This window comes from Grampus griseus, assembly GCF_964374135.1.
Source record: "Grampus griseus genome assembly, chromosome: 15".
Taxonomy (NCBI): Eukaryota; Metazoa; Chordata; class Mammalia; order Artiodactyla; family Delphinidae; genus Grampus; species Grampus griseus.
In genome coordinates, this window is record NC_139009.1 from 10217523 (window position 1) to 10289611 (window position 72089).

Below are 72089 nucleotides of genomic sequence, written 5' to 3' on the forward strand. Positions count from 1 at the left end.
GTCTTCCCAAATATTAAAATGAAAAAAAGCAAATCATCCCTCTAGCCGCCCTCACCCCCTCCATCCCTCTTACCCTGCTTTACTTTTCAGCATTGTTATTTTCATCATCTGACTTCCTACCTATTTACTTTTAATTTATTTCTGTCTCCCAGTAGCAAGTAAGTTTCCTGAGGGCAAAGACTTATTCATTTTGTTCTCTGATGTATCCAAATGCCTGTGGCAATGCTTGGGTTGCAGTAGGCTCTAAAGGAACATAAGTTGATTGAAGAAACCAGCATGCTATACTACTTCTAGCTAGAAAAAGTCATTGTATAGAAAATTGATGCTGCCTGGCTCCACCTACATCCATTGCCATAATACCAGCTTGAATCTAGATGAAATTCACTGCCTATTTGAATACAATGCATGTTCAACTGCTGACATTACAACCTTTCAGTCACTCCAAAAGCCCCAATTCTAACTGAATTATAGATTTTGCCTCTCCTTCTGTATTAAGTCCCAGTCCCGGCATCCACTGCTGCTGAGCCCGCCCACCTTATCACAGAAATGTGGGTCTGATGCTCAATATCTCTTTTCCAAAAGAATTGAAAGAATACAGCAGAAAGCACCAGTTGGAAAGTTCTCACAGCATTCCTGCAACAATTCCAGCTCATTTGAATGGAAGCTGATAAAGATTGACTACCTTTATGTGGTAGCAATTCATCATGCTTAGAGTCTCTTTGTTGAACATCAATCTTACAATTTTACCGGGAGACATAATAGTGTAAATATATTATTCATAAACTAGAGTGAATCCCCACTCACCACCATAACCATTTTGACAATAAATCATAACATGTAAATGGTTTTTTCTTCTTTGTATTTTATTTCTCATTTGGAGACTCAACAAAATACATCTATAAACAGAACAAAGAGCAGCAGAAAGAATTCTCTGAGCAAGAAAAGAAACTCATAAAAAGGAACCTGGATTAAATGTACAAACACAAGGGAACACTGTTGAACTGAAAAGATTTTTATTTTCAGAGCTGCTAAACCATTTAAAAATCTTTCTTATTGTATCTTTTAGTTATACCAAAAGCTACAGTTATTCTATGCCACTGAGCATTCTGGGTGAATGCTACATACCTCATAACTCTCAAATGGTTAGAAGATATGTCCACTGATTATAAAAAGCAGCCCCAAAAGTGGTATCTTAAAGTATTTATCATACAGTAGAGAAAAAAAAGATAAACGCTGTAGTTAGCAGAACTGAATTCACAATTTCTCAAATCACTATTAGCAACAATCTTAAATTTACTTTTTCTCATGTGTAACGGGAAAATCATACTCTATTTTATTCCTATATCATAAGATATATAGGAGTTAAATAAAGTGATGCACGTGGATATTTTTATGACAAGGTACAGTACAAATATGATCAATCCTTAACACATCTTGGTGTTACCTACCGAATTAGTAGAGAAACTCGAATTTCATAACGTATTTTGGGAAAGGCTGGAAGGAAATACAACAAAACAAGAACTGAGAATGTTAAGATGAACCATTACCTCCATTAGAGATAAGGGGAATATGTGGTTGAATCTGGGATGGAGATTTCTAATGAGCATGTTTGGTTTATTTTTGTAACTCTCATTGGAATTTAGCAGCCATCACATAATTCAGATCAATAACGTTCTCAATGCATAGCATTCACGTTCAAGTCAAAATATCAGATTGAAGTAACTTGACACTCCATGTGGGGCTATACTGGTATGCAGCTCAGAAATGACCTGTACGTAAAGACTGCAATGAATGACATCTGGCTTCGGGAACTATCCTCTGTCATTGAATGACGTTGATTTTAAGTACCTTTGGGGTTGATGAGATGATCTTGCCCTTGGTATGTCTTGATAATTCCAAGAGGAATGAAATAAGTACAAACAGGATGACCCCTCTGCTTTGTTTTCTAATTTCGATCAATTCTATGAAATAATTATCTCAGAAAAGATGATGAATCGATGGAAATACAGAAGTAATTAAAGAAACTATTCATACAGTTCCCAAAGTGCTGAAAGAGAGACTTCAGAGAATTAAATTCTTGAATCTGCTACTTACTATTTTTAGGAACTTGGACAAACAATTTAACCTCCCAGAGATGAGGGCTCTTCAGCTGTAAAATGGGCTGGCAAAGTTGAATTTTACTTCACTGTGCTACTTATAGATGCTATAACATTATACGGAGAGTGTTTTGAACACTGAAGAAGACAATATACTTTGTGCTACTAATAACGATCAGTGCTGTTACGAATAAGAAGGAAGGTAGACTTAGTCATTTAAAATCTCTGAGCCTGAGATACACCCTCAGCAAAAGTGAAAAACAATCTGTGCCTGCGTGATTCTCAGGATGGCTGGAAAGCTCAAATGATACCATGTTTTGCAAAGTACTTTGCCAACTATAATGAGTTTGACAGAGTGGTTAATGTGCCAATATCTCCTCAGAGGTACTGTCTTAAGAAGTTGAATTTTTCAGACCTTTTAGAGCCAGAAGTGTCTGACCACAGCTTAGGCTCTCTCCCCTTTCATTACATATTTACTCATCTTCGCTCCGTATAATTAACTGAAAGCAAAACAAGCAGGAGGTAGACCAGAAGGAAATGTTCCTGTTAGATGCACTGAACATTACAATTTGGAGGAGAGGAGAAGGAAATTAACAGACTAGGTGCCAGTTAATTTGCACGAGACCAAAAATAAATATTGGGGCCAGAATTCAAGCCCAAATCTGCCTCCCAAGAATCCGTACTTTGGAAAACATTAAGGGTCACCATATCATATCACCTTATTTTGCAGGTCAAGAAAGCAAAGATTAGAGAGAGAAACTGACTTGCCCAAGGTCACACAGCTATGAAAGTCAGAGACTAAAACCCTAATATCCCAACCCCACCTCCAACCTCCAGTCAGTGCACTGTGCTCAGGGGCTAACTGTGGCTAATGCACTGTTTCAGGCTGAAGGGCACACAACTAGAAACAAAGCAACCCCACTTCCTGCCTTCCAGAGACTCACAATTCAGCAGCCTCCATTTGAAAATATGCTTCATGTGAAACCCAGGATGGTCTCCTCCAACTCTACCTCTTTTTCATATCACTTTTATCCATTTTCTGTGTGTAGGGGTGTGGGGGGTGGTAGTGAAGGTGAGGGAGAGATAATAAGTCTGAGCTAGAACCTGGTTATTTGTGATTTTTAAAATTCACAACAGGTGATTCTGACACACACCGCCAGGGATAATCACCACATGTGATTCTTTTTTACATTTATTCATACTATTCTTTACTTATTTTTTATGAGTTAGTCTTATATCCTTAGAAGACTCTGGACTAGGACTAGACATTATTGTTTTTCAGTAGATCAGAAAAAGTTACACAGTGTTTCTAAGCCATTTGCCAAGAATCACACTGTGAGTTTGTGTCAGAACAGGAGCTAGGGCACCTCCTGAGTCCTGACCAGACCTCATTTCACTCCTTTCCACAGTGCCCTCCATATTTCTTGCCACTCTCTCCTACTCAAGCTCAAGTCTGCCATTGCTCAGAGAAGAATAGACAAGGGGTCAAAACGTATATATTTGGTCTTGTATACCTGTAATATGCATTGACTTCACCAGTCCAGGGTCAGCCCCTGATTTTTTTTCTTTTTTTTTAAACCCAGGATGCAAAGAAAGTCAGTCTATCAAGGTGGAACCCACACCATGTCATTTAATTAATTTACAATGAAAACTACAGTTGGCAGGGAGAGCAGCTGTTCTGTGTCTTTTGACAAATACTTTTTATCCCTGTAGAAGAATTAAATGGTAAAGCAAATTTTATCCAGGTATTTATTTCTCAGGAAGAGTCAGAGAGAGAGGAGGAAAGTGTCAAAGCTAAGCATCAAATAGCATTAAACTGTGACCGCCTGATACATCTTAGGCTACATTAGAGACATGCCAGACAACATCAACCCTTGACCTGTGTCCTGGGAAGTGCTGGGATAGGCACAGCCAATGGACAAACTTGCTTGAGGAGAAAAATACTTTCACACTGTACCTCCAGTCTGCTATACAGTAGTACTCAGTAAGGGCTGGTTGACTGTTGGAATGAAAACCTATGTCTTGGGCATTGGCCGTCCATGCTTTGAATCCATCTGTACCACTTAATCTACACCACCTTAATCATACACACTGCTCCCCCAAATGCTTCTTCTGCCTTATCTCAGTCAGTCCAGGCTGCTGTGACAAAACACCATGGACTGACTGACTTATACAGAAACTTCTCACAGTTCTGCAGGCTGGAAGTCTGAGATCAGGGTGCTAGCATGGCCAGGTCTGGTGAGAGCTCCCTTCTGGGTTTGCAGACGGCCACCTTCTTGCTCTGTCTTCACATGGCAGGGAGTGCGGGGTGGGCAGAGTAAGCTTTCTAATTTCTCTTCTTTATAAGGGCACTAATGTCTACATGAGGGCTCCACCTTCATGACCTAATTACCCTCATGGGGCGGGGGTCGGGGGGAAAGGTTAGGGTTTCAACACAGGAATGTGGAAGAGACACAAACAGGAAACATGCCTTTCATACCCGCCACCCCCTTCTCCCTTTCTCATCCTCCACTTGACTTCACAATTCCAATCAGGAGCTTTGCTGCCTCCTTAGGCCAACAACTACTTTTGGATTTAATATCTGCATACTGACTATGACATTCCCTCTACAGCATACCAACAATATTCAGTCTCTGGCTTTGCCTGAGGAGACTGTTTTGGAAAAGCCTCAATGGGAACAAGAAGGCAAACTTGAGGAATCAGGCAGTCTCGCCTTGCAGTAGTTATTTCATAAATGTTAAACAAAAGAATGCCAGAGTGAGTTAATTGTGTTTTGCTTTGGATGAGAAAAACTGAAATCCTTAAATAAAATAAATCTGGAATTATTTTGTTATGAATAAATATAAATACATATTGTTTATTTATGTAAATTTATGTAAATAACAGACTGCCCTTTATTTCTAGAGATCTGTCTAAATAATGGAAACATGACATGACTATATAATTCACAAGATAATGAGAGATTAGATATAGACACATATACATATATATATTACATTCAAATAAAAAAATAGTTTTGCAAGCTTAGATGTATGAGCATATAAATTAATTACTCAAACATGTCTCATCAAAGCATCTGAAGGATTTATAGTTTCTAAAATACAAAACATCTCAGAAGTGCTACTATTGAATTAATGTATTCCTTAAATAATTATTTTCTAGTACAGTACAAGAGATTTGTTAGTATTTTAACATGAAATATAATTTCCAATCAACCTGCATCTCATAGCAGAGGACCTTGACGGGAGTCAATAGGTTGAATAAATGAATGAATAAGTGTATGAGGAATATGTTCTTTTTGGCCTTTTAGGCAGGCTGTGAAACCATTTAAGTGGAAATAGTCCCTTTTGGGGACTGGAAGGGGCAGATTCCTCTGCACAGGAAGGAAAAGCACCCTGATGAGGCAGACATTGGTCCACATGCAGAAAGTCTGGAAAGAAACACTACTATGAATTTCGCATTTACTGTGTGACAAGTGCATCACACAGCAATGCAATGAGTAGGCAATATGGTCTCCCTTTTATAAACAGGGAAATGGACTTAGAATGATGAAATAAACTACCACTTACATTACAGCAGTGGAATGGATAATCTTGGACTTGAATCAACCCATCTGTCTGATTCCAAGGCTTATGCTTTTCAACACTGTGGTGACTCCTGTTGTCTCTTCTCTGCCTGCCCCCACCCCCACCCCGAGGGATTAGGTAGGACAGCAGAGCTTCCTAGACCAAAATGACTGATTTTGCAGGAAGCCTCCCAAAAGCGGAAAGTCAGAGCTCTTTCTCACACTTCTTATCTGGTTAATCCAAGAATGGAGAGACTGAAGTGGTGGATAAGGCTATTGGTTTATACTCACCCCCTGCTAGGCAGTAAGCTGTCAGCATGTATACTGTGATTAGCTGGAGATTAAAACTGTATTTAAAAACCTGGGTGTGACCCAGTCAGCCCAGATCAAAGGCAGCCTTTGGGATTTAATGCTGTTCCAAAAAAGTTAAAGGAGTGGCCTCTAATTAAAGAGTGAAACTCTAAGCACCCAAGAAAGAACTAACGAACAATAATAATGAGACCTTTGAAGTTTATACAGCACATTTCATGCCCGATTTCATTTGTCATAAAAGGAGAAATCACCATTTGCTGAGGGATTCCCATACTTCCAGCACCACGAGGGGCATTTCACATGTGCTACCTGACGGATGTGCAGAAAGACTAGGTCAGTGTCAGGATGCCCATCTTACTGACGATGATGCTGAGGGCCAGAGAGTAGAGAGATGTACCTGCGCTTCCTCCCCATTCACTGCCCTCCACTGTGCCAGCTGCCAAGAGCTGGTGACTCTCATCCATCCCTTCCCAACTCGTTTCTCATAATATAACTGAGGGAAAACATGCCAGTTCTCAGAATCGAAAAACTGAGCTTATGTCTCATAAGTCTATTTTGTTTCAATATGATTGGAATTAGCCTGAAACTGAGAAACTACCTACGAACAGTTGGACACATTTCATAGGCAAGATTCCAGTGTGGAAATCAAACATGAATGGCTGTCATGAATTTGGGAAGCTATGTACAAACTGGAAAAAAACTATGTTTCCATTCTAAGAGATCTAGGCTAGATATGAAGTCAGGAGAGAGGAAGGGAGTTAGCTACTCACAATAGATACAATGTATAAAATTAAAAAATCAGGGCTTCCCTGGTGGCGCAGTGGTTGAGAATCTACCTGCTAATGCAGGGGACACGGGTTCGAGCCCTGGTCTGGGAGGATCCTACGTGACGCAGAGCGACTAGGCCCGTGAGCCACAACTACTGAGCCTGCGTGTCTGGAGCCTGTGCTCTGCAACAAGAGAGGCCACCATAGTGAGAGGCCCACACACCGCGATGAAGAGTGGCCCCCGCTTGCCACAACTAGAGAAAGCCCTCGCACAGAAACAAAGACGCAAACAGCAAAAATAAATAAATAAATAAACTCCTATCCCCAACATCTTCTTAAAAAAAAAATCATGCACTTCAAGGTGGCTCTTATCAACAAGTCATGGGGGAGGAGATTATAGACTTGAGTTGATTTTAGGGATGCAAGGAACCATCCCACATTCCCCCAAAATGTCCATCCCCAAATGTAGTCACAGGTGCAAGACATCGCCTTCATGAAGACAGCACACATAGTATTGTAGAAAACAAAACTGACCTTGAGTGATACTGATCAACGTGCAAGTCTGAAATCTCTTACCAGGTGAGTGGACGTCTGTGAATGAAGTAGCCTCCTTCAGCCCTCACTCAACATCTTCCATAGCAACATCTCCACACTGCCTCTTCCATGACGTTGTCGAGACACTGAAAAAAAGAGAATACACAATCGCTAATCATCAAAATGAAGGCAAAATAGGTGAGAGTGTTCATTTTTACAAGTTGTTTGCCAAGCCCTTCAATAAGCTCCAATTTTTAGAATATTTGAATGTTGATGGTACAAACAAACACAATAGAACAGGGTCAAAAATTAGGAGAAACCTAGAAAAAAATTTTTTTTTGAGAAAAGTGTTTCTGGCCTAAGAATAAAGGATTTAAGTTTTCAAATAAGATAAAAAAAAAAATGAAGAAGGGCTAGGCTGACTTGAGCCGAGGGTACTGTGTTAAATGTGACTATAATGAAAGGCAGAATGACTTAGAGTCAGCACGGGCTCCTTGTCACTGGAACTGTTAAAGAAAACTAGATGTTTACTCATCAGAAATGTTATAAAGGGAGTTCCTGCATTGCGTGAGATGTTCAGGCATAGAACTTAAGTTGTCCTTTCATTTAAGATTTGATGAAAGGCCACAAAGTACAGCAGGATCAATGTCAAAATGTGTTATCAGTGACCCAGATAAATGTTTATTAGGAAAAGTCAAGTTCACATTAAATATACAGATGGATTAATAACATTCTTCATGATACTGAGAAATGGTCCCTTGTAGTATGTGTACAATACAGGAAAAAAGGCAGGATGTGCAACCACTAACTGGTTGTATGATCTTGGGCAATTAGGCTTTGGTCTCCTCACCTCTAGGAAGGGTGAGGAGCTTCCTCTAGGAAGGAGCTTCCTCTAGAGGAGCTTCCTCTAGGAAGCTCCACATAATATCAAACGGTGAAGGCTCTCCCAGAGATCTCCATCTCAACACTAAGACCCAGCTCGATTCAACGACCAGCAAGCTACAGTGCTGGACACCCTATGCCAAACAACTAGCAAGACAGGAACACAACCCCACCCATTAGCAGAGAGGCTGCCTAAAATCATAATAAGCTCACAGACACCCCAAAATATACCACCGGACGTGGACCTGCCCACCAGAAAGACAAGATCCAGCCTCATCCACCAGAACACAGGCACTAGTCCCCTCCACCAGGAAGCCTACACAACCCACTGAACCAACCTTAGCCACTGGAGGCAGACACCAAAAACAACAGGAAACATGAACCTGAAGCCTGCGAAAAGGAGACCCCAAACACAGTAAGTTAAGCAAACTGAAAAAAAGAGAAACACACAGCAGATGAAGGAGAAAGGTAAAAACCCACCAGACCAAACAAATGAAGAGGAAATACGCAGTCTACCTGAAAAAGAATTCAGAGTAATGATAGTAAAGTGATCCAAAATCTTGGAAATAGATTGGAGAAAATACAAGAAACGTTTAACAAGGAACTAGAAGAACTAAAGAGCAAACAAACAGTGATGAACAACACAATAAATGAAATTAAAAATTCTCTAGAAGGAATCAATAGCAGAATAACTGAGGTAGAAGAATGGGTAAGTGACCGGGAAGATAAAATAGTGGAAATAACTACCACAGAGCACAATACAGAAAAAAGAATGAAAAGAATTTAGGACAATCTCAGAGACCTCTAGGAAAACATTAAATGCACCAACATTCAAATTAATGGGTCCCAGAAGAAAAAGAGAAAAAGGAAGGGACTGAGAAAATATATGAAGAGATGATAGTTGAAAATTTCTCTCTATATGGGAAAGGAAATAGTTAATCAAGTCCAGGAAGCACAGAGGGTCCCATACAGGATAAATCCAAGGAGAAGCATGCCAAGACACATATGAACCAAACTATCAAAAATTAAATACAAAGAAAAAATATTAAAAGAAACAAGGGAAAAACAGCAAATAACATACAAGGGAATCCCCATAACGTTAACAGCTGATCTTTCAGCAGAAACTCTGCAAGCCAGAAGCGCGAGGCAGGACATATTTAAAGTGATGAAAGGGAAAAACCTATAACCAAGATTACACTACCAGCAAGGATCTCATTCAGATTCGATGGAGAAATTAAAACATTTACAGACAAGCAAAAGCTAAGAGAATTCAGCACCACAAAACCAGCTTTACAGCAAATGCTAAAGGAATTTATCTAGTCAGGAAACACAAGAGATGGAAAAGACCTACAAAAACAAACCAAAAACAATTAAGAAAATTAGATATCAATTACAGGAAAAAATCTGTAAAAAAATATAAACACATGGAGGCTAAACAATACACTACTTAATAACCAAGAGATCATTGAAGAAATCAAAGAGGAAACAAAAAAATACATAGAAACAAATGACAATGAAAACACAATGACCCAAAACCTATGGGATGCAGCAAAAGCAGTTCTAAGAGGGAAGTTTATAGCAACAGTCCTACCTCAAGAAACAAGAAACATCTCAAATAAACAACCTAACCTTACACCTAAAGCAATTAGAGAAAGAAGGAAAAAACCCCACAGTTAGCAGAAGGAAACAAATCATAAAGATCAGATCAGAAATAAATGAAAAAGAAGTGAAGGAAACAATAGCAAAGATCAATAAAACTAAAAGCTGGTTCTTTGAGAAGATAAACAAAATTGGTAAACCATTAGCCAGACTCATCAAGAAAAAAAGGGAGAAGGCTCAAATCAATAGAATTAGAAATGAAAAGGGGGAAGTAACAACTGACACTGCAGAAATACCAAGGATTATGAGAGATTACTACAAGCAACTATATGCCAATACAATGGACAACCTGGAAGAAATGGACACACTCTTAGAAAAGCACAACCTGCCAAGACTGAACCAGGAAGAAATAGAAAATATAAACAGACCAATCACAAGCACTGAAATTGAGACTGTGATTAAAAATCTTCCAACAAACAAAAGCCCAGGACCAGATGGCTTCACAGGCGAATTGTATCAAACATTTTGAGAAGAGCTAACACCTATCCTTCTCAAACTCTTCCAAAATATAGCAGAGGGAGGAACACTTCCAAACTCATTCTTCGAGGCCACCATCACCCTGATACCAAAACCAGACAAAGATGTCACAAAAAAAGAAAACTGATGAATGTAGATGTAAAAATCCTCAACAAAATACTAGCAAACAGAATCCAGCAGTACATTAAAAAGATCATACACCATGATCAAGTGGGGATTATCCCAGAAATGCAAAGATTCAATATATGCAAATCAATCAATATGATACACCGTATTAACAAACTGAAGGACAAAAACCGTGTGATCATCTCAATAAGGCAGAAAAAGCTTTCAACAAAATTCAACACCCATTTATGATAAAAACCCTCCAGAAAGTAGGCACAGAGAGAACTTATCTCAACATAATAAAGGCCATATATGACAAACCCACAGCCAACATCGTCCTCAATGGTGAAAAACTGAAACCATTTCCACTAAGATCAGGAACAAGACAAGGTTGCCCACTCTCACCACTATTATTCAAAGTAGTTTTGGAAGTTTTAGCCACAGAGAAGAAAAAGAAATAAAGGGAATCCAAATCAGAAAAGAAGAAGTAAAGCTGTCATTGTTTGCAGATGACATGACACTATACATAGAGAATCCTAATGATGCTACCAGAAAACTAGTAGATGTAATCAATGAATTTGGTAAAGTAGCAGGATACAAAATTAATGCACAGAAATCTCTTGCATTCCTGTACACTAATGATGAAAAATCTGAAAGAGAAATCAAGGAAACAGTCCCATTTACCACTGCAACAAAAAGAATAAAATACCTAGGAATAAACCTCCCTAAGGAGACAAAAGACCTCTATGCAGAAAACCATAAGACACTGATGAAAGAAATTAAAGATGATAAAAACAGATGCAGAGATGTGCCATGTTCTTGGATTGGAAGAATCAACATTGTGAAGATGATTGTATTACCCAAAGCAATCCATAGATTCAATGCAATTCCTATCAAACTACCACTGGCATTTTTCACAGAACTACAACAAAAAATTTCACAATTTGTATGGAAACACAAAAGACCCCAAATAGCCAAAGCAATCTTGAGAAAGAAAAATGGAGCTGGAGGAATCAGGCTCCTGAATTTCAGACTATACTACAAAGCTACAATAATCAAGACAGTCTGGTACTGGCACAAAAACAGAAATATAGATCAATGGAACAGGATGGAAAGCCCAGAGATAAACCCATGCACACATATGTGGTCACCTTATTTTTGATAAAGTGGCAAGAATATACAATGGAGAAAAGACAGCCTCTTCCATAAGTGGTTCTGGGAAAAGTGGACAGCTACATGTAAAAGAATAAAATTAGAACACTCCCTAACACCATACACAAAAATAAACTCAAAATGGATAAAGACCTAAACTTAAGGCCAGACACTGTAAAACTCTTAGAGGACAACAGAGGCAGAACACTCTGACATAAATCACAGCAAGATCTTTTTTGACCCACCTCCTAGAGTAATGGAAATAAAAACAGAAATAAATAAATGGGACCTAATGAAACTTCAAAGCTTTTGCACAGCAAAGGAAACCATAAACAAGATGAAAAGACAACCCTCAGAATAGAACATATTTGCAAATGAAGCAACTGACAAAGGATTAATCTCCAAAATTTACAACCAGCTCATGTAGCTCAATATCAAAAAAACAACCCAGTCCAAAAATGGGCAGAAGACCTAAATAGACATTTCTCCAAAGAAGATATACAGATTGCCAACAAACACATGAAAAGATGCTGAAATATCACTAATCATTCGAGAAATGCAAATCAAAACTACAATGAGGTATCACCTCACACCAGTCAGAATTGCCATCATCAAAAAATCTACAAACAATAAATGCTGGAGAGGGTGTGGAGAAAAGGGAACCCTCTTGCACTGTTGGTGGGAATGTAAATTGATACAGCCACTATGGAGAACAGTACGGAGGTTCCTTAAAAAACTAAAAATAGAACTACCATATGACCCAGCAATCCCACTACTGGGCATATATCCTGAGAAAACCATAATTCAAAAAGACACATGTCCCCCAGTGTTCATTGCAGCTCTATTTACGATAGCCAGGACATGGAAGCAACCTAACTGTCCACTGACAGATGACTGGATAAAGAAGATGTGGCACATATATACAATGGAATATTACTCAGCCATAAAATCAAACGAAATTGAGTTCTTTGTAGTGAGGTGGATGGACCTAGAGTCTGTCATACAGAGTGAAGTAAGTCAGAAAGAGAAAAATAAATACTGTATGCTAACATATATATATATATACGAAATTAAAAAAAAAAGGTTATGAAGAACCTAGAGGCAAGATAAGAATAAAGACACAGACGTAGAGAATGGACTTGAGGACATGGGGAGTGGGAAGGGAAAGCTGGGACGAAGTGAGAGAGTGGCATGGACATATATACACTACCAAGGTTAAATAGATAGCTAGTGGGAAGCAGCCGCATGGCACAGGGAGATCAGCTCTGTGCTTTGTGACCACCTAGAGGGGTGGGATAGGGAGGGTGGGAGGGAGACGCAAGAGGGAGGAGATATTGGGATATATTTATAGCTGATTCACTTTATTATAAAGCAGAAACTAACACACCATTGTAAAGCAATTATACTCCAATAAAGATGTTTAAAAATAAAAATTAAATTAAATTAAAAAATGCCCTTCCTTAAAAGTCTGAGTCATGATTTGTGTTTTAGCAGGTTTGCCAATGCACTTCTATTCTTCCGTGAGATGGGCACTTTTTTCACTTGTATCCAAAAATCTGGTTTCGTCTTTTCACCTGACCTTTGAGGAAACAGTCAATGACAGTCCCAAGGCCTTATTGTCCAGATCAGGTGATGGCAACTCCAGGAAACGATGATTCCCTCCCCCTTTCCTAAGCCCTTAGCATCAAGAAATCAGGTACCTTCTCCTGGCATGAGTTTACTTTCAGATAGGTAAGCCAGTGCAATGTTTGGACAGGACACTGAGAGTAGCTAAGCAAGCAGTAAAGGTCTATCACTGAATTCGTTAGTGGTGATAAGGGAGCACTATGGATAGAGAGGGTGAAAAGAAAGAAAGGAAACTCACTTTTGTTGGATACCTACTACATGCCAGGCATTGTGTGAAGCACTTTACAGTTATTAGTCCATATTCTGGTCATCCTGAAGTCATCATCCCATTGAATCAGCAAAACGCAGCAATGACTGTATGTGTACACGGCAACTACTGTATGCGAACCTTAAAGACCATCCGCTGACTCGTCACACTGCCCATTTCAAAAAAGTGACAGCTCACTAATACCGCATAGCTGACAACTGGGTAAAGGAAGACTCAAACTCAAATCTTTTCAACCTCATGTTTTATGTTCTGTTCTTCTATCCTAGCTACCTCCAAATTAGAACATTAAAAGGCAAAATTAATGCTGTGTGGTTGCCCAGTAGAGGATGTGAACAACTTCCCACTCAAAATTAGTTCTGATATTGAGACTGATACTGCTACACATGGACCACAAGGACAAGAAAATACTGACTACTACTCACATAACAGAACTTACTAGGGTGAACAGGAAAGACACCCAAGCTGCTGGGGAATAGCTCGAGTGAAGAAAGGGGCAGGTGGCTAGGGGTTGGGGTGAAGGCCCTTGTGCACATGGCCCAGGGATTGCAGGTGGAGGGCACACCAGGCTATCTTATCAGCGTGTCCAGAGAGGGGCAAGAGGGAAGGGGAAGGTGTAGAGCCTGAAAGCCAGCAGTGGGCACACATCAAATGGAGTGAGACTCTTTCTTTCCTATGGTAAATTAACTCAATGGGTAGGCAATGTACTCAGAGTCAAGATGTGGCAAGATCACCCAGGCGGTAGTATTTGCCCTAGCACATTCTTTCCCTTATGCCCAAGCTGGAGTGACAGGGCAGAGAGGCTGTGTGTGGTGTTATCACTCCACAGAGCAGCACCTGTTTCATTCTTTGGGCCTAATGAATCGACCCAGATGAAAGCCCAACACTCCATTGTAAACAGTAATCAGCCCCAATCCATCAGGAACCAAATTATATGTTTGTGTGCACTAAAAAGGCTTAGCGTACCCAACTGTGAGTGGTGGTGTAAAACATTCTCAGCCCAGTACAGAAGGGAACATCCCAAGAACCAGCTTCAAACCGTAACAATGAACTGATGTTTACTGTGGCCTTAATATACGCCAAGTACTTTAAATACAATATTGTCAATCAGCCTCCATAACCAGCACCTGTGGCAGCTGAGCAACTCCACATTTCATAGTAGAGCGATGCTCAGATGGGCTGCTGCCGTGCACAGCTCTAGGGGTGCTGTTTCCACGGTGGTCTGGGTGAATGGCATCCACTGAGGCTGTGCAGTGAACGGCCCACAGAGCTGCGCCCTGCTCAGAAAAATGAAGTACCGTGCTCTTGATAAATACACTCAGGGAATGGCTGCCCTGTAATGTGAACCCAAGTCTTTCTGACTCCGAAGTCCATAGATTAATTCTTCTGTAAGATATCAGAAATCGATTTTTAAAATAGTTGAAAGGAATTTGGGGTTTGGGGAGGGCATATTTGTTGTAGTTGCTTTTCCCTGGGGTCTGTCTTCAGAGTTTTCAAGAAGAGAATTAGCATTCAGTCCAGGACTCCCAAGCGGGGAAGTCGGCAAACCGTACATACAAGCCTGTGAATTTTAAGGAGGAATCGACTAGGCATTTCAGTGGGGTATTGGCCCTCTGTGTTTGGAATTCCTCAGTTCTGAGTTCAGGAGTCGTTTCTGGTGAGGGATCGAATGGACGATGGGGCTTGGGAAAGATTTAGAAAAGCTTATGAATATTCACTCATTTATGAACACCGATCAGACTTGGAGGAGGGGAGAGCTGGAAAGAGCATTCTAAAGTGTATGTTTGCATCTGTACCCTGCAAGGAAGTAGGAAACGTAATTCAAATGATGCTAGAGACTGGAAGGCCCCCAGGCTTTGTGCAAGAAGGCAGTGCAGCACAGTTTGGGGTGAGCATTGTTCTGCGTGCAATGAGGCACGCCTTGGGAAGAGAGGCTCTGAGACAGCCTTCCCAGGAGTTGACAACTTAGCACAGAGTAACGAGGTGAACTCCAGGAGGGGACATTTGGAAAAGTGGCTTGGGGAGGTGACATTTACACAGAGCCCTCATTCACTATTGGCAGTCCCTGAGGTTACAATGGTAAACAAGTAGGTGAAAGCCCTGCTTCCAGTGAGAAGCCTTGGGGTCCTTACAAGTGGAGAAGCACAGCAGAAGCGAGGGCACAGAGACATGGCAGCATGAGAAGAACTTGCCCGGCCATGGCCAGTTTTGAACACGGAGGAAGACCATGAGTCATGGAAGACACGTGGCCTCCAAAAGCTGGAAGAGGCAAGGAAACAGATTCTCCCCTGAAGCCTCCATTAGGAGCACAGCCCTACTCAAACCTCAATTTTAGTCTAGGGAGACCCACTTCAGACTTCTGACCCACAGCGCTGATAATAAATTTGCATCACTTTAAGCCATTAGCTTTATGGAAATATAGCAGCAATAGAAAACTAATACACATGTACTTAATGCTAGCTGTTCTTACAATTAGTATAGGATAAAGTTCCAAAATAAAGAAGAAGAGGAAGGGGAGAGGAAAGGACACAGAGAAGTTGATTCTTGTTGGGAGTGAGAGATTCCTACTGAGAAGTGATGAGACAGTGCAGGGTATGTTTGGGAAGCAGCCAGCGATGGCGTGGACCTTGATTAGGCCATATCTGAAGTGGCATTATAAAGATGGAAAAGTGAAGGGCCTCTGGTGCCAAGCTGTTTGGGCGCAACTCTGTATTTGGTGCTGAAGGATATTCTGGGGAATCTGTGCCCATCACAGCTTCCATTTATCTTTCCACTATCCCACCTTCTTTCCTTTCCCTTCAGAAATTAATCTTTTGAATACTGTTTGCCTTTTCAAAGGAAGCATAGGATTTTGGGATTAACAATACACACACTACTGTATATAAAACAGATCATCAACAAGGACCTACTGTATAGCACAGAGAACTCTACTAAACATTCTCTAATAGCCTATATGGGAAAAGAATCTGAAAAAGAATGGATATATGTATAACTGAATCACTTTGCTGTATACCTGAAACTAACACAACATTGTAAATCAACTATACTCCTATATAAAATAAAAATTAAATTGAAAAAAGATGAACATATCTAAAAACAAAATAAAACAAAAAAGAAAGCATAAGAAATCAAATATAATTTCTGAAGAGAGTTTGCTGAGGAAGTTTCGTATCAGGAATGGGGACCACTACAGGCTACCCAAAGGTGTATGAGATACTTCTCCAGTTATGTTATAATAGAACAATGGCTTCACTTGTGGGGAAGGTGGACTCGATGAAAAGTGTAGAGGATTAGCTGTAGCTCGCTGGCAGAACTATCATGATTGTGTTAAAAACAAGCCGTATTACCTTGGGCAAGTCACTTCCCTTGTCCATCTCATTTGTGAAATGGGTCTGCGTTCCTTGCAGATTGCTGAGAAGATCAAAGGAGGTAATGTAAGTGAACGAACTTTGTAAGCAGAAAAGGACAACACACGTGTCATCGGCCCTTAGTCCCCAAGCTCCTCACATCACCAAGAGGGACCAAGTCGGTCTTCCTGAGCCCTCAGTGCTGTCTGGTTTTGGGTTTGATCATTAACACATACATCATCATCCACCCCTTCATTTCTCTCTTTTCCTATTCCTAATTTTCTCGACTCCCCTTCTAATCAGCTGAACCCTTTGACCATTATTTTGCCTTCTCGTTGAACAGATCTCTGAAATTTATTTATTTGCAAACTGGTTTTACAACCCACATTGCTCCTGAATAATGTATACACAAGCACGTCAACGAAAGCCTGAGCGGGGATGGTATTCACCTAGAGTCTAGGTAAACAAAGACAAATAAATAAATAAAGACAAATATACTGAGAAGTATAACCAGAGGCAAGACTGTTCTCTGAAAGCAGGAGGTCTTCCTAGAATAAATATTCTTCTTGGATTTGATTCTCTATTTTAAGAAGGGGGAATAGCATCCAAGTGTCAAAAGGTAATTTCACTGGTGACACACTAATAATAATTTCATCATTAATCCAGAGGGTGACTGTTCCTAAAATTACCTATTCCCAGTACATTTCAAGGTTATGATTTTTACTGAGTTCATCTTCCCGTTACATGGCCGCATATCGAGGTTTAAACTGGCTATTTGTAGACGATAAAACTACACGTTGCTTCCACCATGATACTGCTTCTGCCACGTGGAAATGAGGAGGTTTCCATTCAAACTATGCCTCCTCTCTTTCCCAACCTGGAGCCCTGGGCAGACGGCACGTTGACCCAGTCCCAGCAGGACCAAGCAGGTGGACTGTCAGAGAGGAAAGTGAGAAAGCCGAAGCTTGGCACAGAATCTGCCCACGCGGGTAGGACACACGCTGGGAGATGAACGTGTTGCAAAGATGAATTCTGGAAGCACAGCCAGGCAGGGAAATGGTGGTCTCCAAAGCATGTAGGCACATAGGGGAGTTTAACAATGTCACAGCAACCGTACCTGACACTGGGCTTCTTAGGTGGGTGGAGCTCAGCACTGAGCATACAAAAAGAAGGGGTCTGTCCTAGCACAGCCAGCCAGCCCTTCGTGGTACTTCTCCCATTTACCTCTATTCTCACCCACTGGGCACATCCTCCTGGTCCCCTTGAGATGCATACTCCCACCCCACTCTCTACCAAAAGTTGCCCTGGGAAGATGAACTATATCAGTTACACCTCACATTTAAACAGAATGTGAAATCTCAGAAGCTCCTTAGTGATCATGAAGTTTCATATTCTCATTTTACGAGGCTCCAGAGAGCCCGGATGGCCAGGTGCAGAGGGCGAGGACCTCGACACACAGAGCACAGGACACAGTAGCAGTCACTGAATCAACGCTTGCTGGAGCTTGGTTTCCTAAATTTCATCTCACCATTTGAAAGGTAGGGCTTTGTATGCGTGAGTGGGAAAACCGGGGGACAGGAAGCACAAAGCCTTCCAAGGTCTCCCTAAAACAACCGCCATCACCACCAAAGGCAATTCCCACAGAGTTAAGTCAATCATTCCAAATGGAGTAGGTCACTAGGAAGGTATTCAAAACTGCAACATTAAGCCAGGAAATGGTGTCATTTCTCTATATTCAGAATCTTAGAGGAAATCCTGTGAGGGCTCCTTGGCTACACTGGTATGTGGTTTGCATCCCAGGTCTTTGTTTCATCTGTCATTCAGGATTCAGTCATGGTGGCATGGGCCGAGCTGGTGAGAGCAACAGTCTTGGAGCTCAGGATCTAGTCTTGATAATGAGACATTCGACGTCTCAAGGACAATCTTTTTTCAGGCACTGGCTTCTGCGTCCTCATCCTTTCAGAACAACCTGGCTATCCTCAGTCTCCAGCTTCAGCCCTAATCTGCTTCTATCCCCAGTAAAGCCACAGAATCTGCAGAGGTGAAGTGGTGACATGAAGACAAATCAGCCACGTTTACCGCTACATCTCAGGCTCTGGCATAGGCTCTTTCTCTGCTAGGAAATCCTTCCCAACACATTCCCCATCCTCTTTGCCACTCTGCCTGGCCCACTTCCACCATGGCTTCCCTGCACTAAAGACCATCCTGCCTTGATTGCCCAGAATGACTTTGGAAGCCTTCCCTTCTGACTTCCACCACAGCATGTGTGGTGTTGCTTCTTTGTACTGGCATTGATCCCTGAATTCCTTTCACACAGGACCCTGGTCTTACTCATCATAGTAAGAAATTGCTATACTAATAATCGTTACTATTATGAAGAAACAAAAAATGGAAGAAGAGCAAAGAGAAGAAATAAATGAAAACATCAATGAGGATGCCACTGGTCCCTAAAAATGGCAGGAACTAGAATGCGGGGAGAAGAGGACTGAAAGAGGGGCCAGCAGACTGTGTCAAAGGCATAACAATGGCACCCAGGCTGGTTCCTTGCCATCCTCATAGTAGATGACAACTCATGGCTCCTTAAATAGTCTGGTTTCAAGATGTCTGCTCTTTGGAGGAGAAATGATCTTCTGCCTTTGCCTAGGGATAAGTAAGCATGACTTGAAGCTACTGATGTGGACCCAGAGTATAAGGGAGAGTTTAGTTGTCCAGCCTGGAATTGCCCTACCAGCCCTCGCCAAATCCTCTGTACATCTGGGCTGTGGACATGACAAGAATTCTGTCCTCCAACAAGGAGGTGGGAAATATAGGAAAATGGAAGGAAGGTTTCTAAAGCACCTTGGGGTAAGGATCCTTCACCTAGAATACCAGCGGAGGAGGGAATCTGGGCCTGCCTGCTCCTAAACTGTGCCAAAAAAGAGGCCTTATTTCCTCCAGGCCTCCCCTGGAGTCAGCATGAGTCATTTCTTTTTGGAAACTTCCTCTGTCATTTCGACGTGTAAACCCTAACCCCACCTCGCACATCTTACATCTATCACAGGATTACCTCTAAGACAGTTCTCTCTTGGGGTGATTTGGAAAGTGTCTTTGCTCTAGGGGCCAATGAGAGATGATTGGGCATGATCAGGACAGGCCGCAGTGAATACTTACACATGTGTGCGTGGTTTCTAAGCACTTTCATATCTTTCAGCTCATTTAAGTTTCACAACAACTGGTGACAACTCTGAACTCAAACACAGAACTCGTCCAAGATCAAAGAGCTAATAAGACAAGGAAGCCTGACTCCAAATGCCCAGGTGTCCACTCCCACGTCCTGACATGTTTCTTTGTTTTTGTTTTTCTGACATGTTTTTAACCCCCTCTTAGAAGAGGTCTAAGTTGTATGAGTGACCTGCTCAAAAAGATACGTTCTGGTCCTAAAGTTCAAATGATGGAGACATTGAGGGCTCTGCTCTAAAGTTCTCTTACAGTGTATTCTTTCTCATCTGAAAAGCTGTGGGAACTACTTAAACTAAAATAGCTTTTTCTTTGAAAGCTAATAGTCACGAGCTGCTATAAAAGGAGTTACTGTAATTAACTCCTCACTAACTTACAATTAAGATGCCTGCCCCTCCGTAACCAGCCAACAGCCTGAAATAAATGAGAACATAGCTGATGAGCCTTTCCAAACTACCAGGATTAGGTACCTTTACCTGAGACTTGTCAAAATACAATACTTCCACAACTGATTCATAGTCTTTTCCAAAAACAAGGGAGAACATCTTGTTTGTATATATATGTTTATAGCCTGGTTCCCATAGACATGGAAGCAACAGACACCTGTCAAGAATTTCCAGTGAAGCACTTCTGTTACCAAAGACTTCAGAATAATGTAAAGCTCTAGATGGCTGCAGCCCGGGCTTATCCTCAACCCCATCTAATCCATGGGGCCCACAGAGGAGTGAGCTGCCCAGGGTTAAAAAGCAACTTAGTGGTGAAATCAGGATGGGAACGTCAAATTCCACGCTCCATGTCTCATACTCCTGTGCTCCACTCTGATAACATTCAGATGAACTCTCTGAAATCAGAGCATTTTCAACTGAATATATCTTAAATCAAGAATCTGTAGTTGAACTCTCTGTCTCTCTCGAAATCCTTACTCATGTCATGATTTGCTCTGGAACCCAGGATAATCACAAGGCAGCACAAGAGGGCAGAAGTCTTAAGAGTTTGGGGGAAAAATGATGAACTTCAATTACGTTTTAAAATATGAATGAAATGCAAACGCAAGTCAGCTTCTAAGGTCACAACGTCGTTAAGCTAGAAGAGATCTCCCCAGGAGTTTACAGATACCAAAATCAACAGGAAACCTCACTGGAAAATGGAACTCAAGAAATTTCCCAATGTTGCTAGAGAAGTGAAGAGGGGAGAGGAAGGGCAGAGCATCAGCGCCAGAGCGACCCCAGCATGGCTGAAATAGAGCCATCCACAGCTTGAGAGAGTCCACTTGACCAATCATAAAGACCAGAACAGGGATCGCAACGCTGCTTTGTATTAGTTTAGTTCTTTGAACCTTTCTATACACTTACTTATCTCTTTACATCATGTGACTTGTCAGCCCTCAGAGTTAGACAAGGATTCTATGACTACCCCTGCTGTAAAAGTAAGATTTGAGAAGGCACAGGCTGTGTTGGAAAGAAGTCCGCTGACAGCCTCCGCTACAGACATGATTGCCAAATCATGGGGTTGCATCTGCAGCTCGGGCAAACACTTAACTTCATACCCTTATCTGCAAGGTCCCCACCCCAAGCCTCTGAGTACCTCGTCATGACAGGATTTGGGAGGAAGCAATAGCCACCTTCCAGATAAAGTGAATATGCTTGTAGCTCAAACCTTGAAATGCAAGCATTTCCTAAGACATTGAATAATAAGTTTAAAAAGAACAAATCTGTCTGATACGGAGTGGAGTGTGGCAGGAAGGCTGAATCTGGAGTTATGTGACGCTAGTTTCCATTCCACTCGAGAAAGTTCCCGGATGTTTCTGAACCTCAGTTCTCCCACCTGTATTACCTGCACTTTATCACAAGGACGGTTTGAGATTCCGACTGAACATGTTTTGTAAAATATTAGTGCATCATAGAAACATAGGGATTATTTCTGATTTCTTGCTGTTCAATTTTTTTTTCACCTTATAAGTAACATCTGCAGAAATGGTAGGCATCACAGGAAACATCTGTTCCTGTCATCAACCTCCAAAATCTCTACTTTCTAGAGATCCTGGGAACATTTAGTGTAGGCTAAACGAGTTAATTCCCCCTTAGGTCCAGTTAATTTTGCCAGCTCCAGCTACTATAGCCTGCATTTTACTGTATTGATAACACATTGCTTTATATTATGTAAATGTGCATGCTCTTTGCAAATGGGCAGACATTACAAGGCTAAAAAAAAAAAAAAAAAAAAATCACTGCAGCGGTCCTGCCTCCTGGGAGCACATCATCTCAGGAGTTCAGTGACTGACCTTTTCATCTGTCTAAACAAATAAAAAGAAAATTATTGACTTTGTTTTTTAAATATTTACTTGCCTCCCTTTCAAGATAAATTACATAAATAAAAATATCAGGTGCTTGTTTTTACAGTGTGGTTTGGAATTTCACCCTCCTCAAGGCTATTTTCCTCCCTGGACTCCAGCTGTTTAAGTTTTTCTGCCATCAGAGAATGAAATTTGTATTTAAGATGCTCTCTTCCATAGGCTCAACGCTGAAGAGTGAATCTACTTAAAATTACTATTGAAAGTAATTTCCCCCCCTCTCATGAATTTCCCACAGTTCTCCTGCTGAGAACGAGCTGGTTTTATTTACCTTCATTTTAAATGCTCTAATAATTTTTAAATAAACTTTCCTTCATATACACTATAGTACCCAGATGGACCTTATCAATAAGCTAGAAATACAGGTAACAAGGGTTATTAGTCAACTGAGTCTGTTGTGATCGGATAATTAATAAAGGAAAGGTACTTGACAAGAGATAGATTTTTTAATTTTTAATGCCTTATGAATTAGTGAGTGGAATTTTAATGGGTGATTCAGCTTCCCACTGTTGAATTTGGCACAGAAGAGGGCAAGCAGCTATCCCATGCTTTTTCTTTTTTTTAATTTTTATTTTATATTAGAGTATAGTTGATTTAAAATTTTCTGTTAGTTTCAGGTATACAGCAAAGTGATTTAGTAATACATATACATATATCTACTCTGTTCCAGATTCTTTTCCCATATAGGTTCTTACAGAATATTGAGTAGAGTTCCCTGAGCTATACAGTAGGTCCTTGTTGATTATCTATTTTATATATAGTAGTGTGTATGTGTTAATCCCAATCTCCTAATTTATCCTTCCCTCCCCACCGCACCTTTCCCCTTTGGTAACCATAACTTTGAGGCCTGTGAGTCTGTTTGTTTTGTAAATAAGTTCATTTGTATCTTTCTTAGATTCCACATATAAGTGATATCATTATAATATTTGTCTTTCTCTTTCTGACTTACTTCACTTAGTATGATAATGTCTAGGTCCATCCATGTTGCTGCAAATGGCATTATTTCATTCCTTTTTATGGCTGAGTAATATTCCATTGTATATATATCCATGCTTCCTGAGGCAGTACAGGGAACGGAAAGAGACCTGGCCTGGGAATCAGGGGACCCCAGTCAAAACATGACCTAGAACAAAGCATTGAAGACCTCTGGCTGCAGCTTATCCATCTATACTTCAGGAGGCACCAGCAGTGACTAATATCCTTTAGTGTGAAATTGCTTGATATGCCAGACTAATAAAATTCCACACACACACCCCAAGAAAAGGGGGGAGGAGAAGCCAACATAGGATTGCCAATACTTATTGCCCCAAATAAGGACAAGAAAGTATCTTTTCAATTCTAAAAGCATGGAACAATCAAAATAGTAGAAAAAAAATTTTAATAGGATTTATTTTAAAGACTAGGAAATTTTTTTCATGTGTTGAGAATTAATGAAAATTTCCTCATGTGTCAGAACCAAAGCATGAAATTGTACTTGGGAACACCTAGGCTGGAATATCTCCAAACACCATCTGAATATTGTAATTCTTTGAAATGTCATAATACTAGCAGATCGGAAAGATCCCTTTTTTGCTCTAAAATTCAACGGAATTTCATATGTAAGATGCTGCAAACCCATAGTTTTTTTTATTGTAGAGCCTTTTAAAAATGTCGTTTCTTAACTGAATGTTCTGTTTACAGAAGGTTAATTACATCAGCTTTAAATGTGAAGGTCAGTTCATATTTCTACCACCTTAGTCAAACGATTAAATCCATGGCAAAGGAACCTAAAAGTCTTCAGTCCATTTGTACCGCCAAGTACTCTTCCCCAAAGTTTTATTTCTCTTTTTAAAATGTGTTTAACACAACTATAATATCTTTTGAGTTGACTTATTTTAGTTTTTATTTTTAATGTGATATTTGTGTGGAAATACATATCAAACTATGAAATTCCATGTATTTATACTAAAGTCAAACAAAGAAAATTACAAACGTTTTCCTTGTATTGAAGTTCCATACTTTCATGTTGTCCCCTGTAAAATGGGGATAAAAGGACTGCATTCTCCCTGTTGCTTGAGGAGGCCTTGAGGGTCACTTGAGATAATTATCTGAAATACTTTTGTGTTCTAAAGAGTTTTAATTATCTCCATTTTGTAAAAATGGCTTAAAAACCATACGTAATTCTGAAATCACTAGTTAAAAAGATTGCATGGTGCTATGATATAATATTTAATAAATATTAACTAAATAATTTAAAATTATCAAAGGTTTTGGGAAGGGGAAAAGTGAGGTTGAGGTCCTTTTACCCTTAACTCTGTCAAAATGACTTTGTTATAAGACAATAATGCCCTTAAAATCTAAGTTTGTAGGAGAATGTAGGATATTTCCAGAACAATTAGCTCGAATGAGGCAAAGTAAAATAGGATATAAATGAACCCCATTGTAGGCAAATGTGATAGAAAATTCATGCTACGTGGATCCCCCAAATTACGACTCTAGTAATCTGAATGCCTGCTTTAAATGAAGATATCCTAGAAAAATTATGGAATCTAATAGGAAAGACTGAAACCGTTTTCATTTTTCTTGGAAACTATAAGAAATCAGAGTGTTTTTTGTTTTACTTTTGAAGAAAATCACCTCCGATCACACAATGTAAGTACAGCAGAGCTGGGTAAGAAGCCATCTGGCAACCCCTACTTCAAAACTGGTAGAGAAATACAGTGACGCTTCCTCTGAGCTTCCCTGAAGAGAGTCATAAACGCGTTTTTCATTTCTGTGGCAGATGTTTTTTGATTTTTGTAATGTACCAGGGACTGTACCTCACACAAAGTTTACAGTGGTGAAGACGAAACAGTCCCTGACCTCAGAGAGCAGGCAGATCATTACAGTGAAGTAGGATACTTTCCACGGGAAGGGAAATACAGTGCCCTGTGAACGCACGAGTCAGGAGCCTCCAACCTGATCCAGAGCATCAGGGAAGCCTGTTGGAGGAATTAACCTAAAATTACACTTTTGAAAGTCTTAACTAGGAAAAAGATTGGCGGTGAGGAGTTCCAAGAAGCAGAGAAGAAAATACGCAAAGGCAGAGGGGATCAGGAAGTACAAATGCTAAACACCACTAGGAATGCCCGAAGTAGAGAATGAGAGCAAGGTCAGGGCCATGTAGCAAAGCGCTGCGTGTATCACAAGTAGCAGGCATTAGGACTGCTCTTTAATAAACAAGGTATCCACTACAGCTGCTCTTTATTCTAGGGGAATAAAGCAATTTGCCTCCCGAGCAATTGATTTTTTGTTTAGGAAAACACCACGATGTATCTATTGCTTAAGAAAGACGAGGAACAGGGGTTGTGGCCTGATGTGGGAAGGGAGGATGAGCAGAGAGCACTGAGGTACCTCTATCAGAGACGGCACATCCTGCCCAGGGGCAGGACTGGAGGAGGGCAATCAAAACACAGAATAAGGGCTTCCCTGGTGGCGCAGTGGTTGAGAGTCCGCCTGCCGATGCAGGGGATGCGGGTTCATGCCCCGGTCCGGGAAGATCCCACATGCCGCGCAGCGGCTGCGCCCGTGAGCCACGGCCGCTGAGCCTGTGCGTCCGGAGCCTGTGCTCCGCAACCGGAGAGGCCACAACAGTGAGAGGCCCGCGTACCGCAAAACAAAAACAAAAGATGGCGGCAGCAAAATCTGGGGGTGAGGGGTGATCACTGTAGAGGTGTTAAAAAGTGGACAGATAACAGAGAAATACGACCTTATGAGTCTGCATCCATTGAAGAATCAAGAATGACACCCAGTGTGGAGAAAAGGGAACCCTCCTACATTGTGGGTAGGAATGTAAGTTGGTATAGCCACTATGGAAAACAGTACAGAGGTTCCTCATAAAACTAAAAATAGAGTTGCCATACGATCCAGCAATCCCACTCCTGGGCATAAATGCAGACAAAACTACAATTCAAAAAGATACACGTACCCCCATGTTCATAGGAACACTATTCACAATAGCCAAGAAACAGCCATGGAAACAACCTAAATGTCCATACACAGATGAATGGATAAACAAGATGTGGTACATATATGCAATGGAATACTACTCAGCCATAAAAACATGAAATAATGCCATTTGCAGCAACAGGGATGGACCCAGAGATTATCATACTAAGCGAAGTAAGTCAGAGAGATAAAGACAAATATCATATGATATCACTTATGTGTGGAATCTAAAATATGACACAAATGAATCTATGAAACAGAAACAGACTCACAGACATAGAGAATGGACTTGTGGTTGCCAAGGGGGTGGTTGGGGAGGGGTGGATTTGGAGTGTGGAATGAGCAGATGCAAACTCCTATCTATAGGATGAATAAACAACAAGGTCCTACTGTAGAGCACAGGGAACTATATTCCATATCCTGTGATAAACCATAATGGAAAAGAATATGAACAAGAATGTATATATATGTATAACTGAATCACTTTGCTGTACAGCAGAAATTAACACAACATTGTAAATCAACTATACTTCACTTAAAAAAAAAGTGACGCCCAGAACTAAATTTAGAGCAGCTGAGTGGGTATCCGTGCCATTCACTGAAACAGGAAACTGGAGACAGAGCAGGTTTGAAAGTTACTAAGAAAATTACACTTTAGACATGTTGGGTTATGATGCCTGTTAGACATCAGTAAGACATCTAACAAGTGTCTGGCTGGATATATAAATCAGGAGCTCAGAAGATAGGATGGTATTGAAAATAAAGATCACCAGATATGCTTTGTGACCGCCTGGAGGAGTGCAATAGGGAGGGTGGGAGGGAGGGAGACGCAAGAGGGAAGAGATATGGGAACATATGTATATATATAACTGATTCATTTTGTTGTAAAGCAGAAACTAACACACCATTGTAAAGCAATTATACTCCAATAAAAAAATTAAAAATAAAATTAAAAAAAAGATCACCAGCTAGAAGCCACACACACACAAAACCTAAACTAAAACCAAAAATAAGCCAAAGATATTTATGAGATTACTCCTAAGAGTATGTAGAATATGAAGGGAAAAGGTCCAGAAGATGTAACTTCAGAATTAAAAAAAACAAAAATACTGAGAAGGGAGTCAAAGGAAAGAAGGAAATAGGAGTATCAATTCAGGACAAGGGAACTGAGAGTTTCAAAAGGAGTGAGTGGTATTCTCTACCAAATGCTACTAGACGATCTAATAATAAAAGGTGCCAGAAATACGCATGTCAATTTTACGCTAGAAAGATGACTGATGACTTCAGCAAGAATAATTTCTTTTAGCCTGAGGCTGCAATGCAGGCACGGGTGAGCAAGTGAGTTGAGTGACCCTAGAAAACTCCATCAAGACATTTGGCTTGACGGAGAAGACATTCAAGAACCTTCCCGACCTGTGTGCTATATAGAAGGTATGCTGTATATGGTTTTAATAATGCTTCATGCTGAATCTTTCCCCATCATTTTACTTTCGACTCACCTACCTTGTTTTGTTTTAATGAGTTTCTTGCAGAGGCATATAGTTGGGTCCTGTCTTTCACCCACTCTACGAATCTTTTAATTGGTGTATTTAGACCACTCATATTTAAATTAATTATTGATATGTTGGGGGCATAAGACTGCCCTTATTATTTGTTTTCCGTTTGGTTGTTCTGGTTTTCATTCTTCTGTCCCCCTTTGCTTGCCTTCTTATGGGTTATTTAAATGTTTTTAAAATTGCATCTTGATTTATCTACCAAGTTTTTCAATGTATCACTTTAAATAGTATTTTAGTGGTTACTCTATGTATTGCAATATACACTCATAACATAGACTCTCCGATATTGACATTTTACCAAGTAAAATGTAGAAATCTTAGTTCAGTACAGGTCCCTTTACTCAGTTCACTTTTAATATATGAGTTCATCGTTTCCTCTATATACATTGAGCACCATATCAGATAATATAATTTTTGCTTCAACCAAACATAATTTTTAAAAACTCATTCTCAAAAGGAAGACTACTATATTCATCTCTAGTTTTACATGCTTCATTGTTCTTCCTTTCTTCTCTCTAAGCCAGTCTCCTTCTTTTATTATTTCTTTCCTGTTTAAAAAAGTTCTTTTAGCCATGCTTTGAGGGGTGTTCTGCTAGCAACAAATTCTCTTAGTTTTCCTTCATCATATGTTTTTCCCTTCATTCCTGAAGGATATTTTTGCCACCTATAAAATCCAGAGTTGATAGTTCTTTTCTTTCAGCCTTGGAAATATTTTGTGCTGCTTCTTTCTGGTTTCCATGGTTTCAGATGAGGAAGCCACTGTTGTTTAAATTATTCCTCTATAGGTCATGCATTGTTTCCCTCTAACCTCCTAACAATGAATTACATCTGCAGTGATCCTATTTCCAAATAAAGTCACAGTCTGAGGTTTGGGTGTTAGGACTTCAACATATGAATTTGGGGAGGAGGTATAATTAAACCCATAACAACTGCAATGTCAGCTCTTTAAAGATTTCAAGACATTTAAAGGTTTTCTTAGTGTCTTATCCAAGTTTTATCATTATTTCCAGTGGTACCATTTTATTGAGTACCATTTTATTGAAAAGAAACTTTGATTAGTGTTGGTTAACTCATTCATTTAATCATTTATTGAGTTAGCAAACTTGAGCTCCTACACTGTGCTAGGCAGTGGTGATAAGAAGAAAAATTATATATAGATACCAACATTCAAAAGTTTATAGCAACTATGGGGAGGGGAGAATGGCATATACACATACAGCCATAATGCAAGTTCAAGCAAGATCAGATCCGTAAGAGTGGTGGAATATGCTTTGGTGATTTGTAGGAGGGAGATTATTTCCCTATCAAAGTGAATCAAGAGAAGCTTTATGGAGAGAGTAGCATCAGATCACCATCTAGAATAGGTAGGATTTGAACGCATGCAAATAAGAAGAAATGGGGACTCCCCATAGAAGGAAGAGATTGAACAAAGGCAAAGAGACGGGGATGCGTTTGAAGTACACAAGGAACAGAGGATTTGGTTTACTGCTTTTTTCTGTGAATGCTGATTGTGTCACCCACCAAGTTTGAAATTTTTTGCAGAGCAGAGATAAAGTGTTGGTTGATCAGCAAGAATGAGCCAGACTTTAGAATTAACCAGACCTCGGTCTGAATCCTGGCCCTCACACTTGATAGGTCTATGCTCTTTCCCTGCCTGAGTCAGCTTCCTCATGACATACCTAACAGGTGACTGTAGAACTATGAGAACTGAACGCAAAATATTCAGCACTCTTCCTGTTATTCCCTCTAGAGTGACAGGCACAAGCATTCATGACCGTGTGTGATTGCGCCATTCCTGCGTTTCCCAGTTCCCTGGTCTATTGGCAAGTGGGGGCTGCTGTCCACCCTTCTTCTCACCTGCCAAGCTTGTGTGCGGGCTAGGGCTGCATCCACCGGAGGAAGGGCTGCCTGCCTCTCCTCAGCAAGGCACCTTCCCTTTGTCGAGCAACGTACCAATCTAGAGGCGGAGCATTTTTCTGATTCACGTAACAGGGGAGTAAAAATGCCCATGGCTCTGGGCATAGGATGGGTACCTTGTAAGGCCAAAGAGATCACTGTTTCTAATTGACTTCATAATAAAACTTGTCATGATAAAGGCCAGGGTACCTGAAGACTTTTTCTAAATACCTGTACATTTTGTCACAGTCTTTGGTTTTTTTTTCCTGATTAAGAATATCATGAAATCTTATACAATTTCTTTTTGGTGCAATCATAGAATCTGAGACAAAATACAAGAAGGCAAAGACAACTTTGAAGTCAAACCTCAGCATTCTGTAACTGTGACAGGAAAAATGAAGACAACCAGAATAAAACGTGCACAAATTTAAATGGTGATAAGACACACGATGTAAAGGGAAGTGCAGTCATGACAACCGTCTGATTAGATAACTAATTATCATTTGTAATGGTTATATGGTATAGCTAATCGCAATATAATTAAGAAAGTAGCTGGTCAAAACTGTCCAGTTATACCTGAAATGCTCAAGTGATACAAGTGGGATTGAAATGTTAGTAGCAAGTTTTATTTAAGTGTAGAGCAATTGCCTCCCTGAAGCCTTCCTGTCCATAGCTCCAGTCTGCCTCAATCTCTCCCACTTCTGAATCCTCACAACACGGCCACAAAGTGGAGAAGAGTTAAAATGACCAACCTTGACTGGAAACCTACAAGCAGTACAACCACGTGCAAGTTTTTTTTTAACCTCTCTCAACATCAATTACGTCTTAGATTGGGCTGCCGTAAAGATTAAGTGAGATAACGTATTCAAGCTACTATACAGGAGTACCTGCCATATGATGATCTCACAATAAATAGCATCTAGTAATATCACCTGATACTCTTTATTAATTTCCCCCACTGCATTACACATCTGAGGCAATCTGAACCGCCTCTAACCCTAAAACCAACAGCTATGCTGAATTCATGGTCAGAATCATGATGACTGGACCCAGTTAATAATAAAACAGGCAAATATTTCAAAGTTATAAGAAAAATGTGAGTCAGGGGTTATAGAGATGATCAAAGACCTGGATTGGAGAAAAGCTGCAAAATCTCATACACAGATATGTCAGCCTCTAGTAATTCACTTGCCGCAATGTATGTAAATTAATGTTTTGAATATAAGCTTCCTTAAGTTACAATGTGCATTTTCCAACAAATATAAAGTCAAAAATAATTAAAATCTATGGGCAACAATTTTAACTTACGCAATACGGTCTACTGTGTATTCATGATTGCCCACAAAGAACTGAAGACAATTGCGAATAATGGTTGTCTTGTATCATTTTCAACAGTAGCAGAGGCATACATGATAAGTTAGAAAAGTGATGAAACATACATCACTGTCTGCCCTGAAGTTTACACTTGTCATTTACCACCTCCCAACAGGACTTAAAGGGCAAGTATATCTTTCCATCTGATTTGAAAGCTAATTTATTTTGAATTTATCTGATAATAAAACAAAAGAAATTTCAATTTTCACTGTGAACTAGTAGCTTGGACCTGCAATCTAAGACGACAACTCTTAAGAGAAGCCAGTGTGGATCATGGTGAAGGTATAGGAGTCAGACAGACCTGTGTTACCATCCTGGATCTACTGTGTATTAATGACATAGAGTGGAAATTACAATGCCAGCCTGAGACAAGAGAGGTTACAAGGATTACATGAGATAATGCGTGACTTGCTTAGCTTGGTGTCTAGCATGTGGTAAGCATCCAGTAAGTAGTGAGGACTGTCCTGCTATGAAAATTATCAATCACAGTGACCGCATTCAGATAAGGGGTGCTAAAGACAGGCTTTAACAGCGATATTAACAAACAAAATCCTAAGACAATTGTAAAACTGTGTGTGCCAGGAGGAAGGGCTCTTTTATTCACTGCTTTATCTCCTGAACTAGAACAGTCCCTGACACAGAGCAAGTGTTTAATAAATATCTGTTGGATTCATGAACAAGCTCTAGGAAATTACATTCCAGAGGACCCTCCAGAACGGGCAAGACATCATGGTGTCTGTTTTTCTCCTCTGTCCTCCCAGCATGCCCTCTGCTGAGGAACTGACCAGTTTGGTCAAGGTTGTGAAGCACCAACACTGCAGCATAAAGCTTTTCAAACATGAGAGAGAACTTTCTGTACAGCAAAAGCTCTCCAGTCAAGGGTCTCTTATGTTTCTTAACTCACCTAAACAGAAACGATTTTAGTTCTGTTGGATGGAAAGTGATGTGAGTGCCAAGAGCAATGGACCTGGATATGGGATGCTTGGCCCTTGTCTCAGGCCTGCCATTCACTAGCTGTGTGGCCTTGAGGTCACTGCAATAACCACCCACTGGTGAAAGTCAAGGGCTTATGCGTGTTATAAAAAGTCAGAGATATTCCATAAGAAAGGGAAATAAGGTTATGAAACATTCTGTGAATTGGTTTCCTCCATATGCAATAGAAAAACACCCTGATTCGTCTATACCACAAGGTTCCTGAAGAGATCAAACAAAAGCCCTTGAAAATAATCACTAGATAAAAACACAGTATTTTTATTTGTCCAGGAAAATACTACTTTTTCCCAGTAATAGCTGCAGCTTATTGTAAAGAATTTTTAAAAGGAAGAGACTGAGCAACTAGTAAAGAAGTAAAAAACTGGAAAAAAACAAAACTGGCTATTAGATGACAAAAAGTTTTAAAAACGTATTTCATTTTAGAATACTTTCTTAGGAATATCATTTTAAAATTGAGTTGTTGTAGCAGCTAATTTTTTTTGTATTTGGGCCCAAAAATAATATGTAAAAAATAATCTTTCTGTTCATTTTCTAATATATAGCGAAGGAGAAAAATGATGATGGGGAGAGAAGGTCAGTGTATTCTGATTCTGAGCTCTGTCTAGAAAAGGGGGTAAAAGGATAGGCTATTTCTATTAATCTTTTTGTCTCTAAAAACAAAAATAAATGATATATAGAGAGTTCAAAATGTCTTGTGTTATCAGAGGAAACACTAGTTGAAAAATATGCTGCATTCAGAAAGTAACATAAATTCTCAGCACACCAGCCGAGGTGAGCCTCCCTCCTCGATATCTGCCTGCGGAGCACAGAAGGGCTCCTCCCTTCAAGGTTCGGGGGCCGGGGATGCAACCAAAGTGTAACAAATATTCCAGAACACTGAGATTTGCTTTTTCACAGGAGAAGCTGAACACAAATTCTTGGCTGGTGCAGGGAGAATGTACCAGGGAAAGACACCAATGCAGGAAAGTCCTGGGAGTTATTCCGAGAGGCCCAGAACGTCTACACAGAAGTGCAAGGACATGCCCCGAGTGGAAGGGCTGGACTGTATATAATAAAAGCACACTCACCACAATCCTAAATAGCAATTTTTCCTGGGTAGAAATGGGATACATTTGTGTGTGTGTGTTTGCTTTTCTATGTTTTCCAATCTATAAGAAACAAAACATTTTGGTAATAGAAAAAAAAGCAAATAAAAATGTTATAGTTCAAAAACTTATCCCAATGGGGCTTCCCTGGTGGTGCAGTGGTTAAGAATCCGCCTGCCAACGCAGGCGACACGTGTTCAAGCCCTGGTCCAGGAAGATCCCACATGCTGTGGAGCAACTAAGCCTGTGTGCCACAACTACTGAGCCTGTGCTCTAGAGCCCATGAGCTACAACTACTGAGCCCACGTGCCTAGAGCCCGTGCTCCGCAACAAGAGAAGTCACCGCAATGAGAAGCCTGCGCACCGCAACAAAGAGTAGCCCTCACTCACCGCAACTAGAGAAAGTCCTCACGCAGCAACAAAGACCCATCACAGCCCAAAATAAATAAATTAATATTAAAAAATTATCCCAATGAAACTGATGAGACTTTAGTATCTTTTAGGGGTTTTTTTGTTTGTTTTTTAGTGTCAATACAGCTTCATACTCCTAGACCATATTCCTAGACTCCAGCTCCCACTGTAGCTCCTTAAAGAATTGATTAGGCTGCCTGGCTGTTTTTCCGGGAAGTAGGCAACACTTCGCTACCATCTGCTTCTAATGAAGACGATAATGATGGAGCTCCCAGCCTTGTGGGTTAAGCCTCCATCAAAATGCATGTGTGTTTACAGAGCTGTAGCTATTAATTTAGGTCACAGCTTTGGTAAAAAGAGAGCAGTGTTTTAACATCTTTTTGCTTCTGCTTTCAAGGATCTCTATTTCCCACCTAGATGTGCTGTAGGTTCGGAGGTTTGAGGACTCCCCTACCATCCCACTGGGTTTAACCTTTGAATGTAATTTCAAAGAACTGACAGTGGGTGGGGATCAGTGTAACAGCTTTATTTATCTTAGAAATTGTGTAAGAACCACCAGCGTAGGATATCTGAACAGAGTTGGTTTGGAGAATACTACTTGGGTCTGAGGACAAATGGGACTCCCTTGCCCCCTCCCCCTTCATGCTAACAGGACCTGCAGGCAGCCATTATCAGATTCTCCCATTCGGTCACATGCTAAGAAGCTGCACTGGGACAGAGGGTGGATATAGTTTTATTACACCAAGACAGGAAACAGAAAGGAATCATGGATCCACAAGGTGAGCAAAGAGAGAGAGAAGCATGACTCCCAGTAACCAATTTCGTAGAAACCCAAGAAAACTGCTAGAGAGAAAATCTGAAATTGCTCACCGCAACATCCCCACTCATGGGGAAGAGAGCAGTCTCTCCTGACATTGGAAGAAAAGGCTGACTGTTCCTCCCCCTTCCCTAACTTTTGTTCTCTCTTAACCCATTGGGTCCAGGGGCCAAGACTCTGGCAGCCAGGTGGGTTGTGTTAGATCATTAGCGCATTGAGGCTTCTGCCGGTGAGCCCAGAACTACAGGTTCCCTCAAGAAGAGTCAGGATAGGACATTAGTTAAATTAGCATCACAGGCGTGCTGCATCTAGGCCATCACTTCTTCACCTATTTCTCATTCCACAGTATATCATCCAAATATTGCATAACAGGATAAACGATAATAACATAAAAATGCCTCAAATTTGAATGTGGATTTCCCCCATTATTACATTCCGACAGAGGAAATAAAATAAAAATCACCTCTGCCTCATAAATTACAGTTTAGAGAACTAAACCCAAAGTTCCTTGCTCCCGTTAGGTAGAATAACACACCCCCAACACCAGTAAGATGTCCACGTCCTAATTCCTGGACCTGTGCATATATGTTACCTTACGTGGCAAAGGTTGCAGATAGAATTAAGGTTGCTAATTAGCTTTAAAACAGGGAGACAGTCCCTGGATAATATGAGTGGATCCAATGTAATCATAAGGGACCATAAATGGGGGAGAGAAAGGTAGTAAGAGGTCAGACCCAGAGAGAAGGCAGCAGGAGAAGGATTCTGCCTAACGTTCCTGGCTTTGAAGATGGAGGAAAGGGGCCTTGAGCCTAGGAATGTGGGCAGCCTCCTGAAGCAGCAAAAGTCAAGGCAACAGACTCTTCTAGAACCTCAAGTAGGCCACACAGGCCTGACAAGAGCTTTGCTTTAGCCCAGTGAAGTTCATTTATTTAGCTAATGTTTATTTTGAATTTTCAGAACCATAAGATAATACATTTGTGTCATTTCTCATGATAATCTAGACTCCTACTTCCTTATCCTTTTCTCCCTCAGCCAGATGTAACTCACCTGGAGGGAGTTTGGGTTCTCTGGCAGAAGTTGCATCCCAGGCCGCCACCTGCTCGAACGGGTGCTGCTTTTAGCACCTCCACAGGTGAATTAGTGCAGCTCCAAGCTTCTCATGACTGTCATGTTTCCAGAGTCAGTTAGGACACATAAGAATATCACAGCACCAAATTCGTGCCAACAGAATTTAGATAGCACAACTAACCCTCGCCCAGGTTCCAGAGCAGCTCCCACACAAAGTACTGTGTTTCCAGATCCTAGGACACAATTTAGAGAGGGAGCCAGGCTCACAGTTTTGTCTCCACCTATGAATGTAACAGAGCCCTAGTGCGCTGAGCAAAGGGGGGAAATATTGGGGGCTTCAGTTCTGCTGGAATGCTGCTCTCTTTCTCCCATGGGTCTCAATCTAAAATCAGGATGAAGAGATCTTCTATGGAGAGGCTAATTGTGACCTTCTGATTTATTGGGAGTAGCGGGTGTGGGGAAATCCATCTATCATACAGCCTCTCCTAGGATTTAAACAGTTACACACAGATGCTCCCTCTTAGGATCTGGCCCTCTGAAATGCCATTTCTGTTCTGAACTGTAGATTCCAGAACCCAACACTGAACTACAGCGTTCAGTGTACAGTCTCTGTACACTAGTGGCATTAGCTCTTAGGAGGTTTCCTCACACTCACAACGTTTAGAACAGGGAGCTCACAGAACCAACCTCACTGCCTTGCTTTCCCTGTGATGTTATCCACCACCAGCAAGATGCCCAGGCATATATATATATATATATATATATATATACACACATATATATATATATGTATATTTTTTTTTTTTTTTCGGTACGCGGGCCTCTCACTGCTGTGGCCTCTCCCGTTGCGGAGCACAGGCTCCGGACGCGCAGGCTCCGGACGCGCAGGCTCAGCGGCCATGGCTCACGGGCCCAGCCGCTCCGCGGCATGTGGGATCCTCCCGGACCGGGGCACGGACCCGTGTCGCCTGTATCGGCAGGCGGACTCTCAACCACTGCGCCACCAGGGAAGCCCCAGGCATATTTCAGTGCTGTGTATTTTATTGCTGTGTATGAGTGGCTATTGCTTCCATCTCTTGCACTTGATTTACACAGGCTTAGGAAGCTTCTCTCGAGGGTAGTCCTCCAGTTTTCTACATGTGTCTCAGTTTAAAACTACCTCCAGCAAATTCATGAACTTCCAAAAGCATGTGTGCCTCTGGGGGCCAGTAAGAAGACCCTAGACCATGAGCTTCCCCGGCAAATCTTCCCATCTCTCAACTTTTGAATTTTCCAAGCCTTGACTAACCTGTTCTATTTTCCCAGCACTGAAATTTCTTTCTTTCCTCATTGTTCTGTCACAGAGGGGTAAGTCTCTGGGTACTCCAGTTCCTCTGTTTTTCCTCCCCCTCCTTCTCAGCAGGCCAAGCGAAGTTTAAAACTTTTTAACCTACTTTCTAAGTTGCTTCTCTTTCTTCTCAATCATATGTGGGGCTAACCCTGCGCGCGGGATCACCGTGCTTTCCTTCCTTTCCCTTTGCTCTTGGGCTAAGCACACACACCTTCAGATTCTCTTTCGTTTTGTCCCCAGCCCGAGATAAAAATTCACTCAGTGCCAGGTCGGCCAAAAATAAATGCAACCCACCACCCAGGGGATCTAATTTCAATCATGTTGACCTTTACATCTGAAATTTAGGATGTTATCTGTCCTAAATCTCTCTACTCCGTAAACGTCCTAGTTGTGTTCCCCTCATAGTAAGTAGTAAATAGCTGTTCTCATGAGCGGCTGTGTTATTTTTAAAACTCAGTAAATATATTATGCTGATATTCCCTTAATAACCTGCACAAATCTCATGCACCGTCTTCATGCATCTGTCCCGGGTCTTGGCGGGTTCCCATTTGCGCTTACGATTCACTGGCCACGCCTCCCTAACCCCTCACCCCTGCCTGCTGCTAGGAGGAGGTCTCCCAGTAATGCCCCAGTCTTTCTCCGGGGAACATCCTGGCTCGCTCTAAGAATGTACTGCTTGGGCTTCCCTGGTGGCGCAGTGGTTGAGCGTCTGCCTGCCAATGTAGGGGACACGGGTTCGAGCCCTGGTGTGGGAAGATCCCACATGCCGCAGAGCGACTAGGCCCGTGAGCCACAACTACTGAGCCTGCGCGTCTGGAGCTCGTGCTCCGCAACAATAGAGGCCGCGACAGTGAGAGGCCCGCGCACCACGATAAAGAGTGGCCCCCGCTCACCGCAACTAGAGAAAGCCCACGCACAGAAAAGACCCAGCACAACCAAAAATAAATAAATAAATGAAATTTTTTTTTAAAAAAGAATGTACTGCTTAATGTGGCTAAATGTGGGGGAGAAATCCAGTCTCCTATTTAGTAACCACTAAATCATCCCCTTCGTTTTCAGCTCTCCCTTTCAAAGCAATTAAACATGGCACACCTCCTTCTCCCATTCATATCCGTGTTCTCTCAGATGTTGAGTTCTCAGTCTTTTGGTTAAGAAAAGTCCTCACTTGGTCCGTTTCAGTGGGCACATCCTCTTTCAGTTTTTCTTTCCCTTTTCTACTGCTCTTCTCTGACTTGACAATAAAAACATGCTTTTTAAAAGACTAATTCTGCTCCAACATAACTGACCAAACTCCATGCCTGAAAACAGTCTGTTTTCACGCTTTTTCCATTTAATAGGCTTTTCTGTCTCAATCCACCAAGATGACATGTTGCCGAAAAAGGAGGAAATCTTCCTTTTTATTTGTTCATTGATTGAAAAATACAACATTTCCCTGCCACTGATCTCAGTATGGGTCTCCGAAACCCATGTTCAGGGCTTATGGAGGAAATATTCTAGAACCAGCTTGAGGCCCTGTGGATAGGACTCCACAGACTCTGGAAGCTGAATGAATCCAAGTGTCCACAGCTCCCTTTTCTCCTGGATGAAATTCAAAACAAAACCAAAACAGAATTTGGGAAAGCTGCTCTAGTACTTTCTGTCAAAGCCCTGCTATTAACAATCTAAGGGTCAAAACATCACGCATGAATGTTCTGGATGTACAATTTGGTTGCTTTGGGTAAAGTCCCAGTAATATAATGCCAGCCCGTCGCTGCAATGATGTACACATCCTGCTGCAACTTTCTAGGCCAACACTTGGCATATCAGCTCCCATGAGCAAGGACTCAGATTCTCCAGAAAGTTGCTTTCTTTCTAAATGGCACAGAGTATGAGGAAATGTTTGATGCTCAAATCCTACTACTTGTTCCTCCTGCTGTCTTCCTGTCTGAAATCTGGTGAATAGGAGTATCAAATGGTAAAGACTGCAGATTGCTACTTGGGCCTGGGCCCCAACACAGCATCCTGGTCTATCCGTACCTAAGTAAAGCAGCTGGACCCACTGACCGGCCACGCTGATGTACACAAGGGGTTTTAGACTGAAAAGCTGGAGCAGGGGCCTAGTCCCAAAATGGGATTAAGACCAGCACAGATGAGTTTAATTCACTGAAAAACAGTGGAGCACCCATTGGAGTCTGCCACCTGGAAGACGCTGGCACAGCAACTGAAAGCAGAGCTCAGGGGCCATGGTTGGGGCCAACAGAATGGTCTGAACCCCCCTCCCCTTGTCCCAGCCCAAGCCCTGGAAGAGCCAGCCTTTCCCCGGACAGCCTGGGCCTCCCAGTGCATCTTTTCTTGGGCCTCAGGAGCAAAGAGCGGAACGCTTGGGGATGCAGCGCTCCCCCACCCTCAAGCACAGGCCAGAGCTTGAGGGACCCATGTTTCCAAGCCCAGGATCTGGCCTAGGAGCTGAGCCTCTAACCCCACAGCCCACAAAGCCCTCCAGCCCTAAGTGGAGCCCACGTCCCCGCCACAGAACAAAGGGGCGGCATTCTCCATCTCTGACCCTCTCCTCTCCTGTTGCATGAGGTTATTTTATTTAAAACTCAAAGGGGGAAAAAAAAAGCCAGAAACTTTACTTACTGTTTCCTGAGGCTTCCAGGGAAAGAGAGTACTGGCCTAAAGCAGTGGTTCTCCAAGCCTGAGTCTGGTGGAGCAGCATTGATATCACCTGGGAACTTGTCAGAAGCGCAAGCTTATTGGGCCCAGACCCACCAAATCAGAAATGCAGTGGGTGGGGCTTCGGTTTCACATGCCCTCCAGGTGATTCTAATGCACACCCAGCTATAGGACCACTGGACTAAACAAGGGCATAATTACACTAATCAGAGGAGCTACTTCTCCACACGTGGAAAGGGGCAGACATGCAGAGAAAGAAAAAAGCCTACTCCAAGATTTTCTCTTTGTGGAGAGAGAAAGACAAACCTATAGGGGGTGTGGAGAGGAATTGAGACATTTCTTTCCTACCAGATGATTTTTCAGTAAAATAAAAAGATGAGAAATAGTCACTAAGAACCAATTCTGGATTACCGAAATTGGTCTTCTCATTGCTGTCTATCAGGTTTATTTTTCTAGAAATCAAGTTTAGTATTCTACGTTGCTCAAAGCTAGTTCTTAGCTAACTATTCCTACTGAGTAAAGCCTCAGTTATCTAGCATGGAAAACAAAGCCAGTCACAACTTGCCTCAAACCATCTTTCGACCTAATTTAAGCTCATGTTCAGTTCTATGCATCAAACATAGACGCTTAGGTGCTTATGCTTACGAAGTAAGCAACTTTGAATACAAAAGCAGAAGAGTTTCCATCCTCCAGGGTAGTCTCCTGTATCAGAAGCCCCCAGGAAGCAAGTTAGCAATACAAAGGTTCAAATGCATCCCCAGAGAATTGGCTACAGCAGGCCTGGAAGGGGGCCTATATGTATACACTTGTCAAGGGCTTCAGATGAGTCGCCTGAGTCCACGTGAAATCACCTGTTGAGAAATTCTGTTCCACATATTTAATAAACTGTGATCCCTGGCAAGTGCCTAGACTTGAAGCAAGTGCCTATTAATTACTGAGTGGCTAATAGTCATCCTTTCCACATTCAGATATTTCCATTTTATAAAGCCCTCTAACCTACCTCATTGAACCAACCTAACATCTTACAGCGTGAAAACATTTACTTATTTTGCACACTTAAAACACACAATAAGGCCAAAAAGAATTCACATCATTTCCACTGAGGTGTCTAGTACTTAAATGCCTTCAAACTTGAAAGGCAGGGACACCAGAGGCAGCACAGCACTGCACGGAGGATTCTAGACGCATCAATAGAACTGCTCTCATTAAGGTCTTCACCTGGGCTCCTTTCCCAAGGAGGGCTTCCACATCTAACTTTAGGTGGCTGTTCAGGGTTGCTCTGCCAAAGCGCAGCCGTGATCATTTCTTCTCTTAATTTTGTCATTAACTTATGTTTTCCTTCTCTGCAAAGTCTCAGAACAAACAGATTCTGTTTGCATGAATAATGCACCACGTTCCCAGGTACAAAGAGAAGTGTAAGTCTGCACAGCTGCACAAGGAAACTTAACCAAGATCCATTTCTAAGGCTTTGCCTGCATCAAAGGTCTTAGAGACCATCTGGGAAAATCTTTCTTTTCTTTGGTTAATCCTTTGAAATTCTTTCCCTTCCACTCCCAGAATTTTAAATTCCTTCATCAAACCAAGCACGCACTTTTTAGTAATAGACTAGGAGTCAGAAGCCTGGGTTCTAGTTTTAGATCTGCTACTAGCTGCTGCAGGACTGTGGACAAAACATTTGACCCCACCGAGACTCAGTTTTCCTATCAGCAAAATGGCCCTGATGAGGAGATGAATTAGGTGGTCCCTAAAATTCTTTGGCTCTGTGTAGTGGAGAAGGGGTATATGAAATTCTCCATCCAAATCCAGACAGTGTAAAGCATCCTATTTTAATAAGGATGACCTTACTTCCAGATATTTCCCTTCTCTGGCAGTCATTTCAGGCTGAGATATTTGCACATGCAAGATTCTAAGAGTTGAGGAAGAGGAATGTGGTGGACTAGAGCTGTTTCATAGCCTGAGGAAAGGTTTTGTTTTTGTTTTTGTTTTTGTTTTTTGCGGTACGCGGGCCCCTCACTGTCGTGGCCTCTCCCGCTGCAGAGCACAGGCTCCCGACGCGCAGGCTCAGCGGCCATGGCTCACGGGCCCAGCCGCTCCGCGGCACGTGGGATCTTCCCGGACCGGGGCACGAATCCGTGTCCCCTGCATAGGCAGGCGGACTCCCAACCACAGCGCCACCAGGGAAGCCCAGGAAAGGTTTTTAAGAGCTGCCATTTCACATGTTGTGCCGGAGTGGGGTCGTCTGTGCTACTGAGTCCTTACGCTTCTCTCAATCTTATTTCAAGAGAGAATGTTCAGGCTTATCCTGAACTGGAAACTCTGTTAGCCTGAGATGCAAATACAGCCATGAATTAAAGCACCCTGGAGGCAGTGGTCGCTGACCAAGTGTGTGACTATTTGGCTCTCTCTGCTGTTAATGGCAGATTGAAAGACAATGTGTGGAAATGGCTTCATTTTACTTTACCAGGCTAAACTAATGTAGGTAATTAAGATTCACTGCCTGACTAACTTCAAATGGCTATACAGAGAGCAACATAATTCTGTTACTCTCTAAATACCAAGGTTTATCCAATAGTAAAAACGAAATTGTATATAATCGAAGGTCTGGTTATCCATTCGTGTTTGATCCTTAATGACGCACAACCCTTTAGAATACTCATGCTGTGTCCTCTGTTTATGAAGGGCGGACAAGAGGGTCCCAGAGGTTAATGACTGTGCAGGTCTCCTAGCTAGCTGGTGACCAAGACAGGACTCAAAGAAGAAGCCCTCATGGTAAATTAGTGCTCTTTCAAATTAGTCATTGCAAGGATTCATTTTTGTTCAGAGAAATTCTTTATATTTTATTGTTCGTGGTTCATTGAGCCATCTGGGATCAAGGGCATTTTGGACATTGGGCAGTGCTGGGGGTAGGGATGAAAGGAAAGAAGGGACAGTCCCTTTTCCAATGGACTCAAGTGCCATTTATCTTTCATAATCTACCAACAAGGTAAGCTAAACTCCAGCCCCGTCCCTCATGAAAAGATGACTTCAAAGGTCACACTTTAGAAATAAACTAATTCAGAAAGTGTGTTGCCCAGGGTTTATCAGGCTCTGAACCGTTTCTCGCAGAAGCACAAGAAGCTGTGCCACTTCCGGGAGGCTGAGGGAGGCCTGGCTGGTCCCCGAGTGAAGTTCAAGGCTCCAGGGATGCAGAGGAGCCGCCCAGAGGAACCAGGAAGGCCAAGGGCCAAGGTGTCAAGTACAAGCTGTGTCCTAAGCGTGCCCAGCGTCAAGCTGAAGAAATTCACTTCAGCCACCAACCGTGAGTACTGTGCTCCAGCCAATAAAAGGAAACAGTCCAGGTGCCAGAAGCCAGGCAGATCCTGGGGAATGTGAGAAATGTGAAAAAGACCGAGTTCATCACTGGGCCCAGGTCTGGAATATCCATGGTGTTTTGACAAGCTCCTGGCCCTTGGGGTTTGCCCCAAGAATGAATGAATAGATGGACAGTGGCAGATTATCTGTGGGAAGAGTGTTTCTTTTCCTTCTTTTTCAAGAGAGTATGACGAATCATGTCACAATACTGGCAGGAAGGAGTATCTCTGTGGAACCCCTGGGGTGGCCTACTCAGAAGGGCGACCAGTAGGACCATCCTCTTGAGCGAGAAGATCTGATGGGACCCTTTGTGTTTTAAAGTTCTAAAGAGAAAAGCTCATCCTCAGTAAGGGAAAGGAAGGGGTGGATCTGGGTTCCTAAAGTAACGAATGCTTGAACATGTCTTAGCTCCGACACTGGAGGAGGTAGCAATGCTTGAAAACTCACGGTTAACTGGTCGAGCTAAAACTGTCTGTATTCTGGCCTGAGAGGCCAGCATAGAAGCATTAGCAGTGGACCCAGTCTCTGACCTGGGCCAGCCTTTGGAGCCTTTCCTCCTGGTAGCTCAAGGCTTCTGCTGGAGAGACCTGCTTGCTGCCCGCCTCCTTGCGACCCAGCATTCCTGACGTCCCATGCCAATAAGTGGCAGCATCACCGCTGGCCTGCCTCAGCCCACATCTTTGCTGAGTGCCCTTTCAATCAGATGCCCTCTCCCCTAAGCACACCAGTGGGGAGTGGGCAGCCTAAACTGAAGACTCACTGCAGCAGAAAATGACGACAACGTCCTGGGTCTGCAGCCACTGTGGGAGGGGTACTTGGACCAGTTACTGTGCATGGATGCAACTCACCAAGGGCAACTCCTTCTCAGCCACCAGCGCCTCTTTTGCCAACCGGAAATGAACTGCCCGCTCCTTCCACCCTTGGCTGCAAGACCCAGCACGGGGACGAGGAAGATTCTATAGGGGAGGACTGAATACTTGTCAGGGCTTTTACTCAGTATTGATGGCTGGTGTGATGGGGACAGGGGAGAGAGTGAGCATTTGTATTCTAGAGACAGAACGGTCACAGCAAGCACACTCCATTACCACACTGGGGGCATCCCTGTTTCAGAACGAACCAATTAATTAAAGGATGAATGGATTAATTATGTTTATAGGAGATCTGTCCTGTTTTAAAGGCACCAGAAGGACACACCGGTCTTGACTTTAGCCATTCCTGTTTCTGCAAGAAGTGACTTTGCTGTACACCTGAAACTAACATAACATTGTTAATCAACTATACTGCAATATAAAATAAAAAGTTAAAAAAAAAAAGTGGCTTTGGCACTACCAGCGACTGTCAGTCTTAACAATGACCTCAGAAAATTTTGATCAGATGCAAGTTAATTTGCTCTGAGCCATTCCCTAGGGACACAGAAGGTCAGACCTAGAGCCCATCATCCCGATAAGAGGCTCCTATGAGCTCAGGACTCAATGCTGAAAGCAGAGTTTGGTGACCGTTTGGAAAGGCATCTTGAGTGGAGAGTGTGTCCTGGCTTGGCCATTGGGAGACTCAAGTTCTAAAGCACAGCTCTACTTACAACCTGTGAGAACGCAACAGGAAAGTGGGAAAGATTTGTCTTTTTGTTTTTTAATTCTCAAAGCTTAGCCCAGTGTAGGAACTCAATAAAGCAAAGAGCGGGGAAGAGAGAGCCAGGGACAGAGGGAAGAATCTGGCCTCCCTCATGAACTTTCTATGGTGACCCCACAGAGAGAAGTGGGGAAGATGCTTTGTGAACTAAACACTGCTAAGTAAGTTCAAAAGTTTTGTGGGATAAAAGTTAGCCTCTAAATGCCACAATTGGAAGTTTAGCAAAAAGTCTGACAGTCTCGTTTTCAGAACTCTTTGCAAGGGTACTTGATATGAAGGTGCAAAAAACTAGCAGCTGCAGTTGCTGCAGTTCTGTCTTCAGCTCCACGATGTTTCCCCTGGTCAAAAATGCACTGTTGCCTCTGAGTTCAAAGCATTCAGCAAACAATGGCAAGGCAGAGCCACCGGAAGCAGGCACCTGAGTTCCATGACAAATATGGTAACGCTGTGTTAGCTAATGAAGCCACCTTCTGTGCTGCCGGATGGGCATATACAGCAACACAAATTGGAATAGAATGGAACCTGTCCCCTGTTGGTAGAGCTGCCCCAAAGGGATGGAGAGATCAGTAATCATCCCCGCTGGTTTAATACTGAATTGTTTCAAAACCAACTCGTAACTGATGCCAAGTAAAAGCACTGTGTACCCATTACAATATGGCGTGATGGAAGATTTAAAAAATAAAGGTTTGACAGTCTCTTCTGGAAGGATCCACACAGGATTTTCCTGCACGGAACAAGACCCAGTTTACATAGCCCATGTGCTGGGTCATGGCCCCCCTTCTTTGGAACATGAGGGGCCAGGCTCTACTGAGAAGTAAACACCTTGGTGGTACCACATGTTCATGCGTCCCCGTTTACACTGTGTCAGGAATAAATGGAGCTGGTGGCACAGGAATGCCATCCAGGATGGGACTGTGACCACGCGGAAGGGAGGGGGGAGATACGGGCTGGCAGTGGGTTGCGATACCAGGCCAGGGGTACCCACGGCCAACTGCACTCAGGGCTTCAGTGCATCTTTAAAGAGAAACATGTTCTTAACCATTTGTTGGGTTTTGGGCAGTGCAGTTGGGTAGACAAGAGAACAGGTTCTACAACCAGACTGCCTAAGTTCCAACCGTGGCTTTGTTTCTTTCTAGCTCTAAACCTGGATGAGTCTCGTAACTTCTCGACGGACACGGGGATGATGATAGTGTCTACCTTGTCAGCTTGTTGAGAAGGCCCTGGCACTGGTCACAGCCACAGACCAAGTGTTTGGTAATTATTTGCTCTCCTGGAGACTCCTCTCAGGTGTGCCCAAGTCAAACACTTGAATCAAAATCGAATAATTATGGTAAAAGAGGCATTGGTCAAGTGATAGGCATGTTCACAATGTCTCCTTCAGCCACATATATCTCAGTCTTCACCACAACACCACGAGGAAGGAGTATTTTGCTTATCACAGACACGAAAACTGAGGTCATAACTGGTGTTCAAGGCGGCACCGCTGATAAGCACACCAGTCTTGGGTCCACCCAGACCTGCTTCTTGGAAAACAGCACAAGCAAGGGCTGTGTTTGCCAACACAGATCTCATCACCACCAGAAGGATCTGTGCAGACAACATGGTAGTTTCTGAAGGAGACCTGAGTCTGACTTCAGCAGCAAGTGGGAAACAAAATACAGTTGGTCCTCTGCACCCACAGATACTGTGCCACACCATTTTATATAAGGGACCTGGGCATCCACAGATCTGGGGATCCTTGAGGGTTCCTGAAACCAATCCCCCATAGACACTGAGGGGCAACTACGGTCAGTAGCTGCAGATGGAACATTCTCCCATAATACAGAGGCAGGTCACAAGGCATGGAAGCTACAGGCAGCGACCTCTGAGGCACAGGAATTTAAAATGTTGCTCCTAATCTTCAATGAAAGATAAAAGCTAAAAACTCAAAGATCCCCTGTTTAAAAATGCCCTTCAGGCTTTGCCCAACTGAATGGGGAAAATATCCCGCTCAAAACCCTAGAAATATCTGGGGATGTCAGATTCTAGCTTTGGTTGAAAACCAGGTAAGGAGGGATCAGGTCTTTGAAGAAGGTCTGCTGAAGTCTCTGAGCTCCAGGCCCACCAGAAGCCATGCCCAGCGAGGCTTCTCTCCCCTGTCCTAGATGAAATCGTCAGAGACGGCCTCTGGAAGCTTGAGGAAACGGAAGTACCATGTAGCAAGGATTCATCCCTAAACCTAATCTGTACTCCTCAACAACTTCCCTGGAGAAGCTCTCTGCTGTGCCAAAGGGAGAAGATATTTTCATTCCATGTTTTATAGACTTGCTTCCTTGCTGGTGCAGGGAACACCACTTTCCTGGCTCCTAACTCTGCTGGATAGGTACAGATGATTATATGCTTTAATTTCATTTCTTTGAATAGGAAGAAGATGATCGCCAGTAATGTATATGAAAGTCTTATAACAAACAAAAGTAAAAGGTTATGCAAAAATGTATAAGGAATGATGGTGATCACAGTTATAAAGATAAATGTTATGCAGCAAAGGGAAGAAAACCTAAATTTTAATGACAGAAGAATAATTAATAAACTGTGGCTTATCTATATGATAGAGGTCTAGACGGCCATTAAAAGCCATTTTACAATGAACTTTTTATGACGAAAGAAACTGCTTATGGACTAAGGCTGTGTGAAAATCACATGCCGCCTGCCTGCAGGTAAGCTACATGGACAGATGGACGAGAGACAATGAGAAGGAAGGGGAAAGGAAGAAAGTTACAATATATAAACAGGATTTACCTTAGAGTGGGTATACCAGTGATGAGCTTTATTTTCTCTTACTTTTATTTCTTTCGTTCTATCCTGCCTTGTTCTGAAAGCAATTTAAAGCTGTTTACAGAAGGGAGAGGGGGAAGATGGCGGAAGAGTAAGACGCGGAGATCAGCTTCCTCCCCACAGATACACCAGAAATACATCTACACGTGGAACAGCTCCTACAGAACACCTACTGAACACTGGCAGAAGACCTCAGACCTCCCAAAAGGCAAGAACCCGCCCCCCCCCCCCACCACGTACCTGGGTAGGGCAAAAGAAAAAAGAAACAACACAGACAAAGGATAGGGACGGGACCTGCACCTCTGGGAGCGAGCCATGAAGGAGGAAAGGTTTCCACACACTAGGAGCCCCTTCGCGGGCGGACACTGCGGGTGGCAGAGCGGGAAGCTTCGGAGCCGCGGAGGAGAGCACAGCAACAGGGGTGCGGAGGGCAAAGCGGGGAGATTCTCGCACAGAGGATCGGTGCCGACCGGCACTCACCGGCCCGAGAGGCTTGTCTGCTCATCCGCCGGGGCGGGCGGGGCTGGGAGCTGAGGCTCGGGCTTCGGTCGGAGCGCAGGGAGAGGACTGGGGTTGGCGGCGTGAACACAGCCTGTGGGGGGTTACTGCACCACGGCTGGCCGGGAGGGAGTCCGGGGAAAAGTCTGGAGCTGCCGAAGAGGCAAGAGACTCTTTCTTGCCCCTTTGTTTCCTGGTGCGCAAGGAGAGGGGATTAAGAGCGCTGCTTAAAGGAGCTCCAGAGACGGGCGCGAGCCTCGGCTAAAAGCGTGGACCGCAGAAACGGGCATGAGACGCTAAGGCTGCTGCTGCCGCCACCAAGAAGCCTGTGTGCGAGCACAGGTCACTACCCACACCTCCCCTCCCGGGACCCTGTGCAGCCCGCCACTGCCGGGGTCCCGGGATCCAGGGACAACTTCCCCGGGAGAATGCACAGCGCGCCTCAGGCTGGTGCAACGTCATGCCGGCCTCTGCCGCCGCAGGCCCGCCCCTCACTCCGTGCCCCTCCCTCCGCCCGGCCGGAGTGCGCCAGAGCCCCCGAATCAGCGGCTCCTTTAACCCCGTCCTGTCTCAGCGAAGAACAAATGCCCTCAGGCGACCTACACGCAGAGGCGGGGCCAAATCCAAAGCTGAGCCCCGGGAGCTGTGCGAACAAAGAAGAGAAAGGGAAATCTCTCCCAGCCGCCTCAGGAGCAGCGGATTAAATCTACACAATCAACTTGATGTACCCTGCATCTGTGGAATACCTGAATAGACAACGAATCGTCCCAAATTGAGGAGGTGGACTTTGAGAGCAAGATATATTATTTTATCCCCTTTTCCTCTTTTTGTGTGTGTGTATGTGTATGCTTCTCTGTGAGATTTTGTCTGTATAGCTTTGCTTTCACCATTTGTCCTAGGGTTCTGTCCTTCCATCTTTTTTTTAATTAAAAAAATTTTTTTTCTTAATAATTATTTTTTATTTTAATAATTTTTATTTTATCTTACTTTATTTTATCCTCTTTCTTTCTTTCTCCCTTTTCTCCCTTTTATGCTGAGCCGTGTGGATGAAAGGCTCTTGGTGCTGCAGCCAGGAGTCAGTGCTGTGCCTCTGAGGTGGGAGAGACAACTTCAGGACACTGGTCCACAAGAGACTTCCAGCTCCATGTAATATCAAACGGCGAAAATCTCCCAGAGAGCTCCATCTCAACACCAACACCCAGCTTCACTCAACGACCAGCAAGCTACCGTGCTGGACACCCTATGCCAAACAACTAGCAAGACAGGAACACAACCCCACCCATTAGCAGAGAGGCTGCCTAAAATCATAATAAGTCCACAGACACCCTGAAACACACCACCAGACGTGGACCTGCCCACCAGAAAGACAAGATCCAGCCTCATCCACCAGAACACAGGCACTAGTCCCCTCCACCAGGAAGCCTACACAACACACTGAACCAACCTTAGCCACTGGGGACAGACACCAAAAGCAACAGGAACTACGAACCTGCAGCCTGCAAAAAGGAGACCCCAAACACAGTAAGATAAGCAAAATGAGAAGACAGAAAAACACACAGCAGATGAAGGAGCAAGAAAAAAACCCACCAGACCTAACAAATGAAGAGGAAATAGGCAGTCTACCTGAAAAAGAATTCAGAATAATGATAGTAAAGATGATCCAAAATCTTGGAAATAGAATAGACAAAATGCAAGAGACATTTAACAAGGACCTAGAAGAACTAAAGATGAAACAAACAATGATGAACAACACAATAAATGAAATTAAATGGAATATTACTCAGCCATAAAAAGAAACGAAATTGAACTATTTGTAATGAGGTGGATAGACCTAGAGTCTGTCATACAGAGTGAAGTAAGTCAGAAAGAAAAAGACAAATACCGTATGCTAACACATATATATGGAATTTAAGGAAAAAAATGTCATGAAGAACTTAGGGGTAAAGCAGGAATAAAGACGCAGACCTCCTAGAGAACGGACTTGAGGTTATGGGGAGGGGGAAGGGTGAGCTGTGACAGGGCGAGAGAGAGTCATGGGCATATACACACTAACAAACGTAGTAAGGTAGATAGCTAGTGGGAAGCAGCCGCATGGCACAGGGATATTGGCTCGGTGCTTTGTGACAGCCTGGAGGGGTGGGATAGGGAGGGTGGGAGGGAGGGAGATGCAAGAGGAAAGACATATGGGAACATATGTTTATGTATGAGTAATTCACTTTGTTATAAAGCAGAAACTAACACACCATTGTAAAGCAATTATACCCCAATAAAGATGTTAAAAAAAAAAAACACACACACACACACCCCCAAGTCAAATAATTACAAGTCAAACATTTGCCACCTTATTACAAAAAATAAATAAATAAATAAAAATAAATAAATGAAATTAAAAATACTCTAGAAGTGATCAATAGCAGAATAACTGAGGAAGAAGAACGGATAAGTGACCTGGAAGATAAAATAGTGGAAATAACTACTGCAGAGCAGAATAAACAAAAAAGAATGAAAAGAACTGAGGACAGTCTCAGAGACCTCTGGGACAACATTAAATGCACCAACATTCGAATTATAGGGGTCCCAGAAGAATAAGAGAAAAAGAAAGGGACTGAGAAAATATTTGAAGAGAATATAGTTGAAAACTTCCCTAATATGGGAAAGGAAACAGTTAATCAAGTCCAGAAAGCACAGAGAGTCCCATACAGGATAAATCCAAGAAGAAACACGCCAAGACACATATTAGTCAAACTATCAAAAAATTAAATACAAAGAAAACATATTAAAAGCAGCAAGGGAAAAACAACAAATAACACACAAGGGAATCCCCATAAGGTTAACAGCTGATCTTTCAGCAGAAACTCTGCAAGCCAGAAGGGACTGGCAGGACATACTTAAAGTGATGAAGGAGAAGAACCTACAACCAAGATTACTCTACCCAGAAAGGATGTCATTCAGATTTGATGCAGAAATTAAAATCTTTACAGACAAGCAAAAGCTGAGAGAGTTCAGCACCACCAAACCAGCTTTACAACAAATGCTAAAGGAACTTCTCTAGGCAAGAAACACAATAGAAGGGAAAGACCTACAAAAACAAACCCAAAACAATTAAGAAGATGGGAATAGGAACATACATATCGATAATTACCTTGAATGTAAATGATCAAGTGGGGTTTATTCCAGGAATGCAAGGATTCTTCAATATATGCAAATCAATCAACATGATACACCATATTAACAAACTGAAGGAGAAAAACCATATGATCTTCTCAATAGATGCAGAGAAAGCTTTTGACAAAATTCAACACCCATTTACGATAAAAACCCTGCAGAAAGTAGGCATAGAGGGAACTTTCCTCAACATAATAAAGGCCATATATGACAAACCCACAGCCAACATCATCCTCAATGGTGAAAAACTGAAACCATTTCCACCAAGATCAGGAACAAGAGAAGGTTGCCCAGTCTCACCACTATTATTCAACATAGTTTTGGAAGTTTTAGCCACAGCAATCAGAGAAGAAAAGGAAATAAAAGGAATCCAAATCAGAAAAGAAGAAGTAGAGATGTCACTGTTTGCAAATGACATGGTACTATACATAGAGAATCCTAAAATTCTACCAGAAAGCTACTGGAGCTAATCAATGAATTTGGTAAAGTAGCAGGATACAAAATTAATGCACAGAAATTTCTGGCATTCCTATACACTAATGATGAAAAATCTGCAAGTGAAATTAAGAAAACACTCCCATTTACCATTGCAACAAAAAGAATAAAATATCTAGGAATAAACCTACCGAAGGAGACAAAAGACCTGTATGCAGAAAATTATAAGATACTGATGAAAGAAATTAAAGATGATACAAATAGATGGAGAGATATACTATGTTCTTGTATTGGAAGAATCAACATTGTGAAAATGACTCTACTACCCAAAGCAATCTACAGATTCAATGCAATCCCTATCAAACTACCACTGGCATTTTTCACAGAACTAGAACAAAAAATTTCACAATTTGTATGGAAACACAAAAGACCTCAAATAGCCAAAGCAATCTTGAGAACGAAAAATGGAGCTGGAGGAATCAGGCTCCCTGACTTCAGACTATACTACAAAGCTACAGTAATCAAGACAGTATGGTACTGGCACAGAAACAGAAAGATAGATCAATGGAACAGGATAGAAAGCCCAGAGATAAACCCACGCACATATGGTCACCTTATCTTTGATAAAGGAGGCAGGAATGTACAGCGGAGAAAAGACAGCCTCTTCAATAAGTGGTGCTGGGAAAACTGGACCGGTACATGTAAAAGTATGAGATTAGAACACTCCCTAACACCATACACAAAAATAAGCTCAAAATGGATTAAAGACCTAAATGTAAGGCCGGACACTATCAAACTCTTAGAGGAAAACATAGGCAGAACACTCTATGACATAAATCACAGCAAGATCCTTTTTGACCCATCTCCTAGAGAAATGGAAATAAAAACAAAAATAAACAAATGGGACCTAATGAAACTCAAAAGCTTTTGCACAGCAAAGGAAACCATAAACAAGACCAAAAGACAACCCTCAAAATGGGAGAAAATATTTTCAAATGAAGCAACTGACAAAGGATTAACCTCCAAAATTTACAAGCAGCTCATGTAGCTCAATAACAAAAAAACAAAAACCCAATCCAAAAATGGGCAGAAGACCTAAATAGACATTTCTCCAAAGAAGATATACAGATTGCCAACAAACACATGAAAGAATGCTCAACATCATTAATCATTAGAGAAATGCAAATCAAAACTACAATGAGATGTCATCTCACACCAGTCAGAATGGCCATCATCAAAAAATCTAGAAGCAATAAATGCTGGAGAGGGTGTGGAGAAAAGGGAACCCTCTTGCACTGTTGGTGGGAATGTAAATTGGTACAGCTACTATGGAGAACAGTATGGAGGTTCCTTAAAAAAGTACAAATAGAACTACCATATGACTCAGCAATCCCACTACTGAGCATATACCCTGAGAAAAACATAATTCAAAAAGAGTCATGTACCAAAATATTCATTGCAGCTCTATTTACAATAGCCAGGATATGGAAGCAACCTAAGTGTCCATCATCGGATGAATGGATCGAGAAGATGTGGCACATATATACAATGGAATATTACTCAGCCATAAAAAGAAACGATATTGAGTTATTTGTAGTGAGGTGGATGGACCTAGAGTCTGTCATACAGAGTGAAGTAAGTCAGAAAGAGAAAGACAAATACCGTATGCTAACACATATATATGGAATCTAAGAAAAAAAAAGGTCATGAAGGACCTAGGGGTAAGACGGGAATAAAGACACAGACCTACTAGAGAATGGACTTGAGGATATGGGGAGGGGGAAGGGTAAGCTGTGACAAAGTGAGAGAGTGGCATGGACATATATACACTACCAAACATAAAATAGATAGCTAGTGGGAAGCAGCCGCATAGCACCAGGAGATTAGCTCGGTGCTTTATGACCACCTTGAGATGTGGGATAGGGAGGATGGGAGGGAGGGAGATGCAAGAGGGAAGAGATATGGGAATATATGTATATGTATAACTGATTCACTTTGTTATAAAGCAGAAACTAACACACCATTGTAAAGCAATTATACTCCAATAAAGATGTTTTAAAAAAAGTTGTTTACAGCATACATACAAGATAAAATTAAATTTGAGAAAATGTAAGCAGATGAGGAATCAATATAAGAAAGATAAGCTATAGCTAGCAGGGTGGCTGGTATGTGGAATGAATTCTGTGAAGCCCTACACAGTAGACAGAGATCGACCACACATTCACTCCTAAGCTTTCTAGCCAACAACACAGAGAGGGAGACACAGTAGATGATGTGGCTTCTACTTCATTTTGAGGACAAAATGAAGCATTCACAGGAAAATAAAGCAAAATGATTCCATTTAAGAAAACAGGAAATGCTCAACATCATTAGAGAAATGCAAATCAAAACTACAATGAGATTATCTCACACCAATCAGAATGGCCATCATCAAAAAATCTAGAAACAATAAATGCTGGAGAGGGTGTGGAGAAAAGGGAACCCTCTTGCACTGTTTGTTGGAATGTGAATTGATACAGCCACTGTGTAGAACAGTATGGAGGTTCCTTAAAAAACTACAAATAGAACTACCATATGACCCAGCAATCCCACTACTGGGCATATACCCTGAGAAAACCATAATTCAAAATGAGTCATGTACCAAAATGTTCATTGCAGCTCTATTTACAATAGCCCAGAGATGGAAACAACCTAAGTGTCCATCATCGGATGAATGGATAAAGAAGATTGTGGCACATATATACAATGAAATATTACTCAGCCATAAAAAGAAACGAAATTGAGCTATTTGTAATGAGGTGGATAGATCTAGAGTCTGTCATACAGAGTGAAGTAAGTCAGAAAGAGAAAGACAAATACCGTATGCTAACACATATATATGGAATTTAAGAAAAAAAAATATCATGAAGAACCTACGGGTAAGACAGGAATAAAGACACAGACCTACTAGAGAATGGACTTGAGGATATGGGGAGGGGGAAGGGTGAGCTGTGACAAAGCGAGAGAGAGGCATGGACATATATACACTACCAAACGTAAGGTAGATAGCTAGTGGGAAGCAGCCGCATAGCACAGGGAGATCAGCTCGGTGCTTTGTGACCGCCTGGAGGGGTGGGATATGGAGGGTGGGAGGGAGGGAGATGCAAGAGGGAAGAGATATGGGAACATATGTATATGTATACCTGATTAACTTTGTTATAAAGCAGAAACTAACACACCATTGTAAAGCAATTATACTCCAATAAAGATGTAAAAAAAAAAAAAAAAAAAAACAGGAAAGAAAGTTCTCCCATGTTCTCTGCTCATCGGGACACTGTGGAAGGTGGTAAATAGTGGGGCAAAGTTTGTCGCCCTCTGTGACCCAGTGAGTCACCTTCAGGGAATCCAAGCAGACTCCGTGTGAGTTGAAGACACAGTGTCAAAGTAAGCATAACAGCTGCAGTGGAGGGCGGGTTACTAATTCCAGGCTCTGTGCTGACTTCTGCAAACTATCTCATCTAATCCTCACACAGCCCTACATTGTATCATCATCATTCCTCATAGACCTGGAAACAGTTTAGAAAATAACTCAAACTCAATGAGCTGGCACATGGCAGGGCCAGTATTCAGACTCTCCATGCCCAACATGGTTCACCATTCCGCCCTAATGCTTTTCAATCCAGAAAAAAATAAGCAGTGTTCCATACAGGGCAATGGCACAATGCCAAAATGTAGTTCGTTGAAAAAAACCCAACAGGGGATCGTTTTTCTCTTTTTTGTATTTCCAAGCTTTGGCTAATGATTAGGTTTACTTTTAAGTTGTCCACCCTTTTGGATTCCCTGCACCACTTCTCAAGCCACTCTGACTTGCACTGTTCTCAACTGACTTTCAGAGTTCTGGAGGCATCTGTTTCTCTCTACCTGATGAAGGACCTTCCTCGGGATGCAGAGAATCACCTTGGTTGTAAATAAGCTCCTCCTCATGCTGCAGCTTCTACAGTTCCAACGTTAAGCCCATCAACAAACTATTTCTATGAGGTGAATCTTCAAACTGAACTTAAATCAACTGTGAACACATCACTGAGCCCCTCCCGCACAGCCCTTCTTCGCCTCATGTATCTCTGATTCCTCACCCCATCCTTTGGAGGGCATGTACTATTAGACCCAACAGGTGGAGGAAGTAGGGAGACCCAGGAATTTAAAATGGTATTAAACTGACCAAAACAATATTTACTAGAACTGGTAATGTTGATTGGAAATAAGTGCCCTCCTACATTCACATGTGGAATATAAACAAGAATAACCTTCATTCCCGAGGACAGTTTTATAAAGCATGCCAACAGCGTTGACAGTATACAGAGCCTTTGAACCAGAAATTCCACTTGAGTAGATTATTCTAAGGAGACAAGGATAAATGAAGGCAAAATGTAGCTAGTAGGATGTTTCCTAGCACTGTTTTAATAGGGCAAGCCTGGAAGCCAAATGTCTAAAACTAAGAGTTTGTTTAAATAAATTGGGGTCTACCTTTATAAACAAATAGCCCGCATCCACATAAAAGCAATGTCGTAGAACGAACTATATTGACTTTAAAATTATTTTTGCTTCTGATGTATTTAAAGTGAGGAAAGTGGGTAACAAAACAATTTGTGCCACGTGATCTCATTTTTCAAAGAAACACTGTAATATGAATGTGTAAGGAAAAAAATCTAGAAATATATAAATATATACTCGAAAATGTTGATAGTAGTTATTTCTAGAGTTGTTATTACCAGTAGATTTTAATTTCTTCTTTTTGTATATATGTTGTTTAAACTAACCCATAGGGAAGATGAATTACTCTGTAAAACAATGAAACGGAATTTAAAAATGAAACAAGCAAAACATACCAAGCCTTCAGTTTTGCATTTCTGTTTATATAGAACAAAAGAGCCAAGATATGGATTAAATAACTCACAAAGCCAGGTCAGAATATTCTTCTGTGTTTGTCTCTGGCATTGCCGTGAACGGAGCTAAAGATGTAACAACCCTTCACATCAGGTGGAGGTTGATGGAAGACACCCATGTAAGCATGGCACTGTCTCCTGAGGGATGCCAACCCAGGGATGTCAATAAAAGTAACCCAGAGCTTTCTCTCTCTAACGCTTTCAAGTTCAAACCAATTTTTATAATATTTGTAAGAAATTTCCTTTCACCCAAACCCTCCCCATCTTGGATTTCACAAGCCCACACCTACCCCAATGGACCCAGCAGTGGTTTATTATAGCTTTCACGGAAGCAGAAAGCACTTGGTAATCAAAGATAATTCTGCTCCCACGTGAATAAATGCAGTTCAGACTCTCTGCCACTAAAAGTCCTCAAAGGAATAGAAGACATCAATGCATATGATTTTAGTTCTAAACTGTTTTTAAAGTATGTTCCAGCACACTTAATAACAGAGTGAGCTAATGTACATCAGCACTTCTTTTTCTTGAAAGCTGCTTCCATGTGTGACTGAACGGAAAGATGCATCCTGGCCTTTCACCTAAAATAGCATCTGAGAAAGTGACTGTTTTCCTTCGCCCCTTTCCTTTTCCCCGGTTTGGGAAAACTTTCATTCTCTAACAAAAACTTATTAAGTTTCTGCTAGAAAACACAGATATGACCATGTTTCGTTGCAGTGGCTTTCAAATGGTACCCTGTACAACCTCCCTTGCCTTGTTTTTGCTAGACCAACTGCCAAGCAAATTCTGGGCTTCCAGATAAAATGTCAAGGAGTTTCAAGGCTTAAAAATGTTAGAAGGCCACTCACCAAAGGGCGGTAGGGATACAAGGCCCCTCATGATGTAACCTTAGCTTGCCTCTCTCCATAGTTCCATGAATTACTTGGATGGTTTGCATGTCCAGTGTACACCTTGTTCTTTCATGCCTCAGTGGCTTCCCACACTCTGCCCTCTCTACTGGATCCACCTTCCTATCCTTGACTGCCTAGGAACTGCTGACACACTTGCTCAGACATCCCCTGCTTTATGAAGCATTCAATGAACAAGGTCCTTTCCAACTTTCCCAGCAAGGTCAGCCCCTCCAATGTCAAGGCTACTTCCTGTACCTTAGAGATAATCCCATCATTACATGGGTCACACTCAGCTAGAGTATGTTTTACATGTACATCTTCTTTACCAGAAAGTAAGGGTTTTGAGAGCAATGTCTAGGTCATATCTCTTTTTGATCCCAGAATTAGCATAGCACTCTTCTCAATAACTAAGGGCTCATAAAACTTAGTTGATCTAGACCAAAAGGCTACGTTGGGTCATCAGAGAGAGTGAAGGAAAAGGGAAAAGGGAAGTGGGGGGAGGAAGAGAAGATGGAGAAAGTGGAAGATACAGGAGAGGAGGGAGAGAAAAAGGGGAGTATGGGGTGAAATACTCAAGAATGTGATGGTTTTAGAATCTTGAAATCTGGCTTTTTGTGTGGCCAAAATTTTCTTACCGTATTACATTTGTTGTTTAATTGATGTCAAGAGAAGGTGAGCAAATAGGTAGTAATATTAAACTTTGTGTGTTTCCAGGAGAAAGTGCAGTGTTGGGGGATCTGTAGGTGCATATTGGGACAGCAAGACACTCTTAAATGTGTGTTTTAACAACTTGTGCTTGAGAAATGATTATTAGACATCAAAATATCTTTCATATATCTTTGTCCACTTTGCCTTTAAAATCCTCCATGACAACATTTCTCTAAGTATGTTCCATGGACTAGGTGGTGGGTGAGAAAAAGATCAAATAATTCCTGGCTTAAAAACACTTTTAGGAAACGTTGAGTTAAATTAAGAAATTCTTTGTCTGCAAGACTACCCAGGTCTTTAAAATACTGTTACACATTTTGAATCTCTAAGAGTATTCAGAATTTCTCAAATTCAGTTGACCATAGAATCCCTTTTTGATAGTGCATCCCCTAGGTCTAAAACACACCTTAGAAAATGAAGTCCTACATAGTAAGTAGGGTAGATAGCGTTCCTTGCCATTTATAAAGGGCACCAATACTAAAGAAAGTGATATCCTCAAGAGCATACAGCGAGTAAGAGTGAGGATTTCAAGCCAAGTACTAGAGACATTAGTTCACTGTGATTCCTAATCACTTTGAATATAATGCAATTTAGGTTTTGGGAATGTTTATTTTGGCCTGAATCAAATTTCATACTTCAGAATTAGGTGTGGAACTTTTAGACCCCCCAGGCTTTATCTATGGAGTCCCACATGCACAGGTAGTCCTGAAACAGGCTTAATATAATGGGAGTTTTAAAGCCAGAGCCCAGGACTTCCCTGGTGGTCCAGTGGTTAAGACTCCGCGCTCCCAGTGCAGGGGGCATGGGTCTGATCCCTAGTCAGGGAACTAAGATCCCACATGTCACATGGCACGGCAAAAATTAAAAAAAAAAAAAGCAAAGTCAGAGCCAAGCCCTGAGACTTGGTCATTACGCATAGATGGAGAAGCTACAGTGATCTCCCCGCACATACAAGCCACTGTTAAAATGTACATTTTGATAGATTTTCATGGAAATAAGCAGTAATTTCCTAGTACTTAGACATTGACATAGATAATAGACTAACGAAATAGATCTGAAAGAAGACAGATATTCACACTGCAATTCAAATTAACTTATTTTGTCCATCACTATCACTGGAAATAAAATTTTCTGGTCACAATCTTCCTCTTATCACAATAATGTCATAAAACAGAAGCTACTAGAAGGTATAACCTTCTTTTTAGCCTTACGCTAAAACCACTATAGATTTTCACCACCAAATCATTCTAGATTCGTATAATCCATCTTCCACTTCAAGGCACATCCTAAGCATCATCACTGTCAGAATCAGACATTGTTTCAAGAAAAGCATCAGAGCAGAGATCAAGAGACTGGCTCTGCTGTCAACTAGTTTATGACCTTACGCGAGTCATTTGCTCCCCCTAAACTTTGCTGCTATAATCCTATGCCGTCTCAGCAGTGGCCCCTAGCCACAGCTGGCAACTCTGCCCCAGAAATGCAGCTAGCCCTCACTGAAGTATGCTGTAAATGTAAAATACATACTCAATTTCAGATACTTAAAACGAGAAAAAGAATATGAGTATCTCAGAACATTTTATATTGAATTCACATTGAAATGATACTATTCCTGAAGTATTGGGTTGATTAAAATATATAATTAATTTCACTTATTTCTTTTTACTGTATTTTTTTAAGTGTGGCTATTAGAAAATTTAAAATTACCATCGTGACTCGCTTTATATTTATATGGACAGCCTTGATCTGATCTGTCAAATGAGGTCATGGTTTCAGATCACCGCACAGTTCCCTTCCAGCCCTGAACTTTTAAGATGGAACATTTGATAGAGAATAGAACCCGGGAAGATGTGAGGCATAAACACTGACTGAAAGAACCAGCAAGACAATGTTCCAGAGGAGACTCTGAGCTTGAAGAATCACAGAGGAAACGCTGGGTATGCCGCCGAAGGGGAATGGGAAGGGGAGAAGCCACTAGGGGGAGGGGGAAGGGGCCGGGGACTGAAGGGGGACGGGGAGGAGATCAACAGAAGCAGCAAAACTTCTCTCATGATGTTGTCAAGGGTGGATATGGAGAGATTCAGCAAGTTTTATTTCTCTTGGTTTGTGCCTTACTTCGTCAAACTGGTAAACACTGGTTGGAAGTTACTGAGAAGGGCATGTCCACCTTCGTGGAAGGATAAGGGGTTAAGGAGGAGGAAGCTGAACAAGAAAGCCTGGCTCAATAACTTGGACCGAGTCCTTCAAACTCCCATCCACTCTCCTCAAACCTCATCCTAAGCCCCTTGGGCAGACTGTCAAGAGGAGGCTTCATGGAACAAAGACTCACTGAAAAGGATTGTGAAAATAAAGGCATTTTAGCCTGGTGAGGAGTACTCCAATTCAGAAGGAAAATGCTTCCCATGACCTTGTCTTCTGGGGGGAAGAAAAAGGAACCCAGGGTCAGTTTATCAGACTCTGAAAATGAAAATGACGAGAGAGTGAAGCAAGTTTACATGCTTGATAACCACATGATTAGAGAAAAAAACCTTTGCAATCCTGACATAATTTCAGAGAAGTCTGAAGAAGGAAAGCTGGGAAATTTATAGATGGGCATTTTTTTAATTTTTTGCCGTACGCGGGCCTCTCACTGCTGTGGCCTCTCCCGTTGCGGAGCACAGGCTCCGGATGCGCAGGCTCAGCGGTCATGGCTCACAGGCCCAGCCGCTCCGCGGCATGTGCACTAAAAATTTTGTTAGAAGGGTAAATCTCATGTTAAGTGTTTGAAAGAGAGAAAAGAAGGAGGGAAGGGGGGAGGGAGGGAGGGAAGAAGGGAAGGAGAGAGAGAAAGAAAGAAAGAAAGGAAAAAAGAAATAAAGAGAGAGGGAAAGCAAGCAAGCAAGCTCCGTGCCCCGCTTCCCAGACCGGGGCACGAACCCGTGTCCACTGCATCGGCAGGCGGACTCTCAACCACTGTGCCACCAGGGAAGCCCTATAGATGGGCATTCTTGATGTGAGTTCTAGAAAGGTGTCTCTAGTATGGGAATAGGGGAATTCATGTGAACTTGCTAGGGAAAGACAGAATGAGCCCCCATGGGAGTCGTCTTAAGAATACTAATGCCATTTCCCACACCAATTTCCAGCAATTCACTCACCAGCAGTGTAGGGATGCATGACACATTTTAATTTTCAATCTCATGGGTTAAAAAAATAGTATTTCATTCTTGCTTTCATTTGCATTTTTTCAATTTTCAGATGTCTACTAGCCATCTAAAATTATCATTCTGTGAAATGTCTATTTATGTTCTTTTATCCACATTTCTATTGGACTGTCTTTTCCTACCAATTTATAGGATTTCTAGCACTTGGGGTGCTAGAAATAAAGTGTTGTAAATGTCTTTGCCCAGCCAAAAAAAAAAAAAAAAAGAATACTAATGCCAGAAAAACAACATGAGCACCCATTTGCTGGTGTTTCTCCCAAGGGAAAGGACTCAGGAGCATTTGGGTTGAAACAGTTCTTCTCTATGTGGAAAGTTTAACATACGTCATCTCAGGCTTTCCAACTGCCTTCCACGACTCCCAGAACTCCTAGGAAGTCAAATTATCCCCTCTCTGTTTCTTCTTGAGAACCAGTGAGACTACAACATCCTACCCCAAGTCCCATCACGTTTTTACAGATCAGATTAAGTCAAGCCCAGAGGAGCCATGTGATTCTGGACAGTCTTTGAGTTGGCTGCTGGTAAAGCTTGGCTAGAATCCAAGCCTCCTAAGTTAAATCATTGAATATTGCCTTGGGCTTCCTGAGCAGGGCAGCACAGGATTATAACACACCATGAAGTAGCGGTATTAATTATCTAGACCGCCTGCACTGCATCCCAACCATTGAAAAGAAACGCCCAACAATCTCTTTGACAGATGAACATCTGTGGGTCTGTTGATCACAGATGATGGAGGTCAAAATTTTATTTCTGATGTTCAAAAGCCACTTAAAAGTTTCCAGAAAAAGATAAAGCATAATATGATGTTTAAAATGAATTACAGTCTTTAAGCATTAAAATATGTATTATTCAATGTTTGTTTCATCTAAGCAGTTAATCACTGAATCAACTTAAACTTGAAGTCTAAGTCAACTTTGGCTTCGCTTCAGATGAATGAAGCTTTGCTCAGTTTTGAGTCCTCGTTAGAATAGCCCCAGAGAGTTTCTGAAGGGAATCCTGCCATGCAGAGCAGAATAAAAGATGATAATGAAGATTTTCTGTACTAGGAATGTACTACTATAGTTTTACTAAGTTAGAGAAGTTCTAGATAATGGATAAACCTGGGGCTGGGAAGAAGCATTACACTCACTGATACGGAATTTTTAAAAGTAAGTGTCGTTGTGCAAATTGATTTATTAAGGAAAAATCGTGTGAATCTCAAAAAGAAATCTCATCCCATAAAGGAAGTCAAAGAAAAAACACTTTTGCTCTCATGTAATCCAACCCCTTCATTTTGGGGACGGGCACATTGAGACCCAGGCTGGGACAGAAGAATTTTCCTTCCTCACAAAACGATGCTAGCCGTCTAGAGTGAAGTTGAGCAGTGTTACAGTTAAGCAATGGGTCTTACAGAAATCAGAGAAATAAGAAAGATTGTTTTCCTCCAAGAAGTATTCAGTAGCTTCATTTTTTTCCCTTTTATTTCTTTCGTATGTTTTAAAACTACTGGTGAAACAGGTGGTATTTGGTGTCCAGTCTTTTTTTCTTAAAAAAATGGAGCAGGGAAGAAATTTAAATCCCTTTCTAATGTAGAGATTAATAACAGCTCTGCCACTGGGTCCAAGTTGTTCAATGATATATATAAAAAAAGTTATATGTCAATTGTTGATTTAGAAATACTCAGTTAGCTACATAGTAACTGGTTGTGAAATCTTGACACCTCCACCCAAAATTATTTATTTGTTGGTTGGTTGATTGGTTGGTTCTGCCCAACACAGCCTAGTGATGTTTTGAGGCAAAAATGTTAGATCTCTACCTCCAGCAAATTTGAAAATACATTTTGAGGACTTTTGCTTCTGAGAAAAAGAGAAATCTTCAAGACACCACAATTATTCCACCAAAAACAATCAGAAAAGCAAGATAAATTGAAACAAACAGGTATTTCAAAGAATCAGAGAAGCCATGAGGAATAAGATTAAGACTGTAAAACTCTGGAGGAGGAAGCCCCTTGCAGAGGAGCACTGGGGACGTCCTGCCCTACTGATCACGGGTGAAGGCTGAAAGCTGAGACCCTGGGCTGGGGGCAGGCAGAGGGCCTCTACTGTGAGACAGAAACCAGCGGAGCTGATGTCAGTGCAAAAACCTGCAATGACAATATTGGGCATGGCATGGCCTCAAAGAGTGTGTTTTCACCATTAAAAGATGTACTAGGGCTTCCCTGATGGCGCAGTGGTTGAGAGTCTGCCTGCCGATGCAGGGGACACGGGTTCGTGCCCCAGTCCGGGAAGATCCCACATGCCACGGAGCGGCTGGGCCCGTGAGCCATGGCCGCTGAGCCTGCGCGTCGGGAGCCTGTGCTCCGCAATGGGAGAGGCCACAGCAGTGAGAGGCCCGCGTACCGCAAAAAAGAAAAAAAAGATGTACTAAATTCCACAGGTACATGGGGTGGGAGACTATAGGGTTAAATCAAACCTTCTGAAGAGCAGACTGGGATTTTCCACAAGCTCCCAGGAAGAAAACACACCTCACTGGGGAAAGAGCCATGAGAAACATGAATGAGAGTTGAAAGCTCTTGAGGAGGTGACTGGTCACTTTTCCAGGGGGCACAGACCTATCAGGAAAGAACCAGAGGCTGAGAATCCAGGCCTGGTCCCTGGCCCCTGTCAAGGGGCTGCTGCTGGGATACGAAGAAACCAAGAGAGTTGAACCTTTATACCCCTTGAACAACAGCTCCCCATTTCCCCCTCCCCAGCACCTGGTAACCACTATTCTACTTTGCTTCTGTGAGTTTGACTATTTCAGATTTGTCATGTAAGTTGATTCAAGCAGATTTGTCCTTCTGTGTCTGGCTTATTTCGTTCAGCATGATGTCCTCCATTTCCATCCATGTTATTGCAATTGGCAGGATTTCCTTCTTTTTTAAAAAGGCTAAATAACATTATGCTGTATACCACATTTTTCTTTATCCATTCTTCCATCCATAGACATGTTCTAGGGATCTGCTCTGTAGTATCATGCCTGTAGTTAACAATACTGTGTTGTGCACTAAAAATTTTGTTAGAAGGGTAAATCTCATGTTAAGTGTTTGAAAGAGAGAAAAGAAGGAGGGAAGGGGGGAGGGAGGGAGGGAAGAAGGGAAGGAGAGAGAGAAAGAAAGAAAGAAAGGAAAAAAGAAATAAAGAAAGAGAGAGGGAAAGCAAGCAAGCAAACAAGAAAGAAAGGAAGTCTAGCACACGTTAAGCACCAATAAATGCTAACTATAATTCACTTCCCTGTAAAAAAAAAAGAGAGAGAGAAAGAAGAAAAGAAAGAAAGAAAGGAAGGAAGGAAGGAAGAAAAAGAAAGAAAGAGAAAAAGAAAGAAAGGAAGAAAGAAAGAAATCAGCTTTGCATCGTTGCTTCGGGGACAAGTAACAGAATAAGAGTCTTGAAAACCTAAAAACTGAAACTAGTCTCTGTCTAAGGACGTAGCCTCCTTTAGGGGTTAGCCAAAAACCTCTCACCACGGCCTTTGCTTTTCCAACCCATCTAACCTCTCTGTTTTGTGGGTTCTCTTAGCCTTTCTGTTCATTCTCCCAAAGAAGATGTCCCATCACTTGCAACTCAAGAAATAAATAATAATCAGCCATTTCTTCATCACACTTTTTGAACCTTTCTTTGAAAATTATCTTTCCAGGTTAATAACTGCTGTCCTTATGTGGCTTACACATAGGCAAAATGATATATTTTAAAAACGATCTGTGGCCTGATTATCACCAAAGATCAAAGCTGTACTGTGGCAGACACAGGCCATGGAGCTGGAGAAGAAAATCAAGGTGTGTGCTGCAAGAGGGTTAGAAGAAGCAGAAAGGAGAAAAGATGGGTCTGGAGCCGGTGCTCTGAAGGCCTGTGTAGACCTCACTGCATGCCTCACTGATTTGGTACAAAGCTCATACTGTCTCATAATGAGTTCATTTCTCATGTCTCTGTCTTATTCCTCAAACTCCAAGTAAATTGTAAACTTCTCAAAGGCAAGGTCTTAAATATCTCATAGCAGCTAGCCCTGCTGTGAACGCAAGACAAGGTCACAGAAAGAGAAAGGAATAAAGAAGCCAGTAATTGAAGGGAGGAAAAAGAGAGAAGGGGCAGGCCTCAAAATCAGAGTGCTACACAAAGTACATCAAGGCATTCTTTTATCAAGGAGAGTTAGCCAAGGCCCTTTTAAGGTCTGGTGTCCACCTTGCAGACAGCCTTCCAGGGCCCAGGCTGTAGCTCTCCTCTAACAGCCTGCTTAGAAATGAGCTGAAAGGCACTTAATGGAGTTCCATGAGGTTCCCAGGTCTGGACGACCTGCCGTGTTTTGTTTAGGGGCACAAAACTGGACCCCATCTTTGTGGAAAAGCAGTGAGACTCCTGGGAAGACTGCTACACCTCACCAAGAAAAGAACCAGAAAGTACTGCTTTGTTATAAAATGAAAGGCTCTTACTTATTCATATGCATTTGTTCGTTTTCTTTCTCCTTGTGTATTTGTTATATTGTTCCCTAATTACCTAATTACAGAGAGTGAAAGCATTTAAAGGATTAAAGTGAGATCCCTCGCATGTAATGTGGAGGTAGAGGTGCTTATTAATGGCTCCACTGAAAAATGCTCCAGCCCCTCCCACCCAGCCACTGAGTCATTCATTCATCTGCTTCCTCTACCCAAGTGTTTAACCAGCGTTAATCCCTCTAAGGTACCTGTAAATACCATTGGTCATTTATACTAAGTCCTTTAATTAATCACTTTAGTGGTCAGCGTTGACTCCTTCTTTCCCCCAAGCCATTCGTGCAATTTCCTGGGGAAAGAACCAACTAGAACACACATTTCTACGAATGGCTGCAAGGCACCTTGGAACCAATTATTCCTTCAAAATGGGAGTCACTAACGTTTCAGACTAGAGAAGTCAAAACAGGGCTATTTTTATGTTGACGCATGGACGTGGCTGACATCTGTATTCTGCTCTAGATAGAGAAGGACGACAAGAAGCACACACAAGAAAGAAGCAGCTGCTCAGAAGCATCGCTTCGGCAAGTCAGAGACCCATGGAAATCAGCACGCTTCTTCTGTACCAGGCCCCGTGGCAGATGCATTAGCTGAGGTAAACCAGGTTATACTGCAGGAACGAACAACTCCAGAAACTGCATAAAGGTTGCTATCTCATTCATGCCCATTTTGGGTTAGGTCTGAGTGGCATCCTTGCATTTGCTCAGCAGCGCAGCCGGCTTCAATTGTATAACTGCGTCGTCTCAACGTGAAGCCTCCTGCGTGACAGGGAAAGAGAACTGCGGGCCAGAGAACCGCAAGTAGGCTTGTCACTGTCTCAGCCTGGGGTGACAAATGTCACTTCCAAGACTAACCACACTGTCGCAGCCAAGTGCAAGGAGGCTAAGGCCTACAGTCGTTATGTGTGTTTGGAAGGGAAGAAGAAGCAGGTAATGGTGATACTACTAATGTCCATCAAAGAAGAGTTAAGTCCACCAGTCTTTACATCAACCACTTATTGGTTAAAGGTAATAATACCTCACTCTGATAGGGTCATGTAGTGATACGCCTTATATCATTTGTTTTAATTCTACCTTGTTTTATATTTATCACAATCTACTGTGTTTTCTTCTGTCATATAACTCAGAGAGCAAACCCTGAATGAATAGGAATTTAGCTGGGAAGTACTTCAATTCTACCACACACATCTTTCTATTATGTCAGTTCTCACAAGGCTTCTGGGTGCTGTAATTCAGAGATTACAAGGACTTTCTAAAGTGATGTACGCGTAATTTTTCCTAAAAAGGTGTCTGTACTTTTCAGCAGATTCTCAAAGTTTTCCCTCCACGGGTCCATTGACTCCCTGAGGGTTGAGACTGTCACAGTAGCCATTTGATCTTCCAGAGCATTCATGGAGTGTGTGGCATGGCCAAGTGGCCAAAAGAGATGACTGAGGAAGGAATTTAGGAGGAGAAGTTGGGAAGGAGCAGGCGTCCTCCTAAAGGAAACTGGAAGATGGGTTCAGCAATTGGAGGGATGGGATCTGGCCAAGAGGTCCAGCAGGAAGGCAGTGAGGATGTGGAGAGTGGTAGGGAGGGAGCCCGGAAGCAGTATCCAGGTACAAAAGGCATGCGGGAGTATCTAGAAGACAAGCATTTGTGTATTTTGCATTTTGCAAAGGGCTAGAAAAAACAACCTGGTCTGCCCTAGATAAGGATGCCCTACCACCAGAGCTGGTACTCCACTGAGCTCCTGGTGAAAAGGCGGCTGGCTGTGCATCCAGGCACATTAGCTGAACTTTCTGGAACAAGGGATTAGCATATACACCAAAGTTTTTAAAATGAGTCCCATGGGGGCTTCCCTGGTGACACAGTGGTTGAGAGTCCGCCTGCCGATGCAGGGGACGCGGGTTCGTGCCCCGGTCCGGGAAGATCCCACATGCCACGGAGTGGCTGGGCCCGTGAGCCATGGCCGCTGAGCCTGCGCATCCGGAGCCTGTGCTCCGCAACGGGAGAGGCCACAACAGTGAGAGGCCCGCGTACCGCAAAAAAAAAAAAAAAAAAAAAATGAGTCCCATGATTCATTTCATGAATTGACTTATATATTAATTTTAAGGAAATCATCCCCTACAGTATCATTGTGTTTTAAAAGTAGTTTTGCTCTTTACTGGGAAGATGAAAGGGTGAAACGCTGACGTAGAAAGAATTAACAATGTACATAGACAATTAAATAACACATTTAAGGAAGAAATTATGTTAAAACAAAGTGCTGGGGCTTCCCTGGTGGTGCAGTGGTTAAGAATCTGCCTGCCAATGCAGGGGACATGGGTTCGAGCCCTGGTCTGGGAAGATCCCACATGCCAGGGCACAACTAAGCCCCTGCGCCACAACTACTGAGCCTGCGCTCTAGAGCCCGTGAACCACAACTACTGAAGCTCACATGCCTACAGCCCATGCTCCGCAACAAGAGAAGCCACCGCGATGAGAAGCCCGCGCACCGCAACGAAGAGTAGCCGCAACCAGAGAAAAGCCCACGTGCAGCAACGAAGACCCAATGCAGCCAAAAATAAATAAATAAAATTTTAAAAAATGCTACCTCATAAAAGATGGAAATCCACAACTAAGTACTAATACAAATTTCAGTGATTTGGGGAGGCTGAAATTATTTTATTTTTTTGATTATAAAAACAAGGAGTCGGTTTATTCTGAAATTCCAGGAGGTTTTCTATAAAGTGACAATGTTCAAACATGTTTTAAAGGAGACACGGCATACATGGACAGGTAATCACACCTTTTGTCACCTGCGGTAATATTGCCCTGGCAGCTCAGTCTATGCCGCTGGTCCTTCCCTTTACATGTCCAGGGGAGGGTAAAATCACTCTGCTTGAAATGCAAAAACTGGATTTGAAACGTCCTCCCCACTCTGCTTTGTCAATTACCATCACACCTGCCCTTCAGAAGCCGGTTTACAAACCCACAGCCCCACAGACTTGCTAACTTGAATCCACTGACTGTACTTTTTAAAATGATAACTGTCATTTCCAAGGATGTGCTACATGCCTACAAAATACATTTTCAGGCCTGCAGATGAGAAACACATTAAGGTACTGATCTGTTTACATGTCTGCTACCCATGGCAGACATCTAATCCCTCAAAAGGGCTAAATCCCTTGTCATTTCTTCTTTGGCTTACACCCAGTGGTGTTGGCCATACAGCAAAGACCTTACTAACGTCTGTGAGAGAGAGAGGGAGAATATGCATGAGGCTCAGATAGAAACAAATTTTTCATACTGACGTAAGGATCAGAGATAGAGCTGGAACTCAACATCTGATCACAAAACTGCATATGAAGCCATTTCTTCACCTTGAACTCCTTCAGCCCATGAGGCCTGATTGTGAAAGGAGGAGTGTTTCATTTATGGCTCGTTAGAGTCAGCTGGTGACAACAGCGCCAGTAAAAACATCTACTAAATGCTTACATTTTGCCAGGTGCTTTCTGTGCTTTGCATGCGCTATCTGATATTTTCACACTTGGAAACTGTGCATAAACATGGACACAGAAAGATGCATAAAACAGCACATGTTTAATGAATAATCAGGACGTGATCTGCCACATAAATGCCATCCAAGCTAAAATCAAAAGAACATAATCAAACCAGAACCAGAGGGGAGTGTGGCCTTCCCTCCCTCCAACCCAGTAGAAACCACTGTGCTCTCATTAGGATAATAATGGTCTTGCTTTTCTTTCGGTTTTACCTCCTAGGCTCATGCATTATCTTACCTGATTATCAAAGCTCCCCAACTGGTAGGTGTTCAATGACCATCCCTCCTAGGGAGGCGACACTGGAGTACAGAGTTCAGTGCGGTGGCCCTGCCCACACAGGTAAAAGGCAGAGCTGCCTTCCAGGGGCAGGCAGTGGGCCCAGGAGCTTTAGTGAGTGCCCTTCTAGTGCTACAGCAGCCTTGGACTTGACTCTAATTTTTGCCCAGAGCTCTCTGATTCACAGCTGCTAAAGAGCTCATGTTCAAGACTTTGGAGCTGGTGTCACCTGAGTGCACAGCGGGACTCATGATTACATCTGACAACAGGCCTGTGCTCCAATCAAGCACATTTGTCTCAGCTGGGCAGGGCTGGGTGTGTGGGTGGTGGTACGGAACAGGAAAAAGTCAGCACCAGGCCACCCCGTGCCCCCTCCCCTGGTAGCAGAGTGAAGTACTAGCTCCAAGCACAATTACACTGGAGGGTCCCTGACTGTCTTATACGTAAATAAACCCTTCATTTAAAAACCTTGCTGAATTAAGAGGTTGGAAAGAACCCAGAAATCATCCTGTCTAACGCCTTAAAATTTGAAAGAGCAAGGAACTCAGGCCCAGAGAGGAAGTGACCTGTTCAAGGTCGCACACAGTGATAAGGAAAAGGGGCTGGTAATAAGGGCAGGTAAGTAACACTCCATTAATTAAGCTCCCAGCAGAGGGGAGGTGCCAATGGTATTTACTTTCCATTCCGGGCTGGCCGACTGGGTGGGTTCATACTCCATTCTGATGAGGTTCTGGGAAGAAAGCCAGCAAACTCCGGGATTTACATAAAAGTAACAGAAATAGTTTCACTGTTTTCCCTAAGCCCAACGTTGAAGCTAGAGTCCAGTGATCTAGTCAAGGGTAGTTGGTCCCTGTCCCCAAACCCACATGAATGACAGGAGACCAGGAACATGTGTGGTCAGTAATAAGAATCTGTGGATCGCACTCTACAGTTTATAAAATGCTCTCACACAAGTTATCCCGTGTGATCCTCATAAGAATCACATGGGAAGGGAAGGGGCAAAGCTGGGAAGGGGCAAAGTTGGTCATACTATTCCTATTTTAAAGAAAGAAACTGAGCATTTATCCAAGATCATAGACCTAGTGCAGCCAAGGTGACCAACTCCTATTCCATCACCACACTTGGTGACAGGCGAGAAGAAGAGAGCCTGGGAGATAGGGACAGTGCTTCATCCTTCATGCCATGGTCATGTGACATTGAAAAATATTATAAACAGTATTATTTTTATTAACTCTATGTCTCAAGCATCTCTCAATCATCTTTATATGCCCCGACATCGTAGGATCTCAGACAGATAATTTGATTTAAACATAATGCTACCTATAAAGAAGTTTTAGAATCACCAAAATCAGTAAGATATGCTGCTGTTCTAAAATAATTTATCCTGTCCTTATTTTCCAATATGGTATCTCTATATATTTGAGTCAGCATGTTTGAGCTACAAGTAACTTTACAAATCACCTGACCCATTTCTCTCATTTTGTGGGTAAAGAAACAGACCAAGACCAAGCCAGTAACCTTCCCCAGTTGACATAACACATCTATGGGAGAGCCAGGACAAACACCCAAATCTCCTGAGCTCCAGTTCCATGTTCCTTCCACCCACCAATCCATCCAAATCCCGTCTTCCTTTGGAGGACCACCCCCTTCCTCATGTATTTCTAAGCCATTCATCCAGAGCGTTTTGTCAGGACCTATCAGTACTTATGAATGTGTCTCGTTCATTGTAGCATTACCTCCCTGAGCCACCAACTCCTTCCGTAACCTTCTGCCTGACACGTCCCTTCTCTGAGCCTCAGGTCCTCCCCTATAAATTTCAAATAATCCCTGTGCCTCCCACCTCATACTGTTGTGAACAGTAAACTGACATGCAAGTGAAAGAGGCTAATTATCAGTATTTATTACTGGAGTTGCACTGCATTCTATGCAATCTAAGCAAACCACTGTACCTCTCTGTGCCTCAGTTCTTCTGTCTGGAAAGGGGAGCCACTACCATCCAGGATCTAGCCCAGAGTGATGCTGGAGAGACGTGATTAATGTACCCTTATCTTCCAAATAAAATGCATTCTAGTTATCAATGTCCTCATCAATTAATAATCACTCCGTTGATCTACATTAATCATGCTTTTGTTTATTCAACTAGCATTAACTTGGCAGGTACTGTGTGCCCAGCTCAATGAGGAGAGGAAGGGCACAGAAGAAGAAGCAGACCCTCGCACTGCCTTCAACAAGACAAAATGACACACCACAAATAAGACAGAATGATTCTAAAAGAGTGCATACAAGCATTTCAGGGAGGGTAAGAAAGCAATGTCTCATTCTTAGATTAGTCCATTAGGAGGAAGGATTTTCCATTGCTTTGGAGCAAAACAAAATAAAAGAGACCATAATAACCGTAAGTAGAATCTTATTCCGTGACCCTTCCAAAATCAGCACAAGAGAATTCTGGTCTAGCAGACAGTTTCCTTTCTGGAAGCCTCCCCTGCGTGACCAGCCACAATTAACGGCTCCTTCTCTGAATTCCGTTGTTCAGTCCGTACTTCCTCTGGGCCTTTCACTCCTCATTATCTTATAGTTGTTTGTAAATCTAGCTTTGCTCACTTATCAGTCCAGAAAGACATTAACTGTGCTTATTCATTTTTCCCTCCCTCCTTTTCCTTGCAACCACACCTATACTTTAAG

At 42.2% G+C, this 72089-nt stretch overlaps 1 pseudogene across 1 annotated transcript; it reads left to right on the top strand.

Moving 5' to 3' along the window:
- Nucleotides 1-44813: 44813 nt before the first annotated feature.
- LOC309833796 (cytochrome c oxidase subunit 7B, mitochondrial-like) lies at nt 44814-45076 on the top strand (annotated as a pseudogene). The gene has a single exon. The product of its transcript is annotated as a cytochrome c oxidase subunit 7B, mitochondrial-like (transcript).
- The last annotated feature ends 27013 nt before the right edge of the window (nt 45077-72089 follow it).